Raw genomic sequence first — 72,089 nt, 5'->3', positions numbered from 1 at the left:
CAACATCCTCTTCCCCAATTCAATAGCCATCACTCTCGAAATTTCCCTAGAAATCTTCAGGAATTGCCAAGCTGGTATAAGTTCTTGGCAAATGAATTCATAGATAGGAAGATGCGAATAGGTTTGGTGGATGTGGAAATTCAGGGAGGATTATTACAATCAGAAAATGTGGACATCATAAATGTGAAATTTCAACTCGTTGCTAAAAAAGTTGAGTGGGGTCACTTATTTCTGAAGTGGGTTGATGAGGATGATGTCTTGGGCCCACACGATTGCCCAACAATTCCGATTCCGGATTTTGGGAATTACAAGGAGCTCATCAATGTGGTGGTGGCGAGGGTGCCATGTGGCCACAGCAACTCAAGTGATGTTTATAGATTACAAGTGAATTTGATTGTGGCTAACTTGTTGGTGAAATGTGGGTGGGATAATCGAGATGCTTATCAGACAATTTATGCAGTGTTTATTGGAGAATGTGAGCCGATGTTTGAAATTTTTCGTTGCAATGATTTGTTGTGGCATCAAAAAGATGTCAGAATTTACAAGCCTAGCTTAACAAAATTGAAGCAAAAGCTGGTTATGCCTATTGGTTCTTGCCAACTTGCTCGTCCATTTGCCGAACAAGGTAAGTAATTAGATTTTATTTATGATTTTTAGAAAAATCTTCCCCTTTTATATTATTATTATTATTTGTATTAAAAGAAAATGAATTTTATCAAATATCAAGGCCTCATTGGGCAAAGCATGGGAGACTCAAAACCCAAAAAAATAAAAATAAAAAATTGATTAATGGTGATAAAAACTCTTTGTGGGAAAAGTGGTGGAAATTTATTGAATATTGGCAAGATGACTAAGCAATTTACCTAGTTTGGTACTTTTGAGTAGGAATTCTGTAGACTTAGGATTATATTAGTTTAGTGTAAGTTGGAAATTAAACCTAATGTATCATAGGGTCTTCAAATTGATATTATATTTCTCCATTTATAATATAGAATTAATTTCATTTTTGGTCCTAGATTTATACGTGACGGTCCACTTTTAGTTCATTTTTATGAAAATATCTACTTTTGGTCCTATTATTATTGTGGCATGACCATTTTTGGTCCTCCATCAACGAAATCGTTGAAATGTCGTTAAATCCAATGACATTTTGATCTTTTTAATACAAAGTCCGTTGACTCGTTATATTTTTTATGTTTACCTTTTTTAAAAAATTCATAATTAAAGACCGTAATGTCTTTGATATTTAAGCTATTTTGTTGATAGAAGGTCAAAAATGCTCATGTCACAATAATAGTAGGACCAAAAGATGATATTTTGAAAAGAATGAACTAAAAGTGGACTGACACCCCAATATACAACGCAACGCAGGAAAAGAAGTATGGAGAAGATATGCTTTAGTAGGAGCAAAAAGAACAATCAACAAACCAAGACAAGCCTACGTCACTGTTCTCCACTCCTCCGAAGCCAATGTGTGCGGGGCAATTACATTGGCTCAAAGCATCATGCGATCCAACTCAACCAGAGACCTCGTCCTCCTAGCAGATTCCTCAATCTCCCCGAGATCTCTCCGAGGTCTCCAAGAAGCCGGATGGAAGATCAAGCCAATTATTCAACCGATCAGAGGCCCCCACGCAGTGAGGGACACATATAGTAAGCTCAGGATATGGGAGCAGCTGGTGGAGTACGAGAAAGTGATGTTTGTGGACCCTGACGTTGTTCTCCTCAAGAACATGGACCAGTTCTTCGTTTACCCAGAGATGTCCGCCGCCAATAACGACGGCGGCCACTTGTTCAGCTCCGTGGTGATGATAGTGGAGCCCTCGAGGTGCACTTTCGAAGCCCTGATGGAGAAGATGATCAGGTACGAGGTTGTTTCGTACAGGTACTGTAAGAGGGAAAATTAAAGGAGTACTGGTTAGGTAAGCTTGAGTCCTATGACACCCAAACAAACTATAGATATTTGTGCCCGCAGCTGCGGAGGCACACTAGTCAAAAAGCTTTTCCACTGCAAACAACCCGAATTCACTCATTGATTCACATTGTCAGAAAAAATTGCTAGGTTCTTCTCGGACATTCTAGGCGCTAATTTACATCTAGATGTCCTTGTATTTTTTTTTTTATTTAAAAAATTTGTTTAAAGTTTGTTAAATTTTTAAGACTCATAATTATAAACTATATAATACATTAATAGTTAATACTAAAGTATTAAATATTAACCTAAAAAACATATAGATTTAACAATTTAGAGTTATTTCACTCAAAACGATATTATTTTAAGTGAAAAAGCCCATTTAAGACAAACAATAGTTAATCGGCGGACTAGGCGGCCTAGTTGGTGCCTAAGAGGCCTAATCGGTGTCTATAAAGCCTAGGTGGCCTAGACGATTGCCTAGCTGACCGTCCGTCTAAACTACTGATTATGGTTATACGCTAGGCTGCCGGCTTGCGCCTAAACGGAGTTTTGCAACACTGGTTATTCATTATGAGCCTACACTATATCTATACTTTCGTCTTACTACGAAGAACCGAATTGACTTTGACCCGATCTAAATCGGGGTGGACCATACATATATTTATACTATTCACTTAAAATGTCATTTTATGCTATTTGTTGCAACGTAACAGGTACAATGGTGGCGGCAACCAAGGTTTGTTGAACGAAATATTCGTGTGGTGGCACCGGCTGCCGACGCGGGTGAATCACCTCAAGGTTTTCGTAAGCACTTCTGGAAATCAACGCAGAGTTCCTTATGGCAACGACTCAGCGTATCAGCGGTGGTGGGAAGTGTACAATAACATGCCGAGAGGCCTCCGGGAGTTTTGCGCATCCACTCCCAAAATGCATGCCGGCCAGGATAATAATGTGGAGAGGAGTTATTAAAAGGCATTATTTAGAGTAAATGAAAGGATCCATGAAGCTATTGAAACAATATATTTGAACAATAATGGCATGTTTGGTTGGATGGAAAACCAATTCCATGGAAAAAGTTTTCTAAAAAGTTAAGGAAAATAGGTTATTCTCTTGTTTGGTTGGATGGAAAATGATTTTCATGGAATTCCACTTCCCAAAAGTTAAGGAAAAGAAATTCTTTGGTAAGGGTAGGTATTTTGTTTTCCATGGAGGGTGAGAAGAAAATATTAAGGCTTGGACTATTTTACCCTCAACAAAAGTTATTAATTACATATGTATATATATATTATCACTATTATTACTAAGGGTATTTTGGTCTTTATATTCATAATTCGTTACCATTCCAAATTCAACCAAACAATGGAATTTATATTCCCAGTAATTTCTTTTCCACCAACCAAACAGTGGAATCTGTTTTTCTAGTAATTTATTTTCCATGGAATTTGAATTCCATTTCCTTCAAATATTGTCCAGCGAACCAAACGAGTTGTTAAGTATGTTAACTTTCCAACACCACCAAGGAAGGTTGTGTACTTATGTTGAATACTTGATGACTTAATAGTCAAAGGACCGGTTAAAATCTTTGTCATGCAATGGAGAATTGATTTTCAAAAATTAGTAAGAAAGAATGATGCAAAGCAGTATAAGTTATGCTTGTAACGTAAATGTGCGTAAAAGTATATAGGCTTAAGAAAAATTTATAGACATTGAAGGTGTTGTTAATATCATCGTTATTGTCAGTTTTTGAGCTTTGATCTACAATATAAGTTTAAGAAAAAATTATAGACATCCTCAAACATTTTTCTCTCTTTTGTTGAATTATTTTGCTACAATTGAGTAATTTGTTTATTTGTATCTCACCAGTTTTATTTGAATTTTACTCATAAAGGATGATAAAAAACTTAAGAAACTCCATAAAGTTATTGATTCTTACTTTTCATGTCTTCCTACACACCCAAAATATTTTTTTTCTAACAATGTGCAATACTTTAAGTACCATGTACAAGTGTACTCACTTCGCACAAGAAATTAAAAATAATTATAAAAAAAAAAAAAAAAAGAATATAACTATGACTCACACATATAAAAATTTGTAACTAACATAATGTATTATAAACCTGTGATTAAACATATCAAATTATAAATTTAAAAAAGATTTTTGATTGGATATTAAAATCCCCATCAAGTGTCACGTCAAACTATAATATTTACACTTAAAATACTTTTTTAAAAAAGACCGAAATGAAAGATCATAGTGCTAACTTAGCTTGAGTACGTGAAATCCTACAGTCCTACTCATCCATAAAAGATGCTATATATATTGTACAGTCTCAGGCTTAATAAGATCACTAGATACAAAATGAGTTAGATACTATAGTGAGCTTTTCTCTTTAAACATTAACATGGTATCATAGTTGACCAGAGTAAGATAGTGGGTCGTGCTTGAAACAGCAGGGCGAGCCGGAGTTAGAATCGGGCCGCCACGAAGCCAGGCCACCACATGAACATTTCGTGCGGGTGTGGTAGTGTTCGACCACACACCGGTCGACTCGCCTCCGTGAGTAGGTTCCGTCAAGGTAAGTACCAGCAATAATGAACTTCCAAAAAGAGTGGTTTTGTATCATAGGGAAACAATGGTGAAGGAAGTGCATTTGTATCGCAGGGGAGTTATACCAACGAAGGGTGTAATAGTCGAGGAGGTGGAATTGATCGCTATTGAGGATTCGGTGGTTTTGGAAGAGGTCATAGAGGACTAAGGGTGTGTTTCAACTACGGAAAATTATGTCATTTTAGGAACCAATGTCCTAAACCACCCAGGCAACAAAGATTTTCTAACACAACTTCTAGGTCTGAAGGAAATATGGTGATTATGATAGATGAAGAGTTAGTAGCATTCAATCAGCTGAAGGTGCCTACTTCTGTGCAGTCTCTGTCGTAGTTTCCATTCAATCAACCGCCTTCTTCTGCAATCTTTGTCCAAGCAGGTAATCCTGTTGCATGTGTGTCTTCTTCTAGTGATCATATGATAGGTAATTCTAATGTTTTCTCCACATATTCTCCCTCTAACCCTAGGGCTAAGGTTACCCTAACAGATTGGTCATTTGTTCCGATTTGGGTAGGGGTAGCGTTGTTGCAACCTCATCATTACCCCTATCATCTATATTATACCTTCCAAAGTTTTCATGTAATTTTCTCACTATTAGTCAAATCACATGGACTTTGAATATAATTGTTTTGTTTTTTCTTTTTTCCCGAGTTATTGTCTATTTCAGGATCTTTTGACGAAGAAGATTATTGGTAAGGGGAAGGAAGTCGGAGGCATGTACGTGTTAGAACTGTCTATATCTCCATCCAAGCAAAGCCATGTTGAGTGATACCTCTCCTTTCCAATTACACTGTTGGTATGGTCATCTACAGTTGTCAACCCTAAAGACACTCTTTCCTGGTTTATAATCGGTATGTGCTTGGCAATGTGAGTCTTGTGGGTTTGCTAATCATCATCGGGTTTCCTACACTCCTTGTGTCAATAACAGGATAGGGCCTATGTTTGAACTTGTCCATTTTGATGTCTAGGGTCCTTTTCGTCTCATAGGGAAGAATGAGTTTAGATATTTCATAACATTTGTGGACGATTTCTCTAGGTGTACGTGGTTATATCTTATGAAATCTAGAGCTGAGTTGTTTACTATCTTTTGTAACTTTTGTGCTAAGATCAAAACCCAAATTAATAAAACTATTAAGTGTGTGCAAAGTGAAAATGCACAAGAGTATTTCTCTAAATCTTTTTCCACTTATATGAGCCAAAATGGGATATTTAATTATTCCTCGTGTGGGTATACCCCTTAGCAAAATGGAGTGGTAGAAAATGAAAAATTGTCATTTGTTAGAGGTAGTTCGGGCTTGTTTCAAATAATGAAAGTGTCTAGGATGTTTTTGGTTTGATGTTGTTCACACTTCATGTTTTCTTATCAATCGAATGCCTTCGTTTGTCCTTCAAAGTCAAATTCCTTATTCTTTCGTGTATCCATCAGAACCCCTTTTCCATCTCCCTCTAAAAATATTTAGGTGTACTTGTTTTGTTCAAGATGTTCGCCCTCAGCGCGGGAAACTTGATTCGAGATCACTTAAGTGTATATTCCTAGGGTACTCGCATACTCAGAAGGGTTATCGATATCAATGTTATTCACTTGATGTTACCTGTTTTGAAAACATAGTGTTCTTTTGGGGTGTTATCGGGTCATCTGGTTGTGGGTCTACTCCTGACTACTTCTTTACATAGACTATTACCATATCGTTCGGGTTTGTTTCTAGCCCCCGCCCCTCCCCCATTACACAGGTTTATGTTCGGTGACCAAGAGATGAGGTAGCGCCACTAAAACCGCAAGTGAGTACTTCCTCCTCACTAGAGTCTTCATCAAATAATCTAGATCTTCTCATTGCTCTTCGTAAAGGTAAATGCCGTTTTAAACACCTTATTTCATTTTTTGTGTCTTATAATCATTTCTAAGTGTCATCTCGCACCTTTTTATCTCGTTTAGATTCTATGTAAGTTCCAAACACTTTGAGTTAAGCTATAGCTCATGATGGATGGAGACATGCAATGGAGGAGGAGATGACTGCTCTTGATGACAAAAGCTTGGGATTTGGTACCCCTCTCGGGCGGTAAGATTGTGATTGGTTGCAAGTTGGTTTATCTTGTGAAAGTGAACCCTGATGGGTCGGTAACTAGACTTAAAGCTCGTCTAGTAGTAAAGGGATATGCATAGATGTGTGGTATCGACTATACAGAAACTTTATCCTTTGTAGCTAAGTTAGCTTTTATTCGTATCTTTATTCCTTAGATGCTTCTAATCGTTAGCCTCTATATCAGTTAGATGTCATAAATGCATTTTTGCATGGTAATTTGGTTGAAGAGGTTTACATGGAGCAACCCCCTGGGTTTGTTGCTTAGGGGAGTCTGGAAAGGTGTGCAGACTGAAGAATCTCTGTATGGCTTAAACCAGTCTCCATGAGGTTGGTTTGGGAGGTTTAGTAGTGTGATTATTGAGTTTGGTATGCAGAGGAGTGTGTGTTATCATACTATCCTTTTCAAGCATACTAACGTTACGTGTATTCACTTGATTGTTTATGTTGATGATATAGTAGTCACAGGTAGTGATGCAAGAGGGATTGAAGCTCTAAAATCTTTCTTAAAGAAAAGTTTCACACAAATGATTTGGGAGTGTTAAGTATTTTCTACGTATCGAAGTTGCTCGTTCTCATAAAGGAATATTTCTTTCCCAAAGGAAGAATGTGCTATGGAGGAGGGATCAAAACCATGCGAGACACCTATGGAGTAGGGTGTTAGTCTTGTAGCTAGTGAGGGGGATACCCTTTTATCTCCTGAGAGATATAGGAGGTTCGTGGAGAAATTGAACTATCTCACCTTTATTTGCACGTCTAGAAGATATTGATTTTTTGATAAGTGTACTGTGGTGAGTCAGTTCATGCAAGCATGCACCTATGCTAACCCACTGGGAGGCATCAGTTCGAATTATAAGTATCTCAAAAATGTGCTCGGGAAAGATATTTTATATATTGATCATGGACATATGAGTGTTGAGGCATTTTCTAATGCTGACTGGGCAGGCTTGTTGAGTGACAAGAAGTCTATGAGGGGGGGGGGGGTATTGTGTGTTCATAGGAGGTAATTTGGTTTCTTAGAAAAGCAAGAAACAAACTGTTGTGGCTTGGTCCAGTGTGGCGTATGAGATAACTTAGGTGCACAATATTCTGAAGGAGCTGAGGTTGGTGTGGAGGTGGTGAAGCTCATACGTCTGTGGTGTGATAATCAAGCGGCTATACACATTTTAAATAATCCGGTGTTTCATGAGCGGACCAATCATATTGAGCTAGACTGTCATTTTATGCATGAAAAGGTTCAACAAGGATTATTTTTTGTGGCTCATGTTCGCGGTGGCGATCAACTAGTTGATTTGCTCACTAAAGAGCTTAGCAGGGACATGGTTGAATATATTTGTAACAAACTGGGCATGATCAATATTTATGCTCTAACTTGACGGGAGCGTTAAAATTATTTGGACTTGTTAGAGTCTTTAAGTTTTGTTAGATTTTTTAGTGGGTTAGTCTATGGCGGCTATCAAAGCTTCCTTATACCTATATATACTATTATACCGTCTCAGGCTTAATAAGATCATCATATACAGAGTGAGTTAAACACTACACTGAGCTTTTTACCTTCAAACATTAACATGTTTTTGAAATGCAATAACTATTAAATGCTTAGCATACGGAAGCACATGTAAAAGAAAATAAAGAATGCGGGTTTATTCATAGCAAAAGCTCACACATTCTGACTACATGAAACACAAATTTATACAATGACATGCCTAATAAATAGGCAACAAACAGAAAATACGAAAAAGAATAGGACATTCTTGTTACTTAAAATGCAAAAGCAACTAACATTATTGACTGGCTCCAACACCCCTCCTCAAGCTGGATGGTAGATAGTAGCTTGGACTTAAAACTTGCCAATGATCTGGGGCATGTGGTTTAGTAAAACAATTTGCAAGTTGATTGCCAATTGAGCCATGTAAAACTTTCAAAATTCCTTTCTTGATCCATTCACGAACAAAATGACAATCAATTTTAATATGTTTTGTACGCTCATGAAAAAACAGGATTTTTGGCAATGGCAAGCGCTAACTGACTGTCAGAGAAAAGAACAGATGTGGCGGAAAGTGTAAAGTCTAAGTCAGCTAGTAGGAAAAGAAACTATTGGATCTCACAACTTGTGGTTGCTAATTCACGATATTATGCATCCGAAGAAGACTTAGACACTATTTCTTGCTTTTTAGACTTCCATGAAATTAAAGATTCCCCAAGAAAAACACAATAACTAGTAACAAACTATCTGGTTTTGAGATAAGTACCCCAATCAGAATCAGAGAAACCGCGTATTTGTAAGGTTTAATTCGCCGAAAAGAGAATACCTTGACCAAATGAGCCTTTAATATACCGGAGGACTCTATGTGCAGCCTGCAAATGAACTTCCGTTGGAGTATCAAGGAACTGGGATAACTGTTGCGTAACAAAAGAAATATCCGGCCTTCTGATCGTTAAATAGAGCAACTTCCCAACTATGCTCCTATAACAAGTAACATCGGCCAAAACTGGGCTATCAAGATATAGTTGTTTAGGAGAAAGAACCATCGGGCTGTCAACTGGCTTTGCTACCCAAAAAATCTGTCTCGACTAATAACTCTAAAACATATTTTTGTTGGCAAAGATTTATCCCTTCATAACAAAGTGGCTGTGAAATTCCTATAACATAGCTACAATTTTTATTGGCAAGCTCAAAAACTTCGCTGCAAGGAAACTTAATTGTTTTCTAGCTTTAATTTTTAAGTTCAAGTTCACTTAGAGCCAATTTTTAAAAGAATTCAAAAATATTTAAAAGTTTATTTACCCCCTCTAGACTTTTAGCCTGTCTCCAATAGTTCGTTTATTAGTAAATTAGCTAAGTTGTTGCACAACATATAGGTTATTATGTCAGGTCTAGTAGTTAAGGGTGGGCTTTGGTCCGGTTCGGGTAATACTTGAATTTTATTTCGGATATCCAAAAATTTCATGTGACGGTTTTAACACCTGATATTGAAACCAAATTTAATTCGGATATGTTCCGTAGGGATGAAATTATTTCGGGTTAGTTTGGATATACGCAAAATTTTATTTTTATCAATTTTGAATTTTTTTAATGATTTTATTATTTTCGTATTTATATTTCTTCATATACTATCAAACTAAAAAAAAAAAAAAAAAAAGAAGACAAAATACTAATAATTAACTAACAGACTATTGAAAATTAATATATTATTAATTATGAAAATACATTTAAAACTAAATATATAATTTATATTATTATATTTATAATAAAATTTTGGTTAGTTCAAGCTTTGGGTAGGCTATTGAAAAAATTTTAACACCCGATATCCGAACCAAATTTATATTCGGATATACCAAAATTTAAATTATTCAAACCCACTATTTGGGTGCATCAAAAAATTTAAAATTCAGTTCAGATTTTGGATTGTTTTAGGCTATACACAATTCTCTACTTGCTTGTTTAAGGCCATACAAATACCTGAGCAACTTACAAACTTTGTTAGGATTCTCACTTTGAAAACCTGAGGGAATAGTCATGTACACTTCCTCATTTAAATCCTCATGGAGAAAGACATCAGGCATTGTTGATGTCAAGGTGTTGAATCTACCACCCTTTAGTAATTATTGCCACTATAAGTTATTGTAGTCATCCTTGCCACAAGGGAAAAGTTTTCAATGTAATCCACACAAATTAAAGCTGTTGTGTATAACTAACCCTTGACTACTAATGTAGCCTTATATTTCTCCAAAGATCTATTTGCTTTTTTTTTTTTTTTTTTTGGGTGAAAGATCTATTTGCTTTGTACTACACTCTATATACTCATTTGCACCCTATAGAAGTCTTTAATTTCCTTGTGGCAAATCAATGAATCCCAAGTTTGGTTGTCTTCAAGTAGTTTGTTCTCTGCAATCATGGTTGCTTTCCAACAATCAAATTAAATGGCCTGCTTTTAAGTCTTAGGCTCAACTATAGAAGAAATAATAGCAGAAAAGAATCTTATATGTACAAGAAAATACATCATAACATAAGACAGAACTTTAATAATGGAAGACCAGCTTCAAACCTTTGGGCCATAGCTTTATTTATTGAAAACATGCAGATGTTTATGTTCAATAACTTCATTATGTTGTGGAGTTCCAACACAAGACTTTTGATGTATAATGCCATTTTCTTTATTAAAATCAACCATACATTTTGAATTCTACACCATTATCACCTTGGTTTAAAACTTTCAGAAATTAAAATTGTGCATTGACAAAGTTGGTTGACTGAGTTCCCGACTTGATTCAAGATGTGACGTTGTGGCTTACCATGGATGGATGTGGTAAATCCTACTTATCACCCATTAGTTTTAAGTACGTAGGATATGACAACCAGATATCCAAAGAACTCTATATATGATTAAGCGTGTTGTAGCACTGAGGTCCATCAATTATTATCAGAGCTAAGAAAAAGTAGTACAAGAAGGAAAATGATTTCTTTTATGTTTAGCAAAATGACATGTGTCACAAATAAAGCTCTTGACCTTGTTTGGTAAATAATTAGCATATTAGTCAATTTTGGCTTATTTGACCATTATTAATTGATTTTTCAACCAAGTCATACAACTAATAATTGTCAAATAGACTAAAATTGGTTGATAGGTTAATTATTTACCAAACATGCCCTTATTATATTTAGAAAGAACACTTCATTCCATACAACAAAAGTAGCTTGTAACCAATTAGCTTTTTGTAGCATATATCTGTCAATGATATGACCTGACATTTCACAGTTGGTGCACTTGGTAAACGTTAAGTTATTCCATTATTAGTCACACATTATATCTCAACTTCATGGTGAAGCTAATTAAGTCTTATTACAAAAACATGAAGAAGAGAATAAGAACCTCACAAAGGTACATATGACTTGTATATATAGATTATAGGTATAAATTACAATATTTATTTATTATACAAGCTACATTATATTATTGCATTTATTGTCCAATAGACGAGAATGAAAACCTAAACGCACGTGAAATTAAAGGCATATATAACTACGACATGATATGATGCCACTGCACAATTCTTTGATCACATGATGGTGCAACAAGCACTAGCAATAGTCAGACTCGCCGCCCACGCGCCAAGTATTGCCGTAATCGTACTCAATGTATCCTGTTTTAACACAACAAAATAGTACAGTACGTGCCGCATGTATGTTAATAATTAAGTAAAACAACAAAATAATTTGATTATAGAGTATGTAGTAACATACATAGATCAGACGAATTGAACAAATAAAGTAATTAGATTCAAATATACCTTTGATGCATATGTGGATGCAAATTTTACTAGCTGCCAAATTAAAAGACAAATATTAAAAACAGTTCAAAGGAAAGCTAAGTATGTATGTCAAGATCAGAATATAATGTAAAATTAAAGAATGTTTGTGTGACGGTGTTAATTAGACCCAATGAATGAGCGGGTCAACTCGCTTAGCTTGTCATAAATAGGTAGGGGGCGACAATAGCATCAATGTGAATTCTGTCTTAGACGGTTAAGGTCTGGCGAGTCAAGCATGTCAACCTAGTGTGTCGTTAGTCTTGGACTTGAGTATGAAGGGATCGGAATCGAGGTGATTTGAAGGGCACAACTGGCCGGGAACTATTGTCGTTCCCCTTATGAGTTCGATCATGGCAAGGTGAAACCTGGCACGTATGGGGTAAGGCTGGTCCGCGGGGTAAGAGGGGTGTATCACAGCACAACGCTTGTGCGACGTCCCAGGGCCCTCTTATCTTGCGGACCAGCCTTACCCTTCATATGTACCACACTGGTTTCTCCCTGCCATGGGCAACAACAGCTCCCAACTAGTTGTGCCTTTTGAATTGCATCGGTCCCCTTCACAGTCAATTTCAAGACTAGCAACAACCTTCCCAAACTTAACCAGATCTTAGTATCTAAGGCAGAACAATCCTTAATGCTAGTGTCGTCCTCTAACCATTGACAAGCTAACCAGTTGGTCCGTCCATTCATTGGGCCTAACACGGTCATGTAAAAACGGGGGAGGTACGCTAGCTAATCTAATATGATATATCTAGATCAAATAGAATTGAAATTAAAGTAACAATAAGTACGTACCTTGCCAATTTTAAGACCGGTCTTTTGTTTCTTTGGCTTGGTGGGCGAAGTTTGGATGCAGTTATGCAGCACGGTGTAATCCAAGAAGAAGGCGTCGTGGTCCCCATAGTGATTATGACGAACATATGCTTTGGCGGTGTAGCAATGGAGGCAGAGAGAGTAAGTGCTACCGGGGCACTTGGAGCAGCAGAAGAATATGTCAGGTATGAAGCAATTGCACCAGCTGCAGAATGGTCTTCTACTAACAAGAATGTAGAATAGAGTCCTCCCTTCAAAAATGCTCAAATCCTGGTTTCCATCCTTGAGTAGCGATTGGAAGAATTCGGGTTTAGCGTATTCTGTGTAACCCTTTTTTTTCATGGATGCTAAGAAATCGTCTTGCTTTACACTGCAGTTCCCTTTCTTCACCATACTCCAAAAGAACTCATCTGCCATATTCTTAATTGCCTGGGGGGCGGCATTGTAATGAGCGTCTGCGATTAGTGCCAACTTTTTCATCCCTTCTTTAGCCACAATAGTTTTCTCCTCCTTAATTACCTCAAAAAACAAAACCAAAGTAAACTACCAAATTCATCCAAGATTAAATTAGATTATGGGTTACACTTATATGAGATCATCTTATACTAGTGTTACTGATCCTTATTTGTGAGGCCTATTCGGTTAGGTCAGGTCAAAATGACATTTCAATTTTTTTTCTTTCCATTTTAAGATAGTTGACTGAGATTGTTTTTTAAATTTTCTCATAAGAAAAAATTCTCATGCGAGTGCAGTGCGTGCACAAATGTATAATGTTGCTAAATGTACTTTTACATGAACTTTAACATTATTTAACAACAATACAGAGTACACCTCACAACACTAAATAGTGTACTTTCAAATAATAGTGGATGCAATCTATAGTGTTGCTAAGTGCACATTCACATGAACATTAAATTAACATGTACCTCACAAGACTACAAAGTGCATTTTTACATAACACAATGGATGCACTCATATGTTTGAATTACTTATCAAAATACCATTGTGCTTTTATCTTTTCTTTATTTTAGATTCATTAAATTTTTCTAGATAGATGACTGAATTGATTTTTATTTTTCTCTTGTAGCAAATTCTCATATGATTATATATATGTGTGTGTGAGATTTCTATTTTCAATTGTTCTTATTATACAATATACAACATTATGTTTATCATAATATTATAATTAATATGATTATTTTACACACTAATATTAGTTATAAATAATAGAGTTATTAATTTCATTTTAATTTTGATCCTAGATTTATATGTGACAGTCCACTTTTTTTTTTTTTTTTAATCAAAACATCCCCTATTTATCCTAGTATTATTGTGACATGACCATTTTTGGTCCTCTATCAACAAAACGTACAGTTTAAAGGTTGTTAAATACAAAGTCATTTCGGTCTTCAATTATGAATTTTTTTTCAAAGCAATAAACATAAAAGATATTGTGGGTCAACTTAACCTACTTTATATAAAAAAAAGATCTAAACATCTTTGTATTTAACAACATTTCAACGATTTTATTGATGGAGGACCGAAAATAGTCATGTCACAATAATACTAGGACCAAATAAGGGTGTTCTAATAAAAAATGACTAAAAGTAAACTGCCACCTATAAATCTAGGACAAAAAATGGAATTAACTCTAAATAATATGTTAAAATATTTGGTGACACGGGTCAGGTGAAGTAATGAATACAATCTTAAAGTCCAAATTCAACTTATCACCCACAATAATTGAAATATTTACATCTAAACTTGATTTATGCAAAATGAATATATAGGAGCAAATACTCAAGAAGTGGAGGTAAGTAATTACCTTCACAAAATTTATTGTGAGCATATATATAAGGATGACTGGGTTATATGGTTAAAATTTAGTGGAACTATGCTTCAATTCCTTACCAATACATTCGTCTCTGTACGAGCTCTTGTGTAGTATTCTCTTGCGAGTTGATCTAGCGCCTTGCGTTTTCCCCTTCCCTACATACGTTTAATAGAAGAATTTATTTATTTCCAATTCTCATATTAAAAATATCCAATTTCAAATGTAATGTTTCTTTCATTTCTATACCAGAGTTAAAAGACATTTTAGGCGTCTGGTTCACATTAGTCTCGGTTTGCATGGCAGGAAAAGTAAGTAAACTAACACGGTAATTGAAATAAAACCGGATATAATAGAATATAAAAGTGACTAAACAAACATGCACTATTGGTATTTTTTTTATACATTAAATATGAAATTTTTGTGAGAACAAATTGATTGACTCTGATCTACTGTTTAATTTTGGGTTGGTTTGGAAACTTGAAAATTGTTTTTTAGAACATGATTTTAAGAAAAGCACTCATTTTTCAAAAAAAAATATTTAAATTTTCTGGTATTTGACTGAAGATCAGAAAATTATTTTTTTTCCACCAGTGAACTTTGCTTTTCACGTTTTCACGCTCGCTACTTCTTCATCTTTCTCGCTTCTTTCTTATTATTATTATTATTATTATTATTATTATTATTATTATTATTATTATTACTATTATAAATTGTTGTTATTATTATTCTTATTATTATTACTATTATACGCTCGCTTCTTCTTCATCTTTCTCGTTTCTTTCATTTTCTTATTATTATTATTATTATTATTATTTATTAATTTCTTATTATTATTATTACTATTATTAAATTATTGTTATTATTATTATTCTTAATTTCTTCTTCTTATTATTACTATTACTATTACTATTAAATTATTATTATTATTATTAATTTCTTATTAGTATTATTACTATTTTTTTATTATTATTAAATTATTATTATTGTTATTATTATTATTATTAAATTATTATTATTGTTATTGATGTTATTGTTAGTACTATTATTATTATTACTACTATTATTGTTCTTCTTCTTCTTCTTCTTCTTCTTCTTCTTCTTCTTATTATTATTATTATTATTATTATTATTATTATTATTATTATTAATTTCATCTTCTTATTATTAAATTCTTATTATTATTATTAAATTATTATTATTGTTGTTATTGTTATTATTATTATTATTATTATTGTTATTATTGTTATTATTACTATTATTACGTAAAAATCTACAAATGTTATATAGGATGATTGTATTTAATAAAATCAGAAAATTAGAGAAATAAAAAACTGGAGGAATGGAGAAATGAAAAACTGGAAGGATGGAGAAGGAAAACTGGAAAAATGGAAAAATGGAAAATTGGAGATGGAAAAACAGAAAAATGAAGTAAACGGCCCCTACATTTTTTTTTCTATTTGGTTCATTTTACTGAAAACGAACATATTACTTGTTATAACAACAACAACAACAAGCACAACAATAATATAATAGGTGGTGGTGGGGTGATAATAATATTACGGAACTAGCTTGAAGACGGTTGAAAGAGAGATATGTAAGAAAATAAAGAATCTAAAAAATGTCTTTCAACTAAAAATTTAAGAAGATATTTTCCACAAAATTAGATATTTTAATTTGACAAATTAAAAATAAATATGCAACAAGTGAAACTTTTTCAGCATAAAGAGACATTTTATCAAATTAATAATAAATGAATAAAAATGAAAAGTTGCTATAGATGATGGATTTAAAGTGCTATTAACTTTATAGTGAACTTTATAAAGTTAAACAAAAAAATAAAAACTTTATAGTGAACAGTGATCGAACTTACAGTACTCATGCTAACCAATTCTTTTGCTTGTTGGACAGGAGGTTGTAACTCCTGAACGACTTCTCCTTCCCGCTTCTACATATTGCAATGGAGATGAATAATTATAGAAAAATGACAAGTGTAATAAGTAATTAAAAGCGTGATCGTCACATGTTCAATATTAGAAAAAATGAAATAAGTTGAAATTACGGTTCACTACTTTTAATCAATAAGAGCATGTTTTAAGAGCACGCAAGGAGTGAAGAAGGGAATAAAATGTTGGAGTACCGAGTACATATAGGCTTGTCCAAAGGAAGAAGACCCAAAGAAGAAGAAGCAAAGAATTCCCAAGTCGAGATGATGATGTCTGAAGGGTTGTTATGCCGTGGACCCAGGTCCACCTTGCAAGGTGGACCTAGGTCTACATTCACATACACTATACTTTACATTCACAATTTGTAAACTCCACATTCACACATTACAGGATTATATTTTTAGTAACTATATTACCACTGTTATGCATTCACACATTCAAAACTCTATATTCACAGGTCCTATACTCCACATTCACAACTTGAGAACTCCACATTCACACATTACAGGGCTACAAGTTGCTAGAACTTTTTAACTCTATTACAGATTCACACATGCATAACTCTACATTCACGATTTCTATACTCCATATTCACAATTTGAAACCTCCACACTCACACATTTCTGGGCAACTCTACATTCACACAATCATAAATCTACATTCACGATTTCTATACTCTACATTCACACTTTGAAACCTCTACATTCACACATTTTTGGACAACTCTATATTCAGTAATATGTTTACTAATTAAAAAAAAAAAAAAAAGACAAAAACGACGTAGTTTTGGACCCAGGTCCACCTTGCAAGGTGGACCTGGGTCCACAACATAATTTGCCATGTCGGAACCCCTATAGTAGCCCTATTTATATTGTCCATGCACCCGATTTAAGTGCATAACTACTTGATTTCAGGCTTCCTTGCAACATTACAAGTTACAACACACATGTTTGCCATGCCTACCATGCCCTTTCACCCTCCATGCCTCCTGGTCACTCGTACGCGTCCCAGTATCGTTGTCGCTCCTCCTTTAATTTTATGGGCACGCCTAAGGCACTATCAACCTTGCCTAGCTATGGTTGCTCATGCCCAACAGTGAAGCCGTGGGGCACGCAATGGGCCCTGTAGGGCCCCAATGCCCCTTCCTCCATCTTAGTATTTTTTTCTAACCACACAGAACTATTCCATTGCCACTCTTGGCTAAGCTCGGCCATGCACGACCAAACCTAGTTGTACTATATCTGTAGACACAAAAAATTTGAAGCCGACAAATGGGCTGATTCGTATGTTATGGGCTTCATTTTTTATGTAATTGGGCTGATTATTGATTTATTTGGACTAATTAAATTGTCCAATTAAATTGGCCCAATTGCCCAAATTGAATATAATTAATGGCCGATGGACTCAAATTATAAAGATGGACTGATCCATATTTGGCCCGTCAGGAAATATTTATATATTTAAATTAATTATTTAATTTAAGTATGTGATAAGATATTCATATATTTAAATTAATTATTTAATTTGAATATGTGATAAGATTATGAATTTGGATGCAATGGTGGCTAAATACATTCTAGATAAATACTCATTTTATCCTAAATATTAATTGATAATATAAGGATAATATTGAAGAGTTTGAAGCCCATCAAAAGTCTCTCATATTCCCCCTATAAATAGAGCCCTTCATTCATTCTAAAAGACACACTTGAGGAATTGAAGAACTGACGAAGCTCTGAATTGAAGAAATCAAGCCAAGCTAAAGTTGATTGAAGACCAAATATTCAAGTGTTCAAGCTAAGTTAAAGCGAACTTGAAGATCAAGCCATTTGAGTCCGGAAGCCCTTCAACGAAGATCAAGCAACAAAGCCCTTCTTTGAAGAACAAAGCCGCTTTCCGGAGGCCCTTCAGTTAAAGTTTCAAGTCAAGTAAAGCAAGTGAAGAATCAGAGGATTTTCTAGATAGAGATCTGTACCCGCACAATTTTGAAATTCAAATATATATACTTTTCATATTTTCTTGTTCACAGATTTTGGCACGCCCAGTGGGACCTCTCTACCTCTCATCTCTTCACAAGTATTCAAATGGCATCAAGAAAGACTTACGCTCAAGCTACTGGCTCTAAGCCTTCTTCTGTGGCCGGCTCCGACAGGCGCGAGGTGCAAGGTGCACTGACTCGAAGTCGAGTGAGGGACCTAGGGGTGGAGTTGATCGAGACCCAAAGCATTGCTCGCAACGTCGTCCGAAGGCTTGGAGGCGTCCCCATCGGCTCAAAGAAAGCTACATATGATAGGGGTTCATCCTCAACAACAGGGACCGTTGGTAGCAAGAGTCCTGTTCCCTCAAATGAAGCTACTCGAAGCGAAAGTCCTTCTCCTATTCTCTCGAAAGGAACTACTAGCAGTGGAAGCTCATCTCCTATATGGAAACCATCACCGGAAGGGACTCATGTCTACACAGTCATGCCTGCTATGACAACGAACGCAGCTTCGATGGAGGAGCAAATAGCAAATATCACCAAAACTCTCGAGGCAATGAGTGTGCTTCTTCACAGTCAAGAAAGGAAGCTCAACGATCTCAGCGAGAAGGTTGAAAGCGGGAGAAATGGTGAAACAAGTCGAGCTTCTGGGAAACAACCCCAAACTCAAGAAGATGAAGTTGATAAAGAGTCACCAGTGCATGACGATAGGCATGCTGCAGGGATAGAAGAAACTGTATCTCGCCCACCACACGCTGAAAAGAGTGTTCCAGTCTCTGGGGGCATGATACCCGTTGAGAAACTGAATGACTACATCATGGATGCCATCAAAGGAAAGCTTGAGGTGGGGCAACGTTCTTACACATATGCCAAGCCTTACACTCAAAGGATCGAGGAGCTAAGGATGCCGCTTGGGTATCAGCCGCCTAAATTCTAACAGTTTGATGGGAAGGGAAATCCTAGGCAACATATTGCTCATTTTGTGGAGACTTGCAACGAGGCTGGGACCTATGGTGATTACCTAGTTAAGCAATTTGTTCGCTCGTTGAAGGGAACAGCTTTTGACTGGTATACTGACCTTGAGCCTGGTTGCATTGATAGCTGGCATGACATGGAGCGTGAATTCCTGGATCGTTTCTACAGCACAACGAGAACTGTCAGCTTCGTGGAACTCACCACTACCCACCAGTGGAAAGGCGAGCCTTCCGTTGATTACATTGAAAGATGGAGAGGCTTATATTTAAATTGTCAAGAAAGGATATCACAACGTGCTGCTATTGACATGTGCATCCAAGGAATGCGCTTTGAGCTTTCCTACATCTTGCAAGGGATTAAACCTAAAACGTTCGTGGAACTATCTAGCCGAGCTCATGATATGGAATTGAATATCGCGGCCGGAGGTGGGTTGAGTGCGCTCAACATACCAAGCTCTTCGAAGAATAGTGGGAAGCAAGATTTTAAGAAAGGGGGCAAACCCTTTCCAAAGCAAGAAAAAGGAGAAGCAATGAATGCAAAGGCTTGAGCTATTAAAGTTTTTACTAAGGCAGCTGAACCTCTCAAGCCAAGACCATTTTATGGTCCGCCAGGTGGAAATAGGATGATGACTATAGAGGAGAGACAAGAGAAACAGTACCCGTTTCTGGAGTCCGATGTCTCCCCTATGTTTGATGAGCTTCTTAAGCTAAAGTTGATTGAGTTACCAGAAATGAAGCGTCCCGAGGAAGCTTCTAGAGTTGAAGACCCTAATTATTGCAAGTATCACCGTCTCATTAGCCATCCTATTGAAAAGTGCTTTGTTTTCAAGGATAGAGTCATGGCGTTAGCTCGAAATGGAAAGATAGAACTTGTTGATGCTACTGCAAGTACAAATCAAATTACGATATCGCTTGGAAGGTTTGCTCCACTTCTTGATGAAGATTCTGGAAAGGGGAGACGAGGAGAAATAAAGCGTCCACTCCCGTTCGTCGTTAAGCATACTGCTCAAGCAAAGTTGCAACAAGTTGATGATACCTCGAGGAGTGACTGGGTAACTATTACCCATAAGAACCATAAGAAAGTGGTCAACCCTGTGAGATCGCCAAGGCAAGTAACAAAGAAATGGATTGAGAAGGGTCCATCAAAAGGCCCTATCTACAAGTTAAAGATAAAGAAGGATGTTAACAAACAACAAACCCCTATGACGCTGGCTCAATACATGCCGAAGGGGTTTGATTTGGCAAAAGTATGTATGTCTAGTTCATGTTTGAACACCAATGATGCGCCAATTGAAGCAGGAGAATGCTCGTCGTCACATGTAGAAGACGAAGGGGAGAAAGTTCAAATGTATAAGGCTACTTCCTATTCAGCCGAGATCACATTCAGCGATGAAGATTTGCTACTTGGTGGTATACCTCATAATCGCCCATTGTTTGTTGAGGGCTATGCATGTGAGAAGAAACTTAAAAGAATTCTAATTGATCAAGGGTCAGCTGTCAACATCTTATCACTTCGAGCTTTGAAAGATCTTGGGTTCTCTGTAGATGATCTTACCCAAAGTCGTCTGATGATTCAAGGATTTAATCAAGGGGGGCAAAGAGCATTGGGTGTCATTAGACTTGATTTGACAGTTGGAAAGCTAAGTTCAAGCATATTATGTCACATTATAGATGCAAGACCATCATATAACCTGTTGCTGGGACGACCATGGATACACGAGAATGGGGTGATTCCATCTTCGTGGCATCAATGTTTGATGTATGAGAAAAATGGAGTAGTAGAGAAGGTGGTTGGTGATGAAAGCCCATTCACTGAAGCTGAGTCTTACTTTGCTGATGCAAAGTTTTATATGAAGAAGCAAATTGTCGTAGAAGAGATTGATGAAAGTGAAGTCAATGCGTCGCCTGACCCAAAATGGAAGGGAAAACAAGTTGTTGAGCAACATCAACCAAGCAAGGAACTTGTCTTTCCTCTTACAAGGATTGACGCACTTAAAGCTCAAGTAGAAGAGTCGCTTGAAGATAGAAGCAGCGATAAGATAGTCAAAATACTACCCACGCAGCGCACTGAAGGCTTTGATCCAAATGCTTATAAACTCCTAGCCAAGTCTGGTTACGAGCCTAAGGAGCCACAAAGGTTGGGAAGGCTTATCCCGGAAGCTGGTGGCAAAGGAATTTCAAAACAGCAGGAAGTTCATACACGTAAGGGGTTGGGGTATGTTCCACCAAAACCCGTGAAGATATTCATAAATCGAGCTGCAAGTAACTGCATTACTATTGAGGAGCAAAGTCGAGATAAGAAGCAATCTGTTTTTGACAGGATTGGTAAGGTGGAGTCACGACAATCAGTCTTTAACAGGTTGGGGGCAAGTCCTAAGGAAGTCAAGAGGAAATCTGTGCATGAAAGGCTTGGACCTGTCGCTATCATTAAGAAGCATACCAAGTCCCCTCTTGGCACAGAACCATCAAAGGAAATCAAGAGTGCAGTTCCTTCTCGTATGAGACGAGAAGCCGATGTCAATGTTATGTGTGGCGAAGTTTTAAAGATTCGGCCAAAGATTATTGTGCACACTTCTATGCAAGAAGAAAATGAAGAAAATATGGAATCAAGTTATGCAACATATTAAAATGGTAAAGATGTGGAGGCACCCAAGAATTGGAGGGTGATCGCATGGCCATGATACTTTGATGAATGAGAAGAAGTCCACCAAAAATGTTGCACGTGGTTAAACTGCTAAACATCTCACTTGTCTATGGGTGAGCCCAAGTCATAGACACTCCTGACCCGCATGAGTTTAAACTGCGTACGGTAAGCTCCTGGCCCGCAAGAGTTTAAACTGTGTACGACATTAACCATTCAAAAGGTTATTTGAACTACGTTTGACTTGATCTCCTTCATGGGAGTACGTAGGCAGCTTAGAAATTTCATTGTCTAAGTTCAGTCATAACAAAAGAAAACTCCAATTCGTTTCCAAGATGGTGATTTTATTATAATTCAAGACAAGCAATATGGGCATGGAAAAGAAGAGGAGAAGTATGGAAAGCATTGCAAGTCTTGGAATGGAAGAGAATTGTCAAAGCATGCATTCCCGCAGCGATTGACCACTGTTTAGTATTTTGGTCATATCTCGGCCTATGTTGATCCGATTGAGGCGATCTAGGTGTCCTTGAAAAGCTAACTTACAGAGCTATAACTTTTATGAAGACATCTAGGCTTGAATACTACATTTGAAGGGTCGAATTTTAAGTTGAAGTGAAGGCACGAATCTGTCCAGAATTTCCTATGTTCAAATTTCGTTTGAATCTTTTAGGGAGAAAGCAAACATGGATTATGTATACTATATATCAGGGGCATGCAAATAAAGGAAAGTGGATGGCCAAGCAATGCATATATTATGATTTTCAAGGTGGAAGCCTTAGATTTATATATGTTTTATACATATATACAGCACACGAAATTGCAAGCATAACCAGTGGCTTACAATGTTATTATATGCATGTATACATCCACTGATCCACACAAGTAATGAGGCAGTGGGAAAATAAACATATATGCATACATAGTAATTATGCACACTGTGTACGATCCTTAGAAGATGGTAGACTATGCGCTTATGTTAACACATATATGTGTATGTATGAGCCATGTGAATATAAGCCATGTGTAAAGAAGTTAAGTCAATTCCTCTTAAATTCACGTGTCAGACATTAAAATTTCACACAAGCAAGATGTTGAGAAAGCAAGGCTAAAGCAAAAGCAAAGAGCCTAAGTCAAGGAAAAGTCAAAGCCATATGTTTAAATCAATTCCTCCACACCCATGTGCTGCTTGTCAGGTGTTGGAACTTGCAAAAGGGAAATATTAAGAAGCATTGAAGCGAAAGCAAAGTAAAACAGAAATCAACAAAAGCTTGTTAGAAGCAAATAATGTCTCAAATACCATATGTGAACCTTCGGCAGTATCTTTGTTGGCCAAGTTTCAACATTTCCACCGGCGACCTTCAAATCTGTATCCTTCTTGCTCAAGATCCAATGACAGAAATTCCGGTTGGCATCCGCAAAATTCTAATGAGGCAGTAGATTATTCTCGGCGGCGAAGCTACAGCAAAGTTCATTGTTGGTGGCCTGGTTCTCTCTTCTTTGTCGACGAAAACGACGAGAACGGAGATGCACCTGAACAGTTTGTCGACGAAAACGACGAGAACGGAGATGCACCTGAACAGCGGTGGGTGACGGCTTTCGTCTCCGGTGATAGTGACCGACGAGAGAAAAAAAAATCCCAGACAACAGCAGATTTCTCCAACGGTAACCCATAGCTGTAGCGAGTCGCTCTGGTGAGAAGACACATTAATGGTGATCCATTCCAAAGAAAAATTGCAGCAGAATGTCCGCGGAAGAGTCCATTCCAAAGAAAAATTGCAGCAGAATGTCCGCGGAAGAGGACTATGAGAGCAGGAATTCATGCACTCGAGTCCCGTGGCAAATTTCCCGTGCGCTCTTTGAGCTGGGATTCATGCACTTGGGTCCCCTGGCAAATTTTCCTATGCTCTATCCCCTTCGGCGAGACTCCAGTAAGAGCAGTTTGGAGCACGAGATTTTCGGCAGAAGGATATTGGGGTGAAGTAGTCCAGAGTAGAGGCAAGGTTGTCAAAGGGAGTTCGAAGAAGTAACGAGATTGCCTTTGTGCGAAAATTTTGAACACAGTTCTTGATTCCTGTCGTGCGCTGGTCGTTCTTTGATCCACCGGTGAAAATTTGCGATGACCGAATGCCTTATTATAGGTGTTTCTTGGTAGCGCAACTTGAGTTAGGATTCACAGTTTGATTTAGATTTAAATTCAAGGTTCAATTGGAATTTAGAGTTTGATTGGGATTCAGAATTTGATGAGACGCAGGGTTCAATCGCGAAGCTAGAATCATGTCCAAGGAAAAGTTTATTCTGCAGTAATTTGAGCAAGGTTCTGAAATTGAAATGGCTTGTGATTTTGGGCTATTTTCTTGATTGGATTTTAAAATTGAAATGGCCTTCGAAATTGGATGCATTAGGCCCAATAAGATTGAAAATTATTGTGGGCTTAATTAGCTCCTGGAAAATGAAGATACACTAACATATATGATCGCTCTTTAATTAATTTCGAGACTTCCTCGCTCCAAGTACATCAAGCAGCATGTCCCGGCAAGTCTCGAGGGGGCAATTTGTAGACACAGAAAATTTGAAGCCAGTCTCGAGGGGGCAATTTGTAGACACAGAAAATTTGAAGCCGACAAATGGGCTGATTCGTATGTTATGGGCTTCATTTTTTATGTAATTGGGCTGATTATTGATTTATTTGGACTAATTAAATTGTCCAATTAAATTGGCCCAATTGCCCAAATTGAATATAATTAATGGCCGATGGACTCAAATTATAAAGATGGACTGATCCATATTTGGCCCGTCAGGAAATATTTATATATTTAAATTAATTATTTAATTTAAGTATGTGATAAGATATTCATATATTTAAATTAATTATTTAATTTGAATATGTGATAAGATTATGAATTTGGATGCAATGGTGGCTAAATACATTCTAGATAAATACTCATTTTATCCTAAATATTAATTGATAATATAAGGATAATATTGAAGAGTTTGAAGCCCATCAAAAGTCTCTCATATTCCCCCTATAAATAGAGCCCTTCATTCATTCTAAAAGACACACTTGAGGAATTGAAGAACTGAAGAAGCTCTGAATTGAAGAAATCAAGTCAAGCTAAAGTTGATTGAAGACCAAATATTCAAGTGTTCAAGCTAAGTTAAAGCGAACTTGAAGATCAAGCCATTTGAGTCCGGAAGCCCTTCAACGAAGATCAAGCAACAAAGCCCTTCTTTGAAGAACAAAGCCGCTTTCCGGAGGCCCTTCAGTTAAAGTTTCAAGTTAAGTAAAGCAAGTGAAGAATCAGAGGATTTTCTAGATAGAGATCTGTACCCGCACAATTTTGAAATTCAAATATATATACTTTTCATATTTTCTTGTTCACAATATCCAACGATATCTCGCAGAGCACTTGTTGGGTCCCAACGTGGCTCCAAGCCCAACCCCTCCTTTTTATACCCTTACCCCATTGAATCCAGCTTAGTCTTATCCTAACTCCATCATAATATTTGCATCCCTACCTCTTGAATTTCAGCCGATGTAGCACTTCATTCTCCATCCCCTCAATATTGCATCCAAACCCCTAAACTTTATGCTTTGTCTCACTTTAAACCACCATCCATTTATATTTTACACCTTAGCACTCCATTGGTCGACCCTTCTTCCTCTAATCCCTTTGTTTAGTTTGCCTCCTATACCTTGGCATACCAATAAATGTTGGCTATCATTGTGACATAGCTGGTTAGAACATTTCTTAGCTTCTAAGACTCTTGTATAGGTCTCTGACTCTTAAAGCCTCTATGAACATGAAGATGGTCGACTTGTCATCCATCTCCTTGACTTTTACTACCTTCTCATGCACTAAGTTAGGAACTCCATGAGAGATTAATTGTTCTTTTGTTTAATTGTGACAAGGTATGAAAAACATTTCTTGGCATTTCTCTGGTGCATGAAATGGGTTGTGAATTTGAATGCTATATAGTTTATGGAATTAATTGATTTTCCTAATAACCCCGTGGACTAACGTTGGGTTGATCTCTCGAGGATCGAGAAAAATGCCCTGCATATCAACCTATCGTTAGCTCAAAGTAATATCATCGTGACTTGGTAAGCCATGATATGTTCATGTGGGTTCCTTGCTCCGTCAAACCTTCTTACGCTAGGTGTTCTAGAGTTGGCCACTAAGGGTTTTTCCATAATCTTCATTGTGAGGGGTGCGATTGTAATTTTTGGATTGTTCTTATTAACCTTATTTGCCTAATCCTTTAGGACTACGCCCTAAGCCTTTATTCTTCGTGTTTCAGTCCATCAGTCATTGTAGAAATAGGTACAATCCCTAGTCTTATCTATTGCCTCATTTGGAACATGCTTTGGCTATCTCCCGACGGGTTTGTTTGGTCTCCCTTCATTTGCTCCTTAGGATCCCTTTCCCCATGGTCTCAATCTTTCTTTTGTAAGCCTCCATTTTGCTCGGGGTATACTCAACCTCATATATAGGAAGTAGGTCTTCTTGTACACTGGGGCCCACGATTATATGCTGGTGGCACCCTCCACCCTCCACTGTTATTGTGTTATCCAAACACCTATAATGTTGACCAATGGTGGGATATTGGGCACGAACCCTAGGATTTGGGTTGTTCCCCACCGTTCAGCATTGCATCTAACTGTGAGGGTGCCAATTTATTCCCTCCAGTCTTCTTGTTAGGATTCCAAATGAAAGTGATTGGGTGAGAAAACGAGCATTTAAGTTAATTGAAACATGTGTTCCATCTCAACTAAAAGCCTAAGTTGGTAGTTTGATTGCACATTTATGTTTATATATATTATATATAAGCTCAACACGCCCTCTCACGTGTGCGGGCTCCAAGCAACACATGGACCATAGTATCTTTTTTTACTAAGTGAAAGGGGGATTCGAATCTATGACATTTGGTATAGGGTTGGCTCTAATACCAAATTGAAGCATGTGTTCTATCTCAACTAAAAGCCTAAGCTGATAGTTGAATTGCACATTTATGTTTATATATGATATGCTCATCAACACGCCCCTTCACGTGCACGGGCTGATTCCTTTTTGATGGGTTCTTCGCAACATGTGGACCATAGTATTTCTTTTTATCGGGTGACGAGGATATTCGAATCCATGACCTTTGGACAAATTTAGGAACACACACTTTTCATAGTCTTCCGCATAGATCGTTGCAATGATGGTTTTATTGGACCAAGCCCACCTTGGAACTGGGTAATTATTAGTATTTCAGGAAACAAATACGAGAATTAAATTAATAGGACGTTAGGCAACATGTACCTTTTCAGTCCATAATAGAATAATGGAATCCTAATCATATGAGAACTATGCCCCCAAGTGAGAACGTGAGGACAAATCCAAACCATTGATCTGCAAGATCTGACGGATGAGAAATCAAGTAAAAAATGAGCGGGGTCATTTTCATAAATATTATAAAATTTTAAAATGAGCGGGGTCATTTTCATAAATATTACAAAATTTTGTTTATTTCAACCGTTAGATCTACTAGATCAATGGTCTGGATTTGTCCTTACGTTCTCACCTGGGACATGGTTCTCACCTGATTAAGGACCTAGAATAATGTTAACTGTTTAGGCTGCAAGATTTAGCCCAACATACACATTTAGGCAAATTATTGTATGGACCATGATCCACATAATGATGTGTGAACCATAACAAAAAGTACATTATTTTTATATTAAAGGGTAAATCACCTATTTGGTCCCTCAATTATTTGCGAACTGTCAATGTCGTCCCTTAACTCCGTAATCATCAATTTGACCCCCGAAATAAAATAAGATTGGTCAATTAAACCCTTCCGGTCGTATTCCGGTGAGAATTCCGATTAAGCAGGGGCATTTTGGTCTTTTACTTGCTTCTAAATTAAAAAACAATTTAGTCGCAAGTAGCCAACCAAACGCCACTGTCTCCCTCGGTCTCAATTCTCTGCTGCTTCTCTTGTCCGTCGCCGGTGCCTTCGCCGGAATGCAAAACAGTAGACTCCGAGATGAGGTACGCTTTCTATCGCTCTCTCCCTACCTATACGTATTGGGTCTTTGAATCCACTGCTCCTTTCCAAACCTTCAAATAACATTTTGCATAGTTCGTGTATTTCGAGCGATTTCTTGCAAAACTTTGAGTTTGAAGAAACAAAATAATCTTTGAATGGGTTCGTGTATTTCGAGCAGCTTCACATTTTGCATGGGTCCTTGCATAGGTCCTTGAATCCACTGCTCCTTTCAAAACTTTGAGTTTGAAGAAACAAAATAATCTATAGGTTTATAATAATCACATCTTTTTCATATTTTAGCTTTCGCAGACTCTACATTGCCTTTTTGTTTTGTTTTTTAATAAAAATTCTTTGAGTTTTACTCCGTTAAGTCTCTGCTGGTTACAGAAGTTGTTTAGGCAGAAAATGAAAGCTTTGGAGAGAGAGAGATGAAGTCTGATTTCTTCTACATTTATTTAATTTGCAGGAATTTACAGAAGGAAGAACCGCAAAGCTTACAAAATAGTGAAATACCCATGCTTAATACGACGTCGTTTGCTTCTCTCTCTGCTACTCCCTCGTTCCATCTCCACATCAAGCCCTTCATCTTCTAGAAAAGGCAGGGATCCAAAAGAAGCGTATTCCAAAAAGCCTAGATCCAAATTCTATATCGCTATTGTCATCGACGGCGAAATGGTCCTCCTTGTCGGGGACTCCCAAAAAGAAGCGTATTCCAAAACCAGAGCAAAATTTTCGGCCACCGACAGCCAAGACATGGTGCTAAGGAGGGAACACGTCTACGACGGCAAACTATACATCACGAGAGCCACCATCGACGACAGAGACCGAAACATATACATCTATTGCCGCCTCGTCGGCAACGACCCGAGGTTGTATTTCTATGTGGACAACAAAAGGGTCCTCCAAGTGAAGCATTTGAAGTGGGAGGAGACTTGATTGATCAATGAAGCTGGGAAATTTGGGAAGAAGAATGAGAAGATGTTGTCGGCAAAGAAGAATGGGAGGAATGAAGACACGAAATGACCCAATTACCCCTGCTTAATCGGAGTTCTCACTGGAATACAGCCGGAAGGGTTTAATTGACTAATCTTATTTTATTTCAGGGGTCAAATTGATGATTACGGAGTTAAGGGACAACATTAACAGTTCGCAAATAATTGAGGGACCAAATAGGTGATTTACCCTATATTAAATGTACATTATTTGTATACTGAATGTACATTATACAATATAATGTACATTCAGTACACAAATAATGTACATCTTTGAATACAATGTACATTTTTAATACACTAAAAGTACATTATTTTTATACTGAATGTACATTATTTGATAGTATGGTCCATACAATAATGATTGACACTTCTAGGCCCAATGATAGTGTTATTACACGGATTGGATAAACAACAAACCTGTCTTGAAAAAGAACACTCAGAGAGAAGAAGAAGAGAATAATTCCCAAGTCTAGATTGTTGGTCTCGACAGAGTAAGGGAGTGAATCGAGAGAGAGAGAGAGAGAGAGAGGGGGGGGGGGGGTGAATAGAGTCACTGAATTTTGAAAATTTCTTCGCAAGTAGTCAACTTTACCAAGGGATAACCTTAACCACAAGTTCAGATTTATGCACAGTTGAAATAAAAACATAACCCCTTTTTACTAGCTTGTTCTCTACACTATGATTTACTTGGCAAAATATTAGGTTGTGCATGAGTGATATGCAAGAATATAAAACAAAAATGTAAAGAGAGAGGGAGAGATATTTTATAGTGGTTCGACTGTTAACTAAGTATACTCGACTCTTCTTCACAACGTGTGAAGGTTTGCACTAAAACTCCTTAGTACAAAACACCCCAAGTTTACTTCTAGATCACTAAGCTGAACACCAAACTTGTATCACTAGGTTTTTCAACTTTTACAAGTTTACTCTACCTCTTTCTACTTATCAAAGTAGAGAATACAATGTTGAAGAAATTAGTTTTCCTCTTTTCTCCAACTTGAAATCTTAGCTTCAATATGAACTTTTCTCTCGGGACCAGCACACGGCCATCATCCCGCTTGTCCTCCTAGATATAGACATGCCTAACACCTTCTCACCATTTGGTCACGCCGGCCAACCATGGTCAATGGTTAGATCACGAGTTGACTGGCGGCCCTAACTGGCTCCAACACCCTCTCCTCCATCTTGTTATTTTCTTTGACCATACATGGTCATGCCACCACAACTTAGCCATCTCAATCACGCATGCCTGAGCCTAACCTCACTTATCTAATAATGGTATTATGTAGGCACACGGTAGGTCTTGATGTAGTCCAACACCACACTTCTTTGCTTTTTGCACCCTTACTCCCTTTATCTAGACTAGAGTCTCCTCCTGACCCATAATATTTACATCCCAGCCTCTTGGACTTTAACCCATGTCTCACTTCATACCCATCATCTCAATATTGCATCATAACCCTTTAGACCCCATTAGTATGATATTTGCACCTCAATAAACCTCAAAACTGTACTCCTTAAGGGGGGGGGGGGGGGGGGGGGGGGGGGGGGGGGGGGGGGGGGGGGGGGGGGGGGGGGGGGGGGGGGGGGGGGGGGGGGGGGGGGGGGGGGGGGGGGGGGGGGGGGGGGGGGGGGGGGGGGGGGGGGGGGGGGGGTGAATAGAGTCACTGAATTTTGAAAATTTCTTCGCAAGTAGTCAACTTTACCCAAGGGATAACCTTAACCACAAGTTCAGATTTTATGCACAGTTGAAATAAAAACATAACCCCTTTTTACTAGCTTGTTCTCTACACTATTGATTTACTTGGCAAAATATTAGGTTTGTGCATGAGTGATATGCAAGAATATAAAACAAAAATGTAAAGAGAGAGGGAGAGATATTTTATAGTGGTTCGACTGTTAACTAAGTATACTCGACTCTTCTTCACAACGTGTGAAGGTTTGCACTAAAACTCCTTAGTACAAAACACCCCCAAGTTTACTTCTAGATCACTAAGCTGAACACAAACTTGTATCACTAGGTTTTTCAACTTTTACAAGTTTACTCTACCTCTTTCTACTTATCAAAGTAGAGAATACAATGTTGAAGAAATTAGTTTTCCTCTTTTCTCCAACTTGAAATCTTAGCTTCAATATGAACTTTTCTCTCGGGACCAGCACACGGCCCATCATCCCGCTTGTCCTCCTAGATATAGACATGCCTAACACCTTTCTCACCATTTGGTCACGCCGGCCAAGCCATGGTCAATGGTTAGATCACGAGTTGACTGGCGGCCCTAACTGGCTCCAACACCCCTCTCCTCCATCTTGTTATTTTCTTTGACCATACATGGTCATGCCACCACAACTCTTAGCCAATCTCAATCACGCATGCCTGAGCCTAACCTCACTTATCTAATAATGGTATTATGTAGGCCACACGGTAGGTCTTGATGTAGTTCCAACACCACACTTCTTTTGCTTTTTGCACCCTTACTCCCTTTATCTAGACTAGAGTCTCCTCCTGACCCATAATATTTACATCCCAGCCTCTTGGACTTTAACCCATGTCTCACTTCATACCCATCATCTCAATATTGCATCATAACCCTTTAGACCCCATTAGTATGATATTTGCACCTCAATAAACCTCATAAACTGTACTCCTTAACCCAATTCACCCTCTAACTTTCTTCCCTTTCTATCTAGGCCCACAAACCTTGCCATGGGTTTTGATTATTCTCTAGACCCACAATTAACTTCCGCATCTCCACTTCCTGGCATAGTTGACGTTGGGCTCAGGTTCCATTATATTCCCCATCACAATCTATTATTTCTTTATGTTTTTGTCATTAATATATATAATATTAAAGGAAATATAAAGTTTTAATACTTAAATAATGACGTGCTGAATAATAATTTTAACCGCTAGTTGTTCAAGGTAGATATAAATAGTTCACAAGTTCTAATTACATTGCAATTTTGTTAATTTTCATTGTAATTTTTATCCTTTAACTTATACTCAGGGCCGGTCCAAACATTTTGGAGGCCCTGGGCGAAATTAAAAAAAATGGGCCCTATATAAAAAATTAAAATTAAAATTTAATAATACTAAAAAATAATAATCTCAAATAACATGAAATACATTTATTTTCTTTAGATTGTTTCAAATTTTCATTAGATTATTCTGTTTTTTTTTGAAAAATTTATTTATATCTCCTCTTTGTGATTATATTAGCTGCGTTAACCACAATTTTGTGGGAGCCAGCCTAAGAGAAATTGTCATTTGTGGGAATCGAACCCACATTCTCCCAAAATTCTTCCTCATAAAATAGCTTACTTACCACTTGAGCTACTCCATTGGATTGTTTTCTAATATAATTATAACATTATAATATATATGTATACATATACATATATATGGATGGGCCCCTTCTAGCATGAGGCCCTGGGCGATCGCCCAGCCCGCCCGTGCTCAGGACTGGCCCTGCTTATACTCCGTAGTTAAAAAGTCACTCCCTTAGTATTTAGTGAATTGGCTTAAAGTCTAAAGATTATTTATATTCAAAAAGACTAAAATCATAACTTAGAATGTAAAGTAAAACTATAGTAATAATAATAATACCTTTTCAATAACACAGGGAGGCAAGCTACTGCCCTTGTTATGCATGGTTAGTATGCTGTGATTATCGGCGAAGGAGTCGTGTTGGTGTTGGAATTTCCTTTTATCAAAACAGTTGATACAGAGACTGAAGCTAGTATTGTTCCGCTCACAATCCACACAACAGAAATAGTAACCAGGGAGAAGTGTCCGACAAGCATCACAATGGCGGATGCTTCTTTTAGTCTCACGTACGTAGAACTCCACAAAGGATTCTCCACTATCTACAAACCCTTGCTTATACTCCACCGAGGCATTTCTATAGTAATCTTCAGCTGCTTGTCTCAACTCTTCCATGTCTATAAAGAATTGAAAGAATTGAAAGATGTGTTTTGGTTCAATTAAAAATCTAATTAAAATCACATTTAAATTATACATTTATATTACATGCTTAACACTAACATTATTCACACGTGCCGACTGAATACTTTTAATAGGTCACAATTCAAGTCAAACTTGCATTCTGTTCTAATTAAATGTTTAAAGTAATAGTTAATTGGACTACATATTTATTTATTATTTATTATGTTATATTATGTTCAACCTGGGTTGTTAGATCGAGAGAGATAGGAAAAAAAACAAAAAAAAAAAAAAAAAAAAAAAAAAAAAAAAAAAAAACAACAACAACAACGCAAAAACTGTTATCATTACCATATCATATTTCTTAATTAGAAAATAAATTTTCAAAAATGTTTTTAATAGGAATCCAACCATTACCATGAAAGCAATAATATAGCTTATGATTTTGTACATCCTAGGACCTACTACAAATTCAATTTATTAATTTTATAATTATTTTATTTCAGATTTACTTCAACTAGGAAAAAAAATTCCTAAATATAAATTTCTTTTCAAATAAATTTTTAAAATTTTAACCCCTAAATTTTCCTCAAATAATTTTGTAGTTTCCCAAGGTGAGAACATGTTTTTAGGTACAAAGTAACGATTGGTTTGATTAATTTATTTGGGTATATCAATGGTTGAGCATTGCTAAAAAAAATAAATAAAATGTGTGCCTAAGTTATAAAATATTACAAATTTAAAAGTTTGTAATAATTATAAAATTGAACATGTATTTTTTTTTTACTAAACTCCTAAATCGTTGATGAATTAACCGTAATGTTCGGTTGTGATCAGTCCCCACTTTTTATAGGAGAACCTTGTTCTCGATCATTTGAACCCATGTATATATATATTTGATTTGATTTCAACCATTTACATTATATTCGAGAAGAATAGTCTACCAAAATCCTAATTTGGTAGAGTCTATAAAAGTTTATAGAGTCTTCAAAGTTTTGATCGAACCAACACTGTAAACTGTTTTAAAAGCTCATAAAAGTCATTATTAATACACGCCCTAGAGTTTTAAGAAATTTTAAAAAAAAATTTTTGTTTTATGCTTTTAGGAGTTTCTTCATAATTGATTTTACTATTAAATAAAATAATTTCAAAACTAATAAATTAATATTCTGCTAGATCGGATAGAATCATGAATTGTTATATATCTACTATACTAATAAGAGTCAAAGAGAGTTAGGCCTAAAATGGGTAGAAAAAATGGCGGTCAAATTATTTAATCAAATTGATGGTTCAGATGAATTATTTAATCAAATAGATGGTTAAGATAATTCAGATTAATATTATTAATAGAGATTACCTAATTTAACCTTACTTTTATGATTATCCGTTAAGTTTTCCGTTAAATATTCTCTTCTCCGTTAATATTCCGTTAACTTTTAACTTACCCATTAATTTTTATAAGAAAGGTCTTAGGTTCGAACCTCATCTCAATTAAATTTGACATAATTAAGTTTCTCACTCTATTTTACTCTTATTAAATTAAATAAATTAGTAGCTACAACAAAAAATGATACATATGTATTTCTTTAATTTAAAATTATGTGTCTACAATACCTTTATTTGAAAAAATTATTCATTATCAAAAAATTAAATTAAGTAAGAGAAATAATTTCATTAGTTATGTTGTCTTTATTTTCTCTCATGCAAAGATTCTTTACATTCAAATTTATCAATGGATATATATTCATTACATTGTCCATTATCTTATTTTTACAATATCTTGTAATTAAATATCAAAGTTATAGTACAAAATAATGTTATATATTTATTTACCAAGTATTTTATTAATACTATGAAAAAAACATTTTAAAATAATTTGGAGCTAATTATATTAACTACTTGGGGATTGATTGACAAAGAGAGTACTCAAATAATAACCCAACAAATTGAAGCGGAATCACTCTATTTTACTCTTATTGAATTAAATAAATTAGTAGTTACACCAAAAAATAATACATATATATTTCTTTAATACCATGAAAAAAATAAAAAATAATAGTTTGAAACCAATCATATTAACTACTTGGGGGATTTGTTGACAATGAAAGTACTCAAATAACCCATAAGCCAACAAATTGAAGCGAGAAACTAGGGATTTATTTAAATATAAACATTGGGCATTAACCACAATAACTCATTTAACAATAATGATTAAACTAGGGATTTCTTTTTCTACAATAACTCATTCATCACAATAATTCATTCAACAATAATGGTTGAATCAAATGAACCCCAAGCAGAACACCTAAAAGAAAGCTCATAGCTCCTATATCATAATCTCATTGCATGACGTTGTCATCTATTCTACCAACAATAACCGAATTGCAAATAACACACTACCAACAAAAAGGAAGAGAACAAATAGTAAAGATGAAGACAATGACAATGTTACTCAAAAGAGAATTAAGAACACTTAGAAAAATTCAAATTAAAAGTAGTATTTATTTAGACTATCATTTTTAGACCAAATATTTAGACTATCGATTTTACAAAGTTGCAAACATTTATCTTAGTAATAATTATAATAAATTTTCTAGGGAAAATTGTAAATTTTGCATGCCCATCTATAATATGTCAATTATCAATGTCATCCCTGAATTATTAGTGATGTAAATGTTGCCCCTCAATTTTAAAAAACAGTACATATATTACCCCTCTCGTATTAACAGGAGGGGCAATATTTACATCATATGAGGGGCAATATTTGTACCATTTTTTAAAACTAAGGGACAATATTTACACCATAATAATTCAGACGTGAGATTGATAATTGACATATTATGGAGGGACATAAATTACAATTTTCCCAATTTTCTATTTTATCTTCGATTATATACTTTGAGTTAGATATTTAAACAAAAAAAATTCGGCATTCAATTACCCATGTATAAATTTCTCCTATATAATCTTGCATTGATATACTTTCAAATATTTATTTAAATATAAACATTGGGCATTAACCCATTCGCGCAATGCGCGTATAAAACTAGTTTTAGTGATAAGTACAACTATCAAAACTGGTCAACTCGATCTATACAGGCAAGCCTAGGGGTGAAAATGGGCTGGGCCGAACCAAGCTTTAGAAAATTAGGCATGGGCCTGTTACGAAAATCTAAAGCCTAGGCCTGGGCCTGAGCCTGTATGTAGGCTTTTTGTTAGGCTCAAGCCTGAACCTACAATTTGTCTGACTTGGCTCGAAGCCTTTTTAAAAGCCTGTTTAGTATTTAGAACATTAAAAAAGGCTTCAAAAGTAAGTACTACTTGAGCCTATTTAAAGCATACATGTTAAGATTTTTAAAAACTTTAATAAGTATTTATAAATAATTTAAGAAAGATACCTAATACAAAACTAATACATAATTGCATAAGTATATCACCACAATGCAAACATAATAGCATTCAAATATAAAATAAAATAAAATAAGTCACAACTTTAGCATGCTCGTTAATTTGTTTAGAAATAAATTCAATTGTATTATTATTTGTTATTCTATATAATATCATAAATAATTAACAACCAACTCACATAATTAAGTTGCGACATTTTCTTAAATATTATGACAATAAAAAATTAAACAATAAAAACACTTATAGCATAATTAGCATCAATGTTTATAGTTGAATCATAATTTAGAATGAAATTTTAGAGGTGGAGGGTTAGTTTGGTAATTATATATACTTGGAGTTATATTGTAAATATAAAAATATATTAGGTATAAAATTATATATATATATATATATATATATATATATAGGCCAGGCCTGTAGGCCGAGCCTGGTATATATAGGTCTGGCCTGCTTAGTTTAATAGGCTTTGGAATTGACTCAAGCCTGGCCTTTTTACTAAAGGAGCTAGGCCTAACTAGGCCTTAATTAGGCCCGGACATAGGCCCCTACAAAGGGGCCTGGCCTATTCCCACCCCTAGGCAGGCCCGTCTCGGGTTCATCTAGAAATAGCCTAGCCCAGTCCGACTCATTTTTACACGGTTGGGATTTTTCCAATCTAACCCATGTTGGATGGGCTGATGGGCAAAACCGTCTCGGGTTCATCTAGAAATAGCCTAGCCCAATCCGACTCATTTTTACACGGTTGGGATTTTTCCAATCTAACCCATGTTGGACGGGCTGACGAGCTAAACGGGCCAGCCCATCAGCCAGTTTATTTTTATTATTTTATATTATTAAATTTGTCATTTCAAAAAAAGATATTATTAAATTTGTCATCTGTACAAAGAGTCAATATCGCCTCCATTGAGGCTCAGTCACTACTGCATGTCATCTGAGCACAAAAACCTTTTTGAATAAATACCATGTATGTTTACACATGCACGTGCGCGCACACACATACACACAACTAAACACATAAACCTTTTTAAACAAATACCATGTCCGTTTACACACACACACACATATGTATAAAATTTATTTAGTTTATATTTAATACTAATATAGCTAGTTTACATGTAAAATTTTTATTTTGTAATTATAATATTATTAATTTATAAAGTTTATATAAAATATATAGTTTATAACTTCATATAATTTATATAATAAATAAATTTTATATTAATATTTATACAAAGATACAATTAATTGTATTAATTAATACTTGTAATAAATGTAATGTAAATTATATATATATATATGTGTGTGTGTGTGTGTGTGTGTAATCAAAATAAATATATAATTATTTAAAAATGTTCAACATATGTTCTTAACATAGTTGGTTTCAATGGTGATACTTTAAGAAATTAAAATGGTCAAGGGTTCAAATTTTCTTAGCAACAACTTTTTAAAATAATATATAGTATATATAATACCTAATTACACAACAAATTTCAGGGTGCCGGTGGGGATACGAGTTATATGAGACGGGAACCCAACAGCATGACAGACATATGAGGTGCCGATGCAAGATGCCTTTGAGAAATGAGAAAACAAAGTATCACAGGGCGTTTGGTTGGGAGGAGGGAGCGTTTGGAATAGACCTGAAATGGAATAGCATTTCCAGTAATAGGCCTATTCCACTGTTTGGTAAAGCCTCCTATTCCCAAGAACATCATTCCTGGGAATGACCTATTCCCTTTGCAAGGGGAATAGAGATTCCTAGGAACATCATTCCTGGGAATGACCTATTCCCCTTGCAAGGGGAATAGAGATTCCTAGGCCCCCTAGGTATTAGGCTATTCATGAGCTCTCAGGAATAGCCTAATGTTGTTATTTCTAATTTTACCCCCTCTTATATTATTTATAAAAAAAAACTTGTAACTAAGAGCAATTAAGGCTCCTTAAATGAAGGAGCTTTTGGCTCTTTATGACTTCCTCACCCTATTGTTAATTTCAAAAGAGAAGCAATGCTGAGCTCCTCTTCCTGAGTTACCGATGTGGGATCAAAAATCTCATTTATGTTTTTTAAAAAATATTTTATATCTAATTTTGTTTTTGTATTATTATTATTATTATTTTTATTATTATTATTATTATTATTATTATTATTCCTTTTTTTCTTATTATTGTTATTAATATTATTATAAATTTTATTTTATTATTGCCTAATAATAATAATAATAATATATTATTATTATTATTATTATTATTAATGACATGAATGTCCTTATATGTCATGTTACATGTTAACCGTTAACCTAAACAGTTAATTTGACCAAACATTTTTTTACACAACGTTAATACAATTTGCTGGTCAAACCCGCTAATACAATCCGCTTTCTGATAATCGCTAACCGCTTATTGTCAAACAAGCCCATAGGCTATACGATGGGGATATAAACTCTATGTAATATGAATATGAATATGAATATGAATATTATTATTATTGATGGATAATACACTAGGCCTGGACTACATTGACCGGCCCAAGAAAGCAATTGGATCAAGAAAGCCCAAGAAGGACCATCAACTCAAAGCGACAGAAGAGTTCGATAAGGATTAAACTTAACACTTGTGATATTAGCAAGATTAGAGCCTATTAGTTAGAATGTAACAGGGACTCCCAATATGGGGCGACCCAGGACTCCTATTCCTTGTAGGGCTCTGGGCCCAAAATATGTATAAATAGACCCTCCACACATGGAGAGAGGGACAAGCAATTCTAAACAATACAATACATATATTCTCTCGCTATATTTTCCTACATATTTCCTATATTCTCGCTATTCGAACAGGTAGTGTTGGCCTGCCTTTGACTACCCAGAAGTCATAAAACCAACAATTATTATTATTATTATTATTATTATTATTATTATTATTACTACTACTACTACTACTACTACATATTTTATAAGGGTATTTTATTAGGGTATTTATGTCTTTTAAAACATATTTCATTTCTATTTCTTAAACGAACCAAACACTGTAATATAATTCCTAAATAGAATACAATTCCATTCTATTCCTATTACCTCAAAATTCATTCCGTGAACCAAACGTGATGTAGGAGTACAGGGAATTGAAAGGTAAGAAGCCACAAAATGACTAAAATTTGCCTCCACTGAAGCTCAAACTCACTCCGATCATCCATGTGGAAGTGTAAACCGGGACACCGGGTGTCACTAGACCACAAGGTCTTTGGCATACTATTATTTTTATAAAGTACAATATTTATAAACTTAACAACTAAATCTAATAATATAATAAAAATTTCAACAAATTAAGTTCTACCTCATAAAAATTTTTAACAGTAATTTCTAGCACGGATTGTTAACTTTTCATGGAACTATACTCAATAATCGATGTTAGGAATAAAAGAAAGAATAGAAGGGAATATAGTCGGCGGAGTTTTGGTGTTTAAATTAATTACCTGGTAGGATGGTGGGAGCTGAGACTGAGAGGTATTCTTGAAAGCTATGCTGAAGCAGTGAAGCTGGGGCAGATAGAGTTATTTGCGCATGGGTATGGCAGCGAGGATATATAGTAGTGCAAAACTATTCAGCCTAATTTAAATATTTCTATAGATACAGCTCTTCAGCACCGCCATATTACGAATATTTAATATTTGATCTTTGTTTTACTCAGCATCGCTGATATATGCACTCCAACTGCAAGTTGACTTTGCACCACTATTACGTTAGTTTTATATATATATATATATATATATATATATGACTTTTGTTTTTGTCATATTGATTCGTAACAATATTGAATAAAATAAAAAGAGTAAGAGATAGAATACATTTTGTAAAAAAATAGTTACAAGATCTTTTAATTGTTACACGAGGAGTAAATATAGTCTTCGGATGACATCTATTTGTATATAGGGTTTTGTGAACGCATTGTTGGTCCTGAGTAAGTTAAAGACAGGGAGGGAATAGTGTTGCATTAACTTTAAACAAAATTTCAAGTTTTAAGGAAATTTTATGTATATATACCTTTTATCGTTTATACATTTGTGTCTGATCTATATATGAATCAAAGATAAATGCATAAGGAAAATGAAAGGGAGATTTTTATATTCGTTCAACAGATGTTGTTTATATGTATTTTCGTATGTATGAGTATTGAGATATGTTTGTTTGATTGTTACGCTTATTCCTTATATTGTTGGGATTGTGTTCTTGTCTTGTGTATTTGGTTATTGAGTCTCTTGTCTTATGGTATTTGGAGTTGTTCCTTTGATATTGAGTTCCGTTAGGAGTCTTTGGTTTATGTCTTATTCAGCTTATCGAGTTGAGTCTCTTGATATATGATAAATAATTGTTTCGTTGATATATATCTATAAGTGTTGCGTAAAACCTATTTTCACTATCAATCTATACTATTGTATCTTTACGAGTGAGAATGAGGTTTTACTTAGCGTTCTTTGCTAATTATTCTAAAATGTTTTCAGGTATGGAGTAGGACCAGCTCGTGAGCGCGTTAGTTCTTATAGCCCTGCCCTCTTTCGAGTATTAGATTTATTTCCTTTGCTTTAGACTTGTGGCATGTGCGCCTTAGTTTGATACCCTACGATTGTAATAATTGAATGTTGGGTTAGATGATTTGAGGATTTATGGAATTGTAGATTGCTTTAGCATCTAGGCTATGTTTGGGCTTAGATGTGGCAAAACACCCTAGCTTTGTTGGTTTCGGTTCCGGTATCTTTTCTAAGTGATTGAGATATTTCCAGCTATTTTCTTATCTTTATTTCCTTTATCTCAATCTAGAATCAGGGGTGTTACAGAAATGATCTTCAAAAATTAAATCCACGTACCAATTAGACTGAACTGGAAGTTTAGAAAGATATCAAACATATCTGCCAAATAGATCTATTTCATAAAAATAGTAACTAGGTCTCATGCACATTCTCCAAAATTGGACCATATATATCTATCAATACTCCTTGACACCAGAAGTGCGGGAGATTCATTGGTATAGAAAAATAAAAATTCACAATAATTAGATCTAGTAAAGAATTTTGTCACTCTTGAAAATCTTAAAAGTTAAATCTAATCGTTTAGACGACGAGAAAAACCTAGTAAAATTATAGGTGCTCCAAATAATAATAATAATGGATGGGTTGCGGAAAAATCAGATATAAATATCGTTGGAAAATGACTATAATCTAGTTAACTTCGAAAATTACTTTTATGAGAGAAATTCTTGAAAAATGTTATAAGTTGTCGACAACACAATTGCCTTCAAATTGCTCATATTATATGACAATCTGGATCCAGAGCTAGGTGCCAGAAGTGCCTAGATTGATTAACGTGTAAAAAGAGAGCAATTAAGCTAATATATTCCTTTTGTACACCATTGAAGTGTTAAAACTATATGTTACAAATGGTGTTTGTATGAAGGAAAAACAATACTGATAAGGTGGTGTGATACAAAGCAAATCTGTAGCCCAAGGGTTCATGCAGAGACCTAGGATTATATATACTCTCCCATGATGAAATATCATTAAAAGTTCCACTACATAATTGGCAGAATAATCACAATTTTTTATATGCAACGTAACTTATTAAAGTCATGACCTTAAAATTATGGGTCATTAGACACTAATGTGTTTATTTAAAAATCCTTAATGCGTTTATAATTCTCAAAATGAATTTCACAACATGTTTGTTGTTGAATTACAAAGGCTTTACTTGACTTGAAATAGTAAAACGATTAACTGAGTGATTTCCTCATGAAGTACCATTAGGTACTTATTAAGGGGCTACTAATGAAATTATTTATGTATTATCTCATCCTATGTTGGTGTTATAAAAAGCTTAATGATATTAGCTCATGTTCTAAAGACAAATTTCAGAAATAAAGGACTTGAAAAACCAAGTATTATCTCGACTTGTAGATCGAATATCCTTGAAAGGAATTAAATACACCAATTAGTATATTGTTGGAAAAATGTCTTTTAACGCATTTAATATGGATAAGTATCATTGACTTATCATACTAACGGTTGTCCAATGATCTATTGAAGCAGATAAAAGGACCATTTAGACTCAAAGAAGATAATGAAGACATTTTTGGGACTGAAAGTCCAGTACTTCATTGCTATTGGAGTACTACTGTAAGAACCAGAAGTTCCATGACCGCATTAGGACTGACATTGTCTTACAATGAAATTAGTAATTCTTTGTGCTCCTCCTACAATTAAGTATTCAAAATATCCTCCAGTATCTTCGATTTATAAATTTATGCGATAAACCAATATGTGTTTATTTTAGACCACTTGGTATTGACTCCTTTTGATCACCATGATACCAAATTCCAAAGTAGTTATATTTATTCTACCTCCACTGCCCTTTGTGAGGATAATAAAGTGCTTTTTATACAAGTTATAAGTGGATATGTTTAAGGAATACTAGACAGGTTATATAAATATTCAACCCATGAAAGCTCCAGAAGAGTCACGAGATTATTGTATAAAATGTTAACTTCTAATGACAATCATGAAGATTGTACCATATATTTTCTCTACACTCCTTTTGAAACAATTGTCTTAAATTAAGCCATGTAGAACTTGAAGATTCTTATCTTCAAGGGGGAGATGACGAGTACATTTAGTTGAATCAATCCTGAAGATTGGGTCTTAAAAAAGACTAGCAGTTGTAATCTTTTGCAACAAATGAATACATGCATACCATGTACTCTTTTCCTTACTAGATTTTTCGTTACTGGGTTTTTCTAGTGTAGTTTTTAACGAGGCATGAGTATGATATAGTAATGTCAATGGGGGAAGTTGCAAATACATACTTAAATAAACGAACCTCGAAATCCTGAAGATTATGTCTTAAAAGCTTATGGTTGTACTTTTTTTACCCTTAACTAAGTTTTTCCTAAGGGTTTTCTTAAGTTAAGGTTTTTAATGAGGCAGCCAGCATACTATATGAGTTTATAAATATCATGTACTCTTTTCTATTCTAGGTTTTTTCCATCGGGTTTTCCTAGCAAAGTTTTTAACAAGGCATGAATGTATTCAAATATACTATCCATATACCTTGTACTCTTTTCTTGTCTAGGTTTTTCTCACTGAATTTTCCTAGCAAATTTTTAATGAGGCAAGATTATTGTAAAATAATGTCCAAGGGTGAATGTTATAAATAATACATTATGTGTGGCCATATTAGTGATATTGTAAAGTTGGTAACCAGTGTAGCGGTCATCATTAATATTGTTATTAATTATTACTAGTATTTTATATATATGCATTGTATCCTCTATTGAAATGTTGGATGATGAATGGTTAATGAAGTTGGATTATCCCCTACACTATTGTCTCATTTTCTTATTCTCTCTTTTCTCTTTACAAGATCTTCATGCCTGCAATGTTTATTGATTCACCGGTTAGGAGCTTATGGCCAACGGGCATACAATTACAACATATATCGATCATATAAAATAGTGATAGAAGCTAAATTTTAAGTGTGAATGTAGCGTTAATATTCATGGGTAGATGTAGCCAAAATTAAAGTCGCACTACTTTCCTCCCCGATTTATAGTTCACGGCGATCATAATTATGAAAAGATCGGAATTAAAAGCTCTACTTAGAGTGTTCAGGTGTGTTTGGTTCATGAGTTTATACACTAGAAATGGGAATCAAAATCATAATTAGTGTTTTGTTGAGAACTTTTTTAAAAATACAATTGCGAGATTTTAATTACCCCTTCAATTAAAAACGAATTCCATAATTAATAAAAAAAGGTATCATTCCATATTGTTGGTAATATGATTTTTAAGTTTGGATTAGTGTTTTTAGATTTTTGTTTTGCTTTTTTTTTATTCATATTAGTGCTTTGGATATCATTATATTAGGATCAATTACCTTGATTTTTAATTTTTTTATTTTTAAAACCTTTATTCTCATTGTAGGATCGTACATAACTAAACATTAATATTTGTAATCATTCCAATTGCACCCGGCCTACTACCAAACATGTAAAATACTCTCACCAAAACTCATACAATAACCAAGTATTTGATTCTCATTTCGGTTCTGATTCTCATGTGCGAACCAAACACACCCTTAGTCTTGCCAACTTGAATATATTTTTCTAGAAATTTATATAGTAAATGATAGATCACTTTAAAATAATATTTTATGCGCATCCAAAAATATTTATTAATCACTTTTCTTACTGTCATTTTTCTATTCCCACTTGTATTTTACTTACATATTAGTCTATAATTTATATTTTTCCTCAACATCAATGTTGGATCCATTGTTCATTTTGGCGGATTTAAGGGTTTCTCCTTGATTAAAAGAGAGTAAAATATATATATTTTTCGATGTAATCCCCTAAGTTACCTTGTATCTGGTTGTATATATTGATAAATGATTATATATTTAATGTGCATTAGTTTAGATGTCACTTCCGTACCTAATAATATCGATAACCACATAAGGGATGCGAATACGATCACATGATTGGGAAATTTTTTTTTTTTTTTTAGTACAACTGACTCAAAGCACAAAGAGTCATTACCGTCTCTGAGTCTCGAACCTATGACCTCCCATTTCAGAGAGTTACTTCGTGTCACTAGATTACAAGGTCATTGGCATCAGTGAAAACTTTGATACTGTTTGGAAGGTGGGATTACAATAATTAGAGACAATTTTAATCACATTATTTTCATCTAATTATCAAATTTTAATTAAAATGTTCATCATTATAGAGATGAATAACTTTAATCATAATTTATTTAAGCAATTTTTGTTTTTTAATGATAAGAGCAATTTAATGGCATTCCAAACGCACCCTGAGTATGTCCACCAATAATAAATTCTAGGATCCACTCAATCATACGTACTTCTGTTGGCAACCTGCTATCAGGTGAAATTGCATGCATTTGGAGCGTTTAGTGGTCTAATTACACTTTTTTTTTTTTAATTTAATGACCTAATTACACTTTTACGTTTCGTTCAGTGGCCAATTTGAACCTTATTCTAGAAGGAATAAGCGTATGGCTTAAATTGTTTGTCATTCGTCACTTTGCTGACGCACATAAATGAGTTAAAATTCTGATCTATCTAATCCGTGTTTAATATTATTTCTTGCAAAGTGGATAATATTTTGTAAGGGATTTGATACGAGTATACGACAGTCCTGACATAAAATGGATAATAATATAATGCTGATTGAATATGAACTCCAATCCATTTTATTTAGGCTAGCTAGCAACTATGATCTTAACATGGGATTGTTATACCAATAACCATTGATTATATTGCAGGGCGAATAAGTTAAATTCTTTTTTTCACTTAAATTTATTTTTTCTTTTACAGTTTTGACATTAAAAGTTTTAATTAATATCTTTTAAATAACACATATATTAGTATTTTTATTTTAGTGTATTTTAAAGTTTAACATACAATTACATCAAGTTACAATATTACGTATTCGTTTGTAATATACTACAGGTTCATTTTCAAAATATTGTAGCTAGGTTCATTTTTCTAATACTAATGCAAATACATTATTATAATGATGGACATTAAATAAGTTCATTAAGCAAATACAACATGTTCATTTTTTACAATATTACAAGTTTATTTTCAAAATATATATTGCATGGTCATCTTCACAATTATATTGCAATGCAACTATATTATAATGATTGATCTCAAATAGGTAAATTAACTAACACTGTAAATTCAGTTTCATAATACTAATGTTTCATTTTTAAAACACTAAAATAGGTTATTCAACACATGTTCAAAATAATGAACCTTACACATATATTATGCATGTGAATAGTATTACTTATGCATATAAAAAATGAACCTTATATGTTCAACACATGTTCAAAAATAATGAACCTTATACATATAAATAATGTACATCATCCATGCAAATATTAAACATTGTGCATATAATAATCAAACACTACTATACAAACAATAAATGTACTGTAATATTTTGTAATTTAACGACCAAAAGCTAAAACTAGAAAAATACACGAAGCATCAACCTAAAATTGCATAGCTATGATCAATTGAAGAAGTCGATTCAACTTCAATTAAAACATTCATATCACCTGCAAATACAAAAAATACACACTATAACTCGGAATACAATCTATACAACGAAATTCGAATCGTATCTAAATTATATACAAACCTGTAAGAGCATCATGCTCTTCAATGGCAGACATTCGATTGTTCGTATCAATATAATGTGATCCATAATCAACCAAATTGAAGAATCAAAAGCTGCAAATTAAATGACCGAAAGCTACGAATTGGATTATAAAAAACGGAGAGACCAGACCTAAGCAAACAACCAAAGAATGTGAGAAAATACGTAAGTTGGATAGTGCATGCTGAAAGGCGATAACAGTGAGAGAGCAACAACAATTATGATTTTTTGTTTAAAACGACATAACGACGTCATTTAACTCAGGTCCATGGTGCTACGTGGACCATAGTCTATAGTAAAATTTGTCATTTTCAAGAGAGTAGGTCATTTAGTTAATGAAGTGACCTGAAATAAACGTTGATCCATAAGTGTAAGCCAATAAAGGCTAATTCATTTTAGTATATACGAAATGGATGGGGCCTCGTTTATTATTAGTGTTTCATCATTTGTCATATTTATTCTTTTTGTGATTGTTGTATCCAAAAATGGCAACTTGTTATTGAACACTCTCCAAGCAAGGAAATTAAAGAAACTTTGAGAGGGATGCAAGCATGCAACTACAGCAATTTTTAAGAAAAGGAATATTGGCTCTATTGTTGCCTTGCTGATTTAAAAGAAAATCAATTGCCATGAGCTTCCATGTAGCAATCTTAACCAATAAGCTTCCACATAGAAATCTTAACCAAATCATTATGATCGATAAATAGGCTAAGATTAGCCCTAACAGTAATTTACATTGCAAGACGAACCACTAATAAATATTCATTTTTAATGTACCATAGATTTATTTTTAGATAATATATTAAAATTGAACCTGTAATACACACACACACACACAAAATACTGAATTTTCAACGTACCCAAAAAAAAATGTATTGTTGCCACCTTACAATGTGAATATGGTAGATTACTAGGCAACAATGATGAACAGACTTGGAGAAATAGGGTCACCTAATCCTCTAGTTTAGTGAAAGAAGCCTTTCCCAACTCCATTAAAAATAACAGAACCAAATCAAATCAAAACTTACGCATGACAACATTGAAAGAATGCATGCTCTTTGTAATCATTTTCCAAATAATGCTATTTTCTAGTTACATGGGGGTGAATATCTGATCCCACCTAAACATCAAAATTACTAATTTACATATTATGGGGAAAAAGAATGACAAATATAACATAATATATATACCTATTTATCTCTCACTGATATTAAATGCTCCGTCCACCAAATCAAGGGCTTGATCAGTGGATTTCAAACAGCAAAGCCATACTGCTGCATGCCCGCAACTGCTTCTTGTATCCGGGCTAGGTGTGCAGTCTTGGACCGTATTTACATCAGTCTTCACTTATCTTCCTTGAAGCAATCCACTGTTTGGAACACTACTGTACCGGAACTTGTTTCCAGTATAAAGACAAGAAAATTATCGAACAGCTTTTTTCACCATCCAAAACTTAAATGTGGTAACTCTGGAGGATCATTGCTTATAAGATTTGCCCAGAGATTTGCGAGTGTGACAAAGTAATGCTCTCCATTCCAGATAACAAGCTTCATACCTAATGTTGGAAGTTAACAAATTCATAGAGTTAGAGACAGAAACGAAACAGTCCCCACTTCATACCTGTTGTTAACCTGCTATAGGGGATGAAAATGGTTAATTGCATCATTTTTTTTTCAAGTTCAATGGCTTATTTGGAGCTTTTTAGAGTTCGATGGCTTAATTGCATTTTTCATAAAAGTTGAATGGCCTATTTGACCATTATCCCTATATTATTTCAAGAGGCCCAAGAAAATAGACACTAAAATGGTGATAATAGTCTATTTTTAATGCAAGAGATTTGGTAATATGTGTTCTCCTATTTACCTATATCAATGCAGCTAATTGACACACCTTCTGTACCCCATATTCATGCTGTCTATCTTAATCATTACCAGCCACAATCACTATTGCTGCTAATGCATTATACATCTTACAATGAAAGGACTAACTGGCCAAATGCCGTGAACAAGACAGAACTTTCCAGAATGGAAAATTGTAAAGTCTGAATTTGCTTACCATTTACCGCTTCTGAAGTTAGGAGTGACAATCGACAAATAACTTCTTTCTGACTGAAAATATGGTTTTGAAGGGCAAATGCATCAAGATCATGAATAGACTTGATATTGTCCAGACTCAATCTGATGGTGCCAGTAGATGCTGGATCTGATGTATTCAAGATAGCTTGCTCAAGTCCCAATCTAGACCAAAGAGCATGGCATTCATCTAGAAGCAAATAGATGCCTGTGAAATCAACAGAATTTAACCAGGTCCATGGTTGGTAAAGCTTGACCGAAGCTCCAAGCACTACAGCCACCTTGTAAATCTCAACAAGACCCAGAATGTATTGTCTTCCTGTTATTAATGTAGTGATTCTAGTAAGGCACTGAATCAAATAAAGAACTAACCAGCAATTAGGTATTTCTTTACAAAGAGAACTACACCATTAAGCCACTAGGCCCTAGTAGTCACTAATCACTACCATTGCTCTTTTGTCAGTTTCTGCATTATGAAATTATGAAAATGAATTCAAAGATGGTGCAGTACCTCTAGTATTGGAGAACACGTAACTCTGAGCATTGTTATCTGATATCTGCTTCCAAAGCCAGGTACCATGCTTCAACTCTTGAATACAAACAGAGAACATCTTGTACCATACAGAAACATAAATTAGCTGTTCCTTTGCTGACGCAAATGTCAAAAGTCTCAGCATTATGCTAGCATGATTAATAAGCTCCACTGCTGAATTAAAATCATTTTCCATCTGTTTTTTCAGGAAGAAACAGAAAAACATAAGCCAAGAATCAAATTATGTCAATTGTTAGACTACATGATTAAGCAACAAACAATTGCATGAGTTTATTCCCTGCTTTCCTTTTAATCCTTCACAGAAACAATCATAACATGCAGACAGTGTTGCAAAAATCCCGCCTAGGCGCTAGGCACCGGTCAACCACCTAGCGTATCACCTTAAGTGGTGCTCAGGCGGCTGGCCGGCTAGGCGACCGTCTAGGCCGCCTAAGCTTCGCCTAGGTCGCTCAAGCACCGCCTAGGCCGCTTAGGCACTGATTGCTTAGGCGCCGACTAGACCTTCTAGGCACCGACTAGACCGCCTAGCCGGCCGATCTGATTAACTATTGTTTTTTTTAATGGGTTATTACACTCAAAATACCATCGTTTTGAGCAAAATAACCCTAAATTCTACAAACTCTAGATATTTTTAGGTTAATATTTAATATTTTAGTATTAACTATTAAAGTATTATATAATTTATAATTATTAGTCTTTAAAAAATTAAAAATACTTTTTAATAAATTTTTAAAAAATAAAAAATACGCGGGTGCCTAGGCGCCGATTAATCTCCGCCTAGGCGCTCCCCGAGCGCCTAGTGATTTTTTCAACCATGCATGCAGATAGTGAATAGTATTATATATTTCTTATATGAGACTTGAAATTAAATTTAACAAATTAATAAATTATTCACCACATTGATAATAAGCGAAGACTAGCAGCAGGCAAAACACTAAAATAACTCTTTTGAAGAGTACATGCACATGCTATTGCATCTTTTGATTCATTGAGTTAGTGAAAGATAAGAACCAGTAAGCATACTTGAGATAGCCTCCGTGATAAGTTATATTCTGATTCCAGCACTTGAAATTTTGGTTTCCTAAGAACCCCAATAAATTCATGAAAACAAGTCTCCCAGGATGGATGCCCCTCTAAATCATCTTCTTCACATATATAACCTTCAAGGTCTAATTCCTTGCCAGCCTCCTACACAATTATAAGAAATATAATATGAAATAAAAACAAAAGAGAGGGTTGACATTTTCATAATTGATGGAAATATAGCATAAATGGTATCCAATAATATAAAAGCAAATGCTGGCAAAACCTTCTTAATGCTTTTCTTGCCTTTTCATTAGATAAATCGTATTACAAATCTCATTCTGATATATATAAACAGGTAAAGCTGTAACACGCCAAAAACCATAAGATCACTAAAGCAGTAAAGCTTAGTAGAGAAAACTAAGCAGCAACTTTTTCTTACTTGGGGAAAAGTTCCAAGAATTGAACACTACTATCCTTTTGATAATAAAAGAAATTTTGCACTATGTCGAATCTTCGTTCCTTCGTTTAGTTTTCAATGGGCAGAATTACTCAAGAAGACTAATATTGTCTATCAATAGAGAGTAATTTACATTTTCCAGGTTATAAAAGATAGAAAGTTGACAGTCCTTTCAAGATAGTGCCAAGCAACTAAATTCCATGATTTTACTAATAAAATGGCATCTAGTGAAAATAGGGTCTGTATAACTATTATATAAATAAGACGTGTATGACTACTAAATATTTTCCTTTGGTTTCCCAAGACTACTAAATATTTTCTTTTGATTTACCAAGATTTTTAATCTTTTGCCACAAACATGCTGCCTCGTAAATCCTGCCAACTATATGCTCTTGTATGTTTTTAGGATCTAGTTAGAACTTTTCTGAAATTGTTTCGTAGGGCATTAGGAGGTAGGTTTAAATGTAACCTCAACTAATGTAGCATTCGGTTTCCCAATTTCATTGGATGATTTGCTCAAATTTATGCAGCATACAAGTTCCATTATGCAATAAATTATGGTGGACACTGAAAAGGGAGGAAAAAGAGAATCTTTGATTCCATCATCAAGAGCTAATGCTTTAGCATCTTCTCTTAACATAACACTGTCTCTCTAAAATATAGGAGATATATGTAATTTGATACCTATAGAAACCTTGTTGGTGAGGTTTCTATACATCTCACAATGTGTAATTGATAACTTAACCACCAAATCAGTTAGCAGCAATGCAAACCTGAAGATTCCCAAGGTGATATTTACTATAAAGGGACAACTCCTTCTTTAGTTCTGAATAGAAATCCACATAATTATCTAGCTTTCTTATGGACAAACTGCTTGGAAGTGAATCTCCATGATGAAAAATGGATGTCTTGTTCTCAGTTCCTAGAGGCATGCCACCTTTATACTCCCATGATTCATCTCCAAATGCATCTTCACCGTTCACTAAATTAGACCTGGCTCCTGAATCAGGGGGTTCTACAACATCAGAAAGGTTTTGCAAGGAGCTGATAGAAGAGGTATATTCTGCTTGGCTGTATAAACTTGATATAAGATCATTTATTGAAATGACAGGTTCCTGTTTTTTATCAATTTTTGGAAAAGAAGTTGGATGACAGATAAAACCATCCTCACTGGTAGAAGAGGCATCAGTCTCCAGTTCTTCATCGCCAAAGATAGACAAGGGCAACGCTCCTTTATGATTAAACCCTATCACATTCACCTGAACCATTGCCAGTTATGTATTAGGAAAAGAAATAATAAAACATGGCTGCAGAATATTCTTGAGCACACATAAAAGATCAGACTTGGTGTTTATGACTCATATAAGGTCTTGCAAGGAAACACATTCACAAAAATAAAATAAACATCCAAAAATATTTTGGTGGATAATGCTGTTCATTGATTAATTCTTCACCAGTTTAACCACCCCTAAAATCACCAATTCTCTATTTTTTATTCAAAGTACAGTGCACCTCCATAAAATGTGAATTATGTCCCCAAAAATAATAATAACAATAATAAAATGTGCATTCAAACATATTTAGCAAATGATTCTTGCACTTAATTTAACTGAAAACCAGAGGAGATCAAGCAAAGTTAAAGAAAATTTCTCTAGTTTGCAAGAGATAACTTTTGAGGAAATATATTTAGATCAAGTATCCTGATTATAACAACAAACTGAAAAATGAAACCATAAAATCTCTGTAAGCCAAAGAAGCAGTGCACTAGTACACAAGGGCAAAATTAGCAAAGAAATCACATGATCTATTGTGATTGGAGCCAAATTATAAATAACAGTAGAGCACATACCAATGTAATTTTTCAACTGAACAAGAACAAGAAAATTCCAAATACATAACTATATTAAATATTAATTATATCTACCTATGAAATAGTAACAACAAAACACAGATAAAGCATAGAAGCTAATTCAGAAAAGTTGAAAAGAATAATAACAATTATAAATGTTAAATAAAGAGACTGCAGTCAGCCAGTCACACAAGTTATATTTGCAAGAAGAATAATTTAAGCACCTGATGTTTGTTAACAGACTTGGCAGCTTCAAGTTCATGAGAAAGATCAGTATCCTTCAACTCTCCCTACAACAAAAAGGTTAGTTTGAGAAACATATAAGTAAGGAGTACGGACTTCAGAAAATAATAAATTGTTAAAAATAAATATACCTCTTGCTTTGATCCACTATCTGATAATGCACCAGTAAATTCTCCAAAGTCTTCATCAGTTTCAACACCTTCAACGACTGGTATGAGATCAGCTATACCATTACTAACACTCTTTTCAGATGTCCAGTACGAATCTTGAATAAAACTGTTTTGAGCAGAAGTGCTTGGCTTATTATTTTCAACCTCATTTTCATGTATAATGCCAGAAATCCCATTTGCAATTGCAAATAAATCAATTGAGTGATTATCACTCTCAGAATACCCTAACAAATTGGTCTTCAATTCATTAGTATCACGTGCCTCAGGTTTAGCCTTTACTGATTCATTTGTTATGACTGAACCATTAGAAAATGCAGACGAGAATGCTTTCATATCACCAGTATCAAGTACCTCAAGGTCAGTTCCATTTGACATAGAAAATATGTCAATTGAATGATTTGAAACATTCCCGTATGAGTATGCCATAATGTTGCTAGTATCATGTTCCCTTAAGTCAGAATTAAGATATCCATTTGAACCATTATCAGTCCCAACTGAGTATGCCTTCATATCACCTGTATAGTGTCCATGAGAATCAGCCTCTTCCGATCCATTTGACATGGGAAACAAATGAAGCAATCTGTTCGAACCATTGCCAAATGCCTTTGTCTCATGAATTTCTTGTGCTTCTGAGCCAGCCTTCAGTAAAAAGGAAGCTATATTGAGTGAACAGCATTATGACAACATTTTAACAATAAAACAAAATCTCATTATTTCAAAACAATGCACTGTAAGTGCACTATTGAAGTCGAATTAGAATACAAATTAAGTATCACATAGGTGGTAGAAGTGTATTATCAAAACAAAAAAAAAAAACAAAAAAAAACAAAAAAAAAACCAATCACCTTCAACATTTGTCCTACACTCCTACCATCAGTTGTGTTTTCAAACAACAAATCTAAATGGAGAATTAGCTCTAATTCCAGGTATATTTGTGAAATTACTTTCTTCAGGCTGATATCCTTAACTTGAAAGGATATTTGCAACCTACTATATTTTACAATGATCCAGTAAGCTAAAAGGTGTTTTGTTTTTACTATTTTTTTGGGCACATACTAATGGATAGACAGATTGAACCTAATATCTCTTACAGACCCAACTAATATAGGATTCAAAAACTTAGATATGCATATGCTAAGTATTAACCTAAAAAAAGCTTCATATATTTCACTCACATCCCTCCCAATCCTGATCCACCTCACTTTGCAATGCCAACGATTTGGGTCACTTAAGCAGTGGCAAGGCCACATACAATTGAAATATTATTGAATGCTGTGTAAGTTTCATTATAAGTTTATGATTTTAAGTTTTTACCTGTTGTTTAAGAATCAGGAAACAGATTCATAAGTTAAATTAAAGGTTACTAATTATTAATTAACATGTAGGAAATGCTTAGGGACTGGAATTTGGAATTAGATATGTTAAGTTCAACACAAAAATAATCAATTGACATGTAGCCAAAGAGGAAAATTAATAAGTTATGACAAATAAAAATAAAAGGAACTAAAGATTGTTAGATGAATCTGTTATATAACTTGTTAGGTTGTTACTATCACAGCAATTATAAAGCTTTGGAATTTCTTTTGTTTTTTTTTTTTTTTCTAATGGTGCTTAGCATAACTGATGTGAAGATCAAACTAGTAAAGAGAAGGGAATTTGCACAACCAAACTGCAGAAGAACCATTAAGAAAATAGAAGCATGTAATGTAAATACTTCTCTAATGTTATGCCTTCCAAATACAAATGCAGAACAGAACAGAATATTTAAGGAAGTCTGTACCTTATTGTGTGTACCCCCATCACTTGCTTCAGTAAATGCATCCTTGAACTCCCATCCATCATCATCATCATCATCATCTTCGTTGTCACCGTCCTCCCCATAACTTTCACTCACAACCAAAGCATCCGAATTTGAGTTAAATCCACTAAAAGTAGAATTTGAAGTTTTTGAGGTGGATCCAAATTCACCAAAATCAAAACCCCAACCACTAAAACTCAAACGTGATGCAGTTATATCGGAACTCAAACCGCCTGTCGTCGAACCAATCAATGAATCCTCACTGCGTTCATTTAAGTTTGTTACATCAACACTCGTATTTGAACTAAGCCCAGTTTGATCCGAAAGCAAGTTATTCAAATCCGTATTCCATTCCGTAGAACTTGATTCAACTGCTTGGGGTTTCGATCCTGACCCAGTTAAGTTCCAATCAGAATTATGCACTGTCCCAAAATCATTCCTCACGTCCAATAAACCTGAATTCAAACCCAACTCACTGATGCCCAAATTGGAGCTCAGATTACCATACTCACTAGCATGCAAAGAAGGTTTTCCAGATTGAAACTGCGGATTCTGATTGTATAAACTCGCAATTATATCGTTTAAACCAATACTCGAATCAGTATTCGATCCATTGCTCAATTTCTTAGTTTCGATATGAGTAGATTTCTCTTCCTCGTCAGGTTTCTCCTCCTCATCCTCAGCCTCTCCAAATAACGAAAGCGGCAAAGCGCCTCGGGGTTTCACCCACTGAGCAGTCTTAGACGAATCGGTTTGGGCGGTCGCCGGTTCACTCAACGGAGTTGATTGGACCGGGTGCTGAGATCCATTGTTGGAGAAGACGCCAAGCGGATGGAATGGTTTGGTTTGAGAGGGTTCATTGGAGGGATCCGATCCTCGCGAGAAATCGACAAAATCACCCCATTCATCGTCGTCGTCGTCTTCAATGGTGGATTGTGGAGCATGAATTTGGATATTGGGAGGGAAAGATGCGAAAGTGAAGTCTCCGAAGCTTTCATCGTCGTCTTCCGCCATTATGGAATGATGACCGCGAAAGAGATTCTCCTCCCTCTCTCCGCCGTACCTCGCTCCGGCCTTGATTTTAAACCGCCTTTCGTCATGACGAACTTTTTGATCAGGATAGGAACGGATTATGGGAATTACAATTACTCACGATGTGTCTATTCAATTCATGCATTACAACTTTTTCCACGTCAAATATGAGGTGTGCCTCGTTCATTTTTCATTTTGTGATTTAGATAAGACTTGGACAAGTTTTTTTTTTTTTTTTTTTTTTTTTTACTTTTTTTTTTTTACTTCAGACTTGAGAATCAAAGATAAATACTTCATAAAATGTTTGGAAATTAGACTGATTAGGACTCTATATATTTGATTCTGACTCTTTTTTGAGTTCTATCGACTCGGTTACAATGTAGTATCTGTCAACAGATGCCTCCACTGAGGCTCGAACCCACTCCCTTCCACATGGGAGTACACCGGCTGCCGCTTGATCACAAGGTCTTTGGCTAGTTGATTCTGACTCTAGTTTCCTGTGATTCTCCTATTCTAGTCTTCTTGAAATTCTCTCATTATATATATATATATATATATATATATATATATCCATGTAATCCGTATCTTTGAACAATCCCATTCAATACAATTCATACCGTTCTCATCTGGTATCAGGGTGATTTATAATTAATGATAACAAATATCAAATTACATTTTCAACATTCAATGGCAACATGTGTTATCCGCTTCGCAACAATAGCGCAACACCATTATCAGCGTCCTCAGCATGACAACGAGAGTCGCGGCAGACACGACTTTAATGTTCAGTGTCAACTTTGTAATGACTTATGATGGCATAAGTCATGTCACCATTTATTAATTATTATTTTTTTAGTATGAGGTGACTTGAAATTCTTGTAAGATTAAGTCTTGAAAAGTGTGGCAAAAGTAAAATTAGAAATGACCACAGTTCATTTCAAATCGAGGTCCGAACCGAACCATGTACTAACATACTGTAGGAATCGACTGAAACCAAAACTACATGGACAGTTTTGGTTCCATATTCCGGTTCAAACCACTAAAAATTTTTGAAAGTTTAAATAACAATAATTGGATTAAAGGTTAAATAACTATTACTTTATTAAAGTTTAAACTTTAAATAAAAAGTTAAACTTTAACTATAACAATTATTTTTGTTTTCTTAGTTTAACTTTAAAGTTTAAATATTTGATATACCCATTTAAAAAAAATAGAATGAAAAAAAAATTCAAAAAAAAAACTAATTATTGAATTTGGACTTTTTTAAAAATAGGAAAAAAATCAATTCCGAAACAAGAATCATCCTAGAAGGTTCTAGTTCGGTTCACCATTTTTTGGAATCGAAAATTGCAGGTTCGAAATCGAAACCAAACCGTGGTCAGCTCACCCCTAGGACTACAATGCCATGAGTGGAGAGAGTTTTTGTCATTTTTTTATCAGGTTTTTAATAATGTAAATAATAAGGAAAAGAGTCAAATAGACCTCTAAACTTTACTCAAAAAGTCAATTAGATCCTTAAACTTTTAAAAGTTACAATTAAACCTATTAACCTATTAACAATTAAATCATTCTCACAAGCGACAAGGACCTTCGGGCATAGCCCGCGAGAGGGAGCATGGCTACCCGCAGGCCCTAGGGGCCCGCGGGTCTAGCCCTGCGAGGTGGCAGGTTGCGAGTGGCGGGGCTAGGAGCCCTACCACTCAATGATCCCAGCCCCGCGAGGTCCTGGCGACGGGCTTTAACGCCCTGCTGCCAATCTCGCGGGGGATGAGGGGCTAATTAGTGTTGGGGCGTACCCCCTTGCCTATTTGGTCTGGTCACCTCGCGTTTGTGAGTCTGATTGAACCATGGGGTCGGGGTGCTTGATCTATTGGTTACCTATGATGAGATAAATTGTGGATTGAATGTGATATTCCTATTCGATATGTTATTAAGTGATCAAGCATGATATTCACTTGTGGAATGATATTATGAGATTAAATATGATACTTCCATGTTATATGATTTTATGATTAAGCTATGTGCTCAAGTATGATATTTCCATGAGAAATGGTATCTTGATTAAGCTATGTGTCTAAGCTTGATATTCTTATATGAAATAATGCTATGAAATGAGCAATGTGAATGAGTATGGTTGTTCCTAGATGAAATGGAATTATGAGATAAGCTATGAGCTTAAGCATGAAATCCATATTTATTGAAAGAATGTGATTATGAAATGATTTATGATGCTCCTATTTGCAAATAGGACCATGAGTTGATGGAAATTTTGAAAAGGAAAGTGAATAATATGCATTCTATCTTTGACATTAAAATGTCATGTTAAGTATGATGAGTAGAATCATCTATGTGATTATTGCTTGTGCATTTATTTGCAACCTCATGCCTATGTCCATATTTACCAAATCCGCATATGTTGCATAAAAGACTATGTTCTTATCACGAAAACTCATGAGAATGAATACATGTGTATTATAAATATATTTCCGTATTAAAATCCTTTTTAAATCTATATCTATTTACTAGTTTGGCTTCATATGCACATAAAACCATATAAATGTCTTATTCTCCATTTATGGATCTATTATAGTACTGTCAAAGCGGGCTGGCCCGCCCCACCGCAGGCCTAACTCCTGGCGGGCTTTTGCGGGCCAGCCCGTTAGGCCCGCGGGCTAGGATTCATGCAACCCTATCCCAACCCGTGAAGGTTGGCAGGCCCTGCAGGCTTATTATTATTATTATTATTATTATTATTATTATTATTATTATAACTTTCTTGTTAAATTAAGTAAAAAACAATAAAGATGACAAAAATGACCTATCTAATAAATAAATAAATAAATAAATAAATAAAATATATATATATATATATATATATATATATATATATATATATATATATATATTTTTTAATTAATTAGTGTTTGGCCCGTGGCCCGCGTGGGCTAACCCGCGCGAGTTGCGGGTCAATTTCGGCCCGCCCGCGTTTTCGCGGGCCTAACTTTTCATGACCCTAACCCGCCCCACCGCGGGGCAATCATTATTGCATAGACCATGGTCCACACAGCTGTGTGGACCATAAATAAAAAGTACATTACTTTTGTACTGAAGGTACATTATTTTTGTACTGTAGATACATTATTTTAGGGTACATTATCTTTGTACTGAAGGTACATTATTTGATATATACTATCAAATAATGTACCTACAGTACAAAAATAATATACCTTCAGTACAAAAATAATGTAATTTTTATTTTTGGTCCACACAGCTGTGTGGACCATGGTCCATGCAATAATTTGCCACCGCGGGGCAGGGGCGGACGGACCCGCGGGCTTCGGCCCATTTTGACAGTATTAATCTATTATGAAGAAATGTTTTAAAGATTATATTACCAATCCTTTTAAGAAAGGGGATCTAAGAAAAACTGTATTTTTGGAAGACCCGACTAGACTACTGTCCTTTCGACAGAAATGATGAAATGACATGATGTCATGATATGATGAAATGATGAGATGAAATTCGATAGATCAGAAAAATCCTGGATTATGTAGGAAAGTGGTTTGGTAGAAAAATCCTAGGCTTACTTTAGGGCTTGAGCTATTACTCGCTGGGCTTGGAATCCTAGTTAGGGAGTGTGCACACTTAAGGTAGCGGTCCTAATTCCACATGTGATTTATGAGTTATGATGAGATATAGGGGAGCAGATCTTCGAGACTCGGTCCTTGTTTAGGTCTTACACACATGGCGGTGACATCACATCCCTTCATGTATGAGAAAGATGAAAGTATATGATGAAAGGTTTCCTCCAGTATTATTATAAAGAAATGACTATTTTCTTATGATAAGATTATTGATCCCAGTGAAGTATTGAGAAAGTATACTTATATTCTTGGTTGTGGGCCATTTCTTACTCTTGATGATGAGTATGAAAGTTATGCATTATGATCTGAGTAAATCATTTCCTTACCTGGCTAGCATAAATGAATTCTTCATGATGTTATAATTATTCGTGTCACTTAAACTCTTTTTACTCAAGCATTGAAACCTTTTCTCATTACATCCGTAATCATTTGATATTGTATTCTTATGAATCTATATGACATCTAGTATTGTACATCCAGATTCTATATGATGCCTAGTATTGTATGTCCATGATCCTACATGATATCTAGTATGGTTTATTCCATGAAGTTATATGTTACAAGTTGATGTTCAACGTGAATATGTGTATCAAACCTCAAGTTTTTCAATCTATATATGTATAAACTATTTTACAAGGTGGAGTGGTTTATTCTTAGCAATTATGCCAAACGGGTGTTTTCTATTTGTTTTACTTAACCCATTTCAGGATCCGGATGATTTGAGCCAAGTGCGCTAGAGGAGTAGATAAAGTTATCTTGTTTTGAATCTATCTCCTAGGTAGCTTGACTAGCGTTAGCTATGTTATGTAGAGCATGTAATGACTCTAATATTTAGCTTTCCTTTTAGACTTACCTTATGAGTTTTGTATGGTGTTTAGACACCGGGTCTGTGACCCCTTAAGTTGATAGCAGAGCAGCAAATTTACACGCAGACAACGAAAATCTATTTTTTCTCTCAGAATTATGCATCTACTCCTTTCTTTGCCAAACTGTGTTCATCCCTTGCTCTAGTTCGCTGGGTTCATTTGATTGAGTTCACAAACATTGAATCTTAACACGTTTTATCCTGGAAAACTTAGGCTACAACGCTCCTAGCACTTTTGGGAGGTAGCAAATAAGATTTTAACAAAAGAGTGATTCGCTCGACTTGTGTTGACCACCTTCCAAAAATCCCATTACATTCTTGTACTTGTTATTATCCTAGGAATATTATTTTCGTATTAATATTTCCTAACAGGAGTTGCGTCTGATTAGCCTGTCCAACAAAAGATTGTGAGTGTTCTCTCCAATCCTGGAATAATCTTTCTACCACAACCTTAATGTTCTCCAATAGCCAAGGCTTGGATTTCCACACTACCTCATTTTTGTTCATCCAGATGCTCCAACACATTGCCACACATCGCCCTATGATCTCTTCATCAGTTTGAGATAAAATTTTGGATAGGCACGTACAAAAATCAATTTCAACATTGGGCCACATAATACCAAATTGCTCCGGCTGTTGATGGCAGAGAGGACATGTGTCTTCCACCCACTGTTGCAAAAATCCCCGCCTAGGCGGTAGGCTCTCCTAGATCGAGGCGAATTGTTCCCTAGGCGGCCGCTGCCTAGGAGGCCGCCTAGCGCCTAACTCGGCTGACTGAACCAAATTTGGCTGAGTTAACTCGCCCAACTCAGCAGAGTTAGCCGAGTTAACTCGAGCGAGTCGGTCTTGTTAATATTATTACTATATTTATATATATTTAAATTTATTTATTTATATAAGTAAGAGAAGTAAGATATATATATATATATATATATATATATATATATATATATATATATAATATAATATAATATAATATAGGCTAAAGTGTCATCTAGCACCATGAACTATATCCAATTATTCATGCCGCACCCTGAACTTTCATATCGTATATATCGAGCCGCAAATCAAAATAAAAAATTCACCTAGAACTTTTAGCAGGTTTCCAGGTCTTCCTGCTGACATGGCGCAGGTTTTCAAGTGATGTGGCATTTCTTTTAACCTTATGTTGTCCATGTAAGCATTTACATATTAAAAATAATTTTTTTTTTAAAAAACAAAAAATACAAACAAAAAAAAACTAGCATTTCTATAAATTTGGAAAATTGAAAAAATACTAAACAATAAATTAGCCAAAAAATATAAATTCTGAAAAAAGAAATTGAAATATTGGAATTGCAAAATTGAAAAGTATACATTATGAAAATAAAGAGTATAAAATTCTGGTTATTTTAATATAATAATTTTGTTTTTGTTTTTTAATTTTAAATATCTAAACGCTTACATGGACAACATAAGGTTAAGAGAAATGTCACATCAGACGTCATATCAGTAAGAAGACCTGGAAACCTGCTAAAAGTTCTAGGTGAATTTTTTATTTTGGTTTGCGGCTCGATATATACGATATGAAAGTTCAGGGTGCGGCATGAATAATTGGATATAGTTCATGGTGCTAAATGACACTTTAGCCTATAATATAATATATGATATACACCCACACATGAATTAATTCTTTGTTTTTATAGGTCGCCGCCTAGGCACCACCTAGACTGCTTAGACGCTAGGCGCTAGTCTATCGCCCGACTAACCCTGCTTCCACCTCTACCCTTTTACCTGCTAAGGAAACCAACGAGGGCAGAATTGGACGTGCACACTTCCAAATAAAATTCTGGTACTTTGGAGGAATTTTCAATTTCCATATATATTTCCAAGTAGTGAACAAAAAGGACTCATTCGAATGTAATGCAACAGATGCCCTATACCCATGACGGACGATGTACATACCCTTAATATCACCCTTCTAATACCATTGATCTTCAAAGTTTACAGCCACTGGAGTTTCTTAATCAAATGAACATCATGGTCAGTAGACATCTCATTTAGAAGGTCATAGTCCCATTCATTAGTAGTTAGGTCAATCAATGCAGCTACTTTAGCATCACCATGCACCTCCAAGATTGAAGTTTGAATATAAGGGTCATCATCCGGTAGCCAAGGTTGTCCCCAAATGGCAGTTGACTGCCCACTTCCAATCTTCCTAACACAACCTTGTTTAAAATCCTCCTATCCAGCCAAAACCGACCTCTAATAGAAGATTGGATTAACACTAATTTTTGCGTCAAAAAAGGAACAGGTAGGAAAATACCGAGTCTTATATAGGCGAGCCATAGGCCCATAGTTGACGTTGGATTAGCTATCAACCTCCAAGGCTCTAACCTTGTTTCGCAAGGACTGTAATATTAAATCTACTTAAACATTTGAACCCAAGACTGCCATAGCTTTTAGGCATACTTAAACAATGAATGAGAAATTCCCGAAGCTCTTCAGGCTACTACAAATGGTGATAATTGTCCCAATCGAACTGCTTTAGTAATAAGGTGAGACAGACCCTCAGCACAGATAATAAATAGATATGTAGCATAATAAGATCCACCCATTTCACATAAAAACAGAGTCGATACATAATCTCACGCAAACAACCTCATTCCATCTTATCATACGCTTTAGCCATGTCAAGCTTTAGCGCACTCTAGCCCACACTACCACTTCTCTTACGGTTTAGAAAATGCATAATCTCTGAGGCTATAAGAACATTATCCATGATAAGACGGCCAAGAATAAAAGCACTCTAAGAATCCGAAATTATATTACCCAGCACCACTTTGAGCCAATTAGCGACCATTTTGTCGAGCACTTTATATGTTACGTTGCAGAGAGCGATTAGTCTGAGATCCCCCATGGTTTCAAGCACTGTCATCTTAGGGACCAAAGTTACCACCGCATCATTCATACCATCTAGGAAGGACATCATATTGACACGGTCAATAATAAAGCAAGATACATTTAGAATGGGTAATTAGTTGTCAAAAGTCTTATGGTTAAGCGGCATAGTTGTGGCCCTCCTAAGTGAGAGGTTGGTTCGTTGTGTTTCAGTAGGTTAAGAAAGTATGTATGAACAAAAAAAAACATCCTTGTAAAAAAAATCTATATTCTCATTACAATGAGATTAATTAATCCATATATTAATTGCACAAGCTAGTGTAGTCCTATCCTGAACTAACATGCATGTTAATTCGTCTAATGTCTAAACTCATCTACACAATCTTTATCACAATGAAACTAAAAAGAATATAATAAAGAGTCGAAGAATCTAATACATCTACAATTCCATTTTCATGCATGAAATAATGTCACCAAATAAAAATAAAGTAATTAATACATATAATATACAAACAACTTGCTAAATTGCTCATCTAAAATAGTTGGATAATGCTACATTTTTCTATAAAACTACACAAAATGTACTTCATTCAATTTATATAATATTTCTTTTTCATATATGTAACTGCATTTTATATTAATAAGAACCAAGAGTTAATACCAGCCAAGGTCCCTCGATTTTGGTGGTTTCGCCAGCTATAGTCCTAAACTTTGATTTCGAATTTTAAAGTCCTTCGAATAATTTTCTTACCTTCTGCGGTCCTCCCGTTAATATCAGACGTTTGCACCGTGAATTCCATGGGCAAAATGGTACTTTCGCTGAATTTATTAATTTATAAAGCTAGAAAATACATTTTTTCAGCAATTCTTCTCCTCTAGTCGATGAAAGCTTGTGTGATTCGAAACCCTAAATCCTTCTTCATAAACAAAATTCCTATTCTTGTTCAAGAAATCTCACTTCAATGTCATCTTCTTCAAGTACTACAAGGAAGAGATATACTTTTGTACACTCCTTAGAGATTCAAGAGTGTCAATGTGGGAATCAACTGGTTATTTGAACTTCTTGGACGGATCGTAATCCCGGTAGGAGGTTTTGGCAATGTTATGAATCACTAAGTGAATTTTCTACTTCAATGTTCTAATTTTTTTTTCTTGCGTGGGAGTACACAATTTAATTCATGATTTTTGTTTTAGGGAAGGAACGGACGTGGGTTCTTTGAGTGGGCAGATCCTCCAATGTGTGAAAGGTCTACAAGTATAATACTGGGGCTGTTGAAGAGGATTAATAAAGACAAAGAAGAGATCCAACAATTAAAGGCTATGTTAGAAGTTGCTAGCAAGGAAAAAGATTTGAAGTCTAAGAATAAGTGTTGTTGCAAAATCACAATTGTATTGGTATTTGGAATTGTATTCATATTTAATGTGCTTACTTACTGTAGTACTCAATCTGTGGGATTTGTTAGAATGATCCTAGGGAATTGATGTTTTAAGATTAGGTGGACTACTTAATGTAATGAAAATGAAGTTGAAGTTGCAATTTATGGTTACCAAATTTTGGCCATTTACTTTGAGTTCTATTTAAACATAGCCACTACATTGAAACATAATGTAAGAAACTAAACTGATTTTGACAATACAATGTACCAAAAATAGGCTTCCATTAAAATATAGCCACTGCATCAAAATACATTACTATGTACCAAAATGAGACTACCATAGTATCACCAACAAAATAGACTAAGCACAACATTGTTTACAAAATATACAGAAGGCTATGTCAAAACATTACAAATCTTGATCACTTACTAATACTTAGTTAATGTCTATTGGATCATCACTTGTATTTTGGAACCTTGGTTTTGATTTGCTACGGGTCCTATACGTTCTACCAACAACTGTCTTGCCTTCTTTCTTTCTCTCCTTGGTGCTCACTGGTTCTTGGCTATCTTCATCTTCTCCAAGTGGAGGTGGCTGACTTGTAATTGGAATCTCCTCAGCAGCAGTAACTTGTGATGATGCTGTTGGGTTTTGCATGAATTCAAACACCATTGCATCAAAATCAATACTTGCCAACCAACTGTCATCATCTTCTTCTTCCTGTGGCAGTGTATTAGCTTTTGCTGGCAATGGGTTTGGTGTTGGAACTTCAAGGGCTGGAACTTGATGGACTGGAACAGTTTTAGCCTTCTTTACCCTCACTCTCTTCACAGGATTGGCCTATATCAGACAACAAAACATACCACTACTAATTGACATATAATCAATAAAGAAATATAATGACATGAATAGAGACAAAATGAAGAGTATTACCAATCTGTGTTTAACAGCCGGATCATCAGGGCATTTTCTCTTATTGTGACCTTCTTTCTTGCATTTGGTGCAATGCATCTTAACAAGGCTTCTACTCAAATGTATCCCATCATTGGATACTCCTTTCTTTGTTCCACCTTTGGATACCTCATCAATTCCTTTTCTTCTTGATTTTTTGGATCTTCCTGGCTTGGCAGTGTATAGAGGTGGTAGAGGGGGGCCGGGGGCTCTTTGTCAATTAAAAGCCACTCATTAGGGCCTGCCATGGGCTTTATGCTACCGCTATATGACTTCAAATAGGTCTCAACAAAGTATGTAGGGTGTACATAGTCATTTACTGGCCCCTTACCATGTTTCATCCATATTGCACTTATGGCATGTGTACATGGTAAACCAGTCAAATCCCAACTCCTACAAGTGCAAGTCATTCTACCCAAATCCACATCATGCTGTTCAAACAAAGTATTAACAACCCCACGTGTCTCAAACAGATCGTCATCAGCTTATATGACTGTATAACCCCCAGCTAACTTCTCATTGATTGTTGTAATCCTCTAGTCATTTTCTGCAGCTTGTTTCCTAAGAGTAATCTTCCAAGGACATCCTACCTCATTACACTCAACAACACATCTTACCTTGTCATTTTTGGCATACAGTATCTCCTTCCCATTACGCATTGCATAGTTATAAATTGCATCCTTAAAATCTTGCTTGGATCCAAATGTTAAGCCAAGGCAGAATTTTGGTGAAGATAACTCACTTTTACCTTTGAATGTTGGTAGATTGTACTCTTTTTCTTCTTCCATATCACTATCCTTATCACTACCCTCATCTGAAAAATTTATCTCTAAATCTGCATTACCTTGCACTCTAAATTCAGCAGCAGCATCATCTTCTATCGCACCAAATTCTGCCTCTAGATCAACATTATTCTCAAACTCTATGTCATCCAAATCCACATCACTTTCAGCCAGCTCAACATCAGGATCAGACTCCCATTCACCATCACTTTCTGGCTCATTGAGACCCCCCCCTCCCCCCCACTTTGATCTTCAATTACATATGACTCACCATTCACCACCCAAATCTCTATTTCCTTATTCACCTCTATTTCTTTCACTAGATCCCAAAATTTAGCATCTGAAACTAACTCTATCAACCCTACAGTACTGTTGGCAAAGATCTTCATACTATCAACCATTTCACATCCCACCTCCTTAATCTTATCTCTTACTGTGAACATGCCCCACTCATTCACATCCATATTTGTGAAAGAACTAATAACCCCTCCAACATAACTGCTTTTAGGACTTTTCTTTATCATCCCACCAGTAAGTAAAATCAATTTAAAACCACCACTATCTGTCAACCAATACAAATAGCAGAATATAAATAGCATTAACAAATAGCAGAATATAAGAAGAAAACTGTTTAATTCCTAACTGATTTCCCTAGAATAAAGCATTAACACCTCTGGTTTCCTAAAACCCAACCAAGTGGTCCCCATGCCTAAAACAACAGACTTAAAACAACACACATGTGGTCCCTATCTATTTTTTTGAATACTACTGACTCTATTACAATGCAGTATCTGTTCATAACTACTTTCTCAACCTATTGAAGATGTGGTCCCTATCTGTTAAGCAATCAAATTATCACAATATAAAGCTTTAACACAAGTGGTCCACAGACAGCAACTACATGTTCCCCAGTATAAAACAACTCCAATATGCTTTTCTACTTTTCACATTAAACAAGACAGATGGATGCTTTTGACTTTAAAAAACAACATGAAAACAGCTATATCAATACACGAAAACAGCTATATCAATACTTTTTTACAGAACAGTGGTTCCAAACAGCAATAGCTTTTGACCTAGTCCAATATACAAATACGAACAGTGTTGGGGTTTCTATTTACATTTATAGCACACATATACACTTCATCGACATGAATCATACATACCAATAGCTTTACATATGCAAAACCCTAAAGCAGAAATGCATTATCTATAAATTAGTTCGGTAGTAGTTCACATACCTTCCATGAGCTTGAACTGTATAACCCTTGTTCTTCTAGAGTCCAACAAAGTCGATGTCTTGCTCAAAAAGTTGAAGATTTCTGGTTCGATTTGTTTTTTTTGGATTCGTAATTAGGGATTAGGGTTCTTCGTTGGTTTTGCAATTAGGTTTAGGGATTTTAGTTGGCTTCGCAATTTTAATTTCCGTATTCAAATTCAAGTTTTTTTTTTCCGTTGTTATTGAGGAAAGTAACATTTTGCCCATGGAATTCACGGTGCAAACGTCTGATATTAACGGGAGGACCGCAGAAGGTAAAAAAAATGTAATTCGTAGGACTTTAAAATTCGAAATCAAAGTTTAGGACTATAGCTGGCGAAACCACCAAACTCGAGGGACCTTGGCTGGTATTAACTCTAAGAACCAAATAGGAAACTTTTGCTTTTTATTTACATGATTGTAAACCACTAATGCAAAAACAATTTAAATAGTGTACAACTGAAATATATTCAATTTGCCAAAAACCTTGTGGTCTAGTGCACCCGGTATCCCGATTTACACTCCCACATAGATGATGGGAGTGGGTTCAAGCATCTGTTGACACTCAAAAAAGAAAAAATATATTCAATTTAGGCTTCAAATTGGCCACTGAACGTAATTTATGCTTCAAATTGGCCACTTAACGTAACCTGAACTTCAAATTGGCCACTGAAATGCATTTCAAATTCCACTGTACACTTCAAATGCATGCTGTGCAATTTTCACTAACCCCTGTAAACTTCACCTTCCATAATTTCACCTGATAGCAGGTTACCTTCCACTGTACACTTCAAATGCACACTTCACCTTCCATATAATTTCACTTGATAGCTAGCAGGTTACCTTCCACTGTACACTTCACCTTCCATTTCATCAGGTTGCCTGCTTACTTGGATGATGATGTGACATTTTAAAATATTTTTAATAATAAATATAAAAATTAAAAATTAAAAAGAATTAATTTTTAAATATTTTAAAAATATTCTAATATTAATTTTTTAATTTTAATATTTTTAATTAATTTTTATTTTTAAAATTTATTATTTAATAAATATTAAAAATTAAAATTAAAAAATATTAATTTTTTTTAATATTTTTTAATTTTTTAAATATTCGTATTTTAATATTAATTTTTTAATATTAATTTTTAAATATTAATTTAATTTTTTTAATATTTTCAATTAATTTTTAGTTTTAAAGTTTATTATTAAAAAAATATTTTAAAATGTCAATTTACCATCCATGTAAGAAGAAACCCTGATGAAATGGAAGGTAACCTGCTATCAGGTGAAATTGCATGCATTTGGAGTGTTCAGTGGCCTAATTGCACATTTTTTTTTCGTTCAGTGGCCTAATTGCACTTTCAAGTTTCGTTCAGTGGCCAATTTGAACCTTATTCCATTTTTTTTTATATTTTACACAATTCCCAATTTCCCTTTATAGGCAACCCATATGCATCATTAGTATTAGTTGCCTTATTAATTTAATATGATTTTCACCCTCGCTTAGGGTTTAAAGTGTGGTGAAAATCATATAAAATAATCATCATTGCAATTGATATTAACGATTGAGGAATAGGTATGAAAATAAATTTAAAGTTGTGCGTGAAGTTCCCTAAATAAATCCAAACAAAATCTTGAAACTAAAGAAAGTTTAAAGACAAGGTAATTAACTAAGGGACTAAATTGGTGACACTTAGAATAATTGTGGGACTAATTGTTAAAAAATTGACTGAGGGACTAAATTGCATAAGCAAAATAGTGGAGGGACCAAAAGTTTGATTTTTTCCTTTCAAGAAATAAAAGTGAGATTTTATACGAGAATAACTTTTTTTCAATGCTTCATGATTTGAACCTCAATTCAGAGTGAAAAAAAATAGTAAAAAAAACGAGGTAATTGGATTTAAATCTATTAAGAGAGTTCAAAACCCATAAATCAAACACCCACATAAAATTTTTAACAAAATCATATCTTTTCTCTTACAAAAAGAAACAATTTTATTTCAACCAATGACCCAAGAAATTCAAAACACACACATTCACTATACATTTAAACAAGAAAGGGTTGCACCATAAGATCCAATTTGGGCAGAACAAAAATTTTGAAATATTATATAAGGAACACAGAAAACCACCATACCTTTGTATATATAGTCACAAAAAAATTCATATATATAGTCAAATCTAAATACAAAAAGCAAGAATTTTAAAATAAGCAATCAAAATCCAAAAGGTACTCTTGCTAATAGATCACCAAGAGAAATAGATAATAATCAAACATCAATGGGATAAATCAAAACAAATCTAGCAAAGAAGTTGAATATTGAACGAAAATGGAAACCTACAAAACACTATTTTAGCAAAAAATAGTAGCAAGATTATCTCTGTTTTTGAGATTGCACAGTAGATTGCCACGAATTTAAGTTCACCTCGCTCTTTTGTATATGTGCTTTTGCTTTAACATTGATGTTCAACAAAGGTTATATAACGGCAGTCAGGACATTGCGTGCGGCTTGCGTGACATTTTTACTTGTTGTCACTCAATTGTTTTGAGATTTTCACTTTTTTTTTCCAGTTTTTCATATTTTTACTTCCTACTTTCAACATGAACATTTGTGCAAAGAGAAAATTTGGTTCCTTAATTATAAAATAAACACATTTTGACCTTTAATTATCTCTACCATTGTAAGGTTTGAACTTTGAAGTGTGGTGAAAATCATATAGAATAATTAGCATTGCAATTGATACTAACAAAGAATATAAATTGAAATATGAAAGTAAATTCAGAGTTGTGCATGAAGCTCCCCAAAAAAGATCCAAGCAAAATCTTAAAACTAAAGAAAGTTTAAAGACAAGATAATTAACTAAGGGGCTAAATTGGTGATACTTAGAACAATTGAGGGACTGATTGTTTAAAAATTGTCCGAGGGACTAAATTGCATAAGGAAAATAGTGGATGGACCAAAAGTTTCATTTTTTCATTTCAAGAAACAAAAGTGAGATTTTATACGAGAATAACGTTTTTCAATTCATGATTTGAATATCAATTCAAAGTGAAAAAAAAATAGTAAAATAAACAAAGTAATTGGATTTAAAGCTATTATGATAGTTCAAAGCCCATACACCAAACACCCACAGAAAAATTTTAACAAAATCATATCTAGTTAAAAAAAATTAGATCTTTTCTCTTACAAAAAGAAACAATTATTTTATTACAACTAATGACCAAGAAATTCAAAGCACATACACTCACTATACATTTAGACAAGAAATGTATGCAACATAAGACCCAATATGGGTAGAACAAAAATTTTGAAAAATTATATAAAAAGCACAAAGAAAACCATCATACCATTATGTTTCAATGCTAGCCCAGAACCAAAAGGTAGTCTTCTGCAACAAAAAGTAGAAAAAAAAGTTCAAAAAAAAATCTTATATATAGTCAGATAGGGGTAGAAATAGGCTAGGCCGAGCCGGGCTTTAGAAAATTAGGCCTGGGCCTGCTATTGAAATCGAAAGCCTGAGCCTGGGCCTGAGCCTGTATGTAGGCTTTTTTATAGGCTCAAGCCTGAGCCTATAGTTGGCCTGGCCTGGCCTAAAGCCTTTTTAAAAGCTTATTTAATATATAGGCCTTTAAAAAGGCTTCAAAATAGATCCTGAATAGGCTTTGGGCCTATTTAAATAGGCTTTGAACATATTTAAGGCCTACATTTTTAAGCGTTTTAAAGTATACCTGTAAAAAATTTATAAAAAAATACTTAAGTTCATATTTCATAATGAATGACAAAACCATAAGTTCATATTTCATAATATAATATCCAACACCACAAGTTTAATAAGTAAAAGTTCGTAATACAAAATTCAACAATACATTGTTAACTAATTACTAGTATTACTGCAAATCTATAAATCCTGCAATCAATTACTAGTAGGCTCATATTACATTAGTATTACTACTTTACTAATTGCTAGTAAACTGTAAACACTAAACAACTAGCAGAATTATTACTAGTAATTAGTAACACTACTTATTAGCAATTTATATTAGCATCATAGCAATAGTAACTAGTAATATCTAACACTGTTTACTAATTAGTAAGTCATATTTGGGATTTGGGTATTGGAAATTAGGGTTGTAGGTTATGTATACAAAAAATATATATATATTTATATATAAATAGGCTAGGCCTGCGGGCTCGTAGGCTAGGCTTCTAAATATAGGCCTAGGCCTATTTAACTAAATAGGCTTCTAATTAGGCCTAGGCTTGGCCTTTTTACTAAATAGGCTAGGCCAGGCTAGGCCCTAAGTAGGCCAGGCCGTAGGCCCCTATGTAGGGGTCTGACCTATTCCCACCCCTATAGTCAGATCTAAAAACAAAAGGCATGAATCAAAATTCAGAAGGTACTCCGACAAATAGATCACCTAGAGAATA

General features: G+C 34.9%; 2 protein-coding genes and 1 pseudogene across 2 annotated transcripts; 1 reads left to right on the top strand and 2 right to left on the bottom strand.

Moving 5' to 3' along the window:
- The window catches only part of LOC116033228, a 3,008-nt pseudogene extending 105 nt beyond the window's left edge, over positions 1 to 2,903 (top strand).
- An 8,562-nt stretch (positions 2,904 to 11,465) lies between these two features.
- On the bottom strand, positions 11,466 to 40,072 carry LOC116033598. The gene is made up of 7 exons (XM_031276350.1): positions 39,940 to 40,072; positions 32,727 to 33,061; positions 16,429 to 16,503; positions 14,636 to 14,713; positions 12,707 to 13,234; positions 11,891 to 11,923; positions 11,466 to 11,743 (listed from the first exon to the last, which is right to left on the bottom strand). Exons 2-7 carry the CDS (start codon positions 33,057 to 33,059, stop codon positions 11,660 to 11,662), a joined length of 1,131 nt encoding a protein of 376 aa, XP_031132210.1. The 5' UTR covers positions 33,060 to 33,061; positions 39,940 to 40,072; the 3' UTR covers positions 11,466 to 11,659.
- A 7,642-nt stretch (positions 40,073 to 47,714) lies between these two features.
- Positions 47,715 to 55,983, bottom strand: LOC116032948. The gene is made up of 8 exons (XM_031275697.1): positions 54,851 to 55,983; positions 53,032 to 53,709; positions 52,882 to 52,947; positions 51,582 to 52,067; positions 50,349 to 50,513; positions 49,284 to 49,500; positions 48,756 to 49,091; positions 47,715 to 48,255 (listed from the first exon to the last, which is right to left on the bottom strand). The coding sequence occupies exons 1-8, from the start codon at positions 55,880 to 55,882 to the stop codon at positions 48,140 to 48,142; spliced, it is 3,096 nt and encodes a 1,031-aa protein (XP_031131557.1). The 5' UTR covers positions 55,883 to 55,983; the 3' UTR covers positions 47,715 to 48,139.
- Positions 55,984 to 72,089: the final 16,106 nt, after the last annotated feature.

The sequence above is a fragment of the Ipomoea triloba genome, chromosome 10 (assembly GCF_003576645.1).
Source record: "Ipomoea triloba cultivar NCNSP0323 chromosome 10, ASM357664v1".
NCBI lineage: Eukaryota > Viridiplantae > Streptophyta > Magnoliopsida > Solanales > Convolvulaceae > Ipomoea > Ipomoea triloba.
The sequence above is the reverse complement of the archived record's forward strand: the minus strand, read 5'-3'. Positions and strand labels throughout refer to the sequence as shown.

Excerpts from the sequence above, each read along its gene's own strand:
- LOC116032948 (XM_031275697.1), bottom strand. The coding sequence starts at position 55,882 with ATGGCGGAAGACGACGATGAAAGCTTCGGAGACTTCACTTTCGCATCT. Across the intron at positions 53,710-54,850 it reads ATGGGGGTACACACAATAAG|GCTGGCTCAGAAGCACAAGA; the intron begins GTACAGACTTCC and ends TTTTTACTGAAG. Across the intron at positions 49,501-50,348 it reads TATCACGGAGGCTATCTCAA|ATGGAAAATGATTTTAATTC; the intron begins GTATGCTTACTG and ends CTGAAAAAACAG.
- LOC116033598 (XM_031276350.1), bottom strand. The coding sequence starts at position 33,059 with ATGGAAGAGTTGAGACAAGCAGCTGAAGATTACTATAGAAATGCCTCG. Across the intron at positions 14,714-16,428 it reads AATTGGTTAGCATGAGTACT|GGAAGGGGAAAACGCAAGGC; the intron begins GTAAGTTCGATC and ends AAACGTATGTAG. Across the intron at positions 11,924-12,706 it reads CCGGTCTTAAAATTGGCAAG|CTAGTAAAATTTGCATCCAC; the intron begins GTACGTACTTAT and ends TTAATTTGGCAG.